General features: G+C 47.4%; 2 protein-coding genes across 2 annotated transcripts; both read right to left on the reverse strand.

The window, feature by feature from the left end:
- Positions 1-12,655: 12,655 nt before the first annotated feature.
- On the reverse strand, positions 12,656-29,018 carry LOC118455654 (uncharacterized). The gene is made up of 12 exons (XM_087838316.1): positions 28,904-29,018; positions 26,648-27,949; positions 21,768-22,825; positions 20,775-21,155; positions 19,074-20,294; positions 15,345-15,648; positions 14,952-15,163; positions 14,557-14,621; positions 14,118-14,469; positions 13,875-13,936; positions 13,578-13,765; positions 12,656-13,463 (listed from the first exon to the last, which is right to left on the reverse strand). The coding sequence occupies exons 1-12, from the start codon at positions 29,016-29,018 to the stop codon at positions 13,228-13,230; spliced, it is 5,496 nt and encodes a 1,831-aa protein (XP_087694442.1). The 3' UTR covers positions 12,656-13,227.
- Positions 29,019-29,124: 106 nt separating this feature from the next.
- Positions 29,125-52,736, reverse strand: LOC148104274 (uncharacterized). The gene is made up of 10 exons (XM_087838317.1): positions 49,584-52,736; positions 48,887-49,062; positions 44,265-44,405; positions 42,768-43,498; positions 41,490-42,662; positions 40,798-41,399; positions 36,181-36,245; positions 35,839-36,093; positions 33,348-34,326; positions 29,125-29,193 (listed from the first exon to the last, which is right to left on the reverse strand). The coding sequence occupies exons 1-10, from the start codon at positions 52,734-52,736 to the stop codon at positions 29,125-29,127; spliced, it is 7,344 nt and encodes a 2,447-aa protein (XP_087694443.1).
- Between the last annotated feature and the right edge of the window lie 16,336 nt (positions 52,737-69,072).

Below are 69,072 nucleotides of genomic sequence, written 5' to 3' on the forward strand. Positions count from 1 at the left end.
TTCTCTCCCCAACCTAGTCAATTGTTTGTCCCCCTTTATTCATGTTAACCTTGGTCCAGTTATCAGTCCAGTCACAGTCCAGTCATTCACACATATTCACTGAAAAGAAAAACAATTGTCTATCATTTTTGGTCTGGATTGACACGCGGCAATCCTTTTAGACAGGAACTCCAGGTTCCCACAGGTGGCCTTCTCCTCAGCCAGTTGTAATCTGGAAAAGCTCACCTTATATTTGCTCTCCCGAAATTGTTTTTCAGCGCTGTTAATTCAATCTTGCAGGCCTGCTTACAAAAAATGAGAAAAAAGAGAGCTGATTATTAGCTCATCAAAACACAAAACATAATCACCTGACAGGTTTTCTCTAAGTGCACTGTTAGAATTTTAAAGGGCCCAATTCTAGACATGTCCATGTTTAATAAAACTCCCTCTATTAAAATAAGAAAACAACCCAAACCTCACTGACAGAATCCACCCATCACTCAAACAACAACCCCAAAGATCTTAAACACAAAAATTTGCTTATTAATCTATCGATATGTTATGGAGATTAGAAACCACAAAGGTTTTGCCCTACTCTCGGTTTAACTAATACTTACATAGTCTGAAATCAGGCTTAAAATCACTCCCTCTGTTCATTTTCCCCACATCATATCTCAGTGGTTGGCCTCAGATTCCACAGTATCCTGAGAGTCCGAGGTCAACTGATATAATTTCACCTGCTACATACACAGAAAATCTTGTTAACAGCCACACAGTTTGCACACAGTAATGTTCCCCTTTAAGCGCTTTAACATACTTAGATTTAGCATAAGATATAAACCCGTTATAACAATGTGTCCTCACTGAACTATACATTTCTTGTCCAAATCTGCACTTCTAAACAGACCTGACCACCTTATTTAATTATCCTGTTATTTTACCATTATATATTTCACCAACTAATTCTTCTCAGTCTCTGCTATGTTTCCTCCATTGAAAGCCTCAGACACACAGCCACACAGGAAGCTTCTTTCTCACCACTAATTTCAGCTAATTTGCATACTGAGTCATATCTCAAGAAGTTACCGTGAATATAGAAAGGCATATTTAAATCTTACCACATTATTAAATTATTTTATTTTCTTCCTAGAGTAATCACTTTTTCATTTTCACCAACATCACTCTCTTGTCACGAAACTTTCCTGAGTTATTCCTCAACTTCAGGGTTTAAGTGTGTTCACACTATTTTAACACTAATACACAGACTCACATGCTCAACATGCTGTCTAATCTTCATGAGCTCTCTCGTAGTTGTGGCGACCCGATTGCTAAGTCCTATCTTAATTTAAAAGCGCTTCCCGCAGTTCGACAGGAACCCCACCCCAGCGTCCTGTTGGCGTCTGGAGCTTTACGTAAGGTTACCTGCAGTCCACTTTTGAAATTGTCACGCCCAAGGGCCCCCCTCTGTCGGTCAAATGGTGCAAGAAAAGTGGTACTTGGCCACTGATTATTAACGACTGTCCCTACCTGTCACGGGTATCACCCGAATTAACCCTGTCACCTGCAGGAAATTGCAGCGCGTCCGCCGCAAGATGGAGTCATAACACTCATAACATTTTGCACCCCTAGGAAGTCCAACTTCCCGTCCTAAGTACTTTAAATAATTCTAGAAGCATCACTGTGGACTCTAACCGCCAGTTTATTATCTGATGCTTGGGTCCCACCCTATAATCAATGTGGGAATAAAATTCCCTGACCAAATGTCCTAAACTAATCTCTTTTCTTGGCTGACGTAACACACACATAACACACCAACTTCAAACATACTCATCTGCCTCGCCTGCAGCAGCCTCATCTGCCTCACCTGGTCCAGCCTCTGTGTCTTCACCTTCAGCGTCGCCTGGTCCAGCCTGCGTGTCTTCGCCTTCAGCGTCGCGTGGTCCAGCCTCCATGTCTTCGCCTTTATGTCTTCGCCTTCATCGTTGCCTGGTCCTGCCTCGCCTTCGCCTGGACCTGCCTCGCCTGGTCCTGCGGTTGACTCACCACTTTCTCGTCCACACCCTGCATGGCCGGCCTTATCTTGACATCACCGGCCGCTTTCCAGGCCACTGGCTGGGCGCCGTCGCCGCCGCTGCCTTCTGCGAGGTTGGCCTCCAGATCTCCTTTGCCTTTGTCGCTGCCGCTGCCTTCCGCACGGCCAGCCTCCGGACCAGCTCAGTCGTCTCCTTCCGACCCCCTGAACTGTTCACACTCCTGTGCTGTCGGCCTCTGGGCCGGCCCCCTGAGCTGTCCTGTTTTGGACCTCGGTGCTGCTGACCTCCTGGTCTGCTCTTTGAACTGGTTTTTCTTGGGCTCCAGTGTTTTTTGATTTTGGACTCGTGTTTTGTTTTGGGACCTTCAGATGCTCCTGTTTTGTGTTTTTTTTTCTTGTGTTTCTCTGTCTGATTTCAGTGTGTTCTGTTTACGTTTCCCCTGCCTTGTCAGCTGTTATGTCTCCCAGGTGTGTTTCCCTCCTGTGTCCCATCCCCTGATCACTGGTGTGTGTATTTATAGTGTGTGTTCCCTTGTCCTCGCTGCTGGTTCGTCTGTGTTATTCCCCTCGGTCATTCTGTGTATTTTGCCCCGTCTTCCTGTGCATTCTCCCCGCGTTGTTCTCCCTGCAAGGTACTCTCGTTCATGTTCAGGTTTTGTTGTTTAACTTTTAGTTTTCCCAGTTTAGAGTGTTTTCAGTTCTGTTTCTCGCCACCCTTTCTTTTGTGTTGTACATCACTGTCGCAATAAAGCTCGCTCACCTCAGAAGCCACCTGCATTTTGGGTCCTTAATAATTCACACAGTTCTGTACATTACCGCAATGAATATTAAATGAAACAACTCTAATAGCCATATACATTGTAGGTCAACATATGAAACAGAATTTCAATTTCTCAGAACTGCAGAAAAATGTAAGTAATAACTTGCAGTTGCATTTCTCTAACTTTTTATTATTATTATTTCCCCCCACCAAACCCCCTTTCCCTTCCCCCTTTTTATAGTGTGTTTATTTGGAATATATATCTGGACAATATTTTGATCGTAGGGAAAGAAACAAAGAACAATCAAAACCAATAAACAATAATGCACACCCCCCCCCCCCAAAACAAACAAACAAACAAACAAACAAACAAACAAGCAAACAAAAAAAACAAAAAACACCCAGTTGGACAAGTGGAGGCAGTTGATCCAATCTTGGTGGGATGTCCACCTCTTAGATGTTTACCTAGGCAAGGAGAGTTATTTAGATAAAATCGCTTCTCAGCTCTTTAATGTACTGGCTCAATCTGGACCAGAGTTTGTTGAATCTGTCTCTTTGAAGCCGCAAAGTATTGTAAAATTCTTGTATTCCTGGTACGTCTGTTTGCAGCCAATTCCTAGTCAATGTTTTCTTAGCTGACATTAAAATAATTCTCAGTAGGTATTTATCTGCTGGAGTGGTTATATTTAGCGGTTCCTTGCCTAAGTACATTTGTAAGGAACCAAAGGGGATGTGGGCACAGAAAATCTTTTCCAAGCATTTGTGAATATCTTGCCAGAATGAATTAACTTTAGGGCAGGACCAGAATAAATGGTAGTGGGCCTATAATATTAAGAATTGTACATATTAAGAATTGTCACCAGAAAACCATCAATTCTCCCTTTTACCAGTACATATCAGCCCTCCCTATCTCTTTTGACGGACAAAAATTCAAAACAAATCTATCGCAATACCAATATTGCAACTCCTCTGCAGTGTCTGGACTTATATGATGACGAATAAACATGTTTATAAAAACCTCATACTAGTTTTTTTTTGTGTTCTTGGTCTGACAAGTGCATCTCCTGCGGTAGGGCTATGTGAACCTTTTCTTTCTTAAGTTTAGACAGTATCTTGGATCTTTTCTGTGGGTTAACTATTCCATTTACATTAAAGGAGATGATATTAACAGTGTTTATCATTTTTAAGGTGGAACATAGCAATACCACAATGCTGCACAGAACCACAGCTAACAAGATAACAGTAGAACCAATAATAAAAAAAAATAAACCAGGTATTCCACTTGTGGATATTTGACAAGAAAAAAAGAAATAAGAAAACCCTGTAAAACCTGGTGTAATAAGTCTTTTAGGGGGACAGCCACCCACTCCAGAGTGGGCCCCCTGATTAGAAAACTTCCTAGTGCAATTCTTCCACACTGTGCAAGAGCCAATACTCCCGGCATCTTAATTACGACAAGGTGATAGCTCTAAATATTGTTCCTTTCTCTTTCCTTGTTATTATATTGTCTTTTTTTCCCAGAAATCAGGAGAGTTTAAAAAGCACTTTTCTTTTTGTTCTCAACTACTCCATATATCCTGACATTATTTCGGCAGGAGCTTCCTTCTGAGACGTGAGCTTGGATTGTAGTTTTAATAGCTCCATCACCACTTCCTCCACTGCCTGAACCTGTTCCTCCGTGTCCAGGTTATGTCCCTCCGCTTCCTCAAGTCTTGTGTTGGTTTTGCATATTTCGGCTTTGACTTCTTCAAACTGTTGCATGTTTTCTTTTCTGAAGTCCTTAATTTCCATAAGTATCACTCTCAGGTAAACTTTGTCGACCACATCCGTTTTGCCATTTTTGCTAGCAGTGGCCTCAGCGCTAACTAAAATGTCACCCTCCTTGTATACTTCGCTTTCTTCAGTATCCATCTCAGTCAAAGTTTCGACTTTTTTTTTGGTTTTCGTCTTGCCGTATTTATCCTTCACTCCTTTCGAGTTAGTAACTTTTAGCTGCATATCTTGTTAATATTTAGAATTTCAGAGGTTTTGACATAAAACACCTCTCATAAAAAAGCTACCTCCATCACGGCACTGGAAGTCTCCGGGTTTCTGCCTTTGTAATGCTCTGTTGGGCCTTTACTGCAGCGGCTTTCAGTCGCTGTTTGTTTGTGGGCCTTTCTGACCATGCTCAGTTGGGTTAAGATCAGGTGGCTGACTGCATTTGACTGCATTGAGTTTGAAAGAAACTGACTTGAAAGATAGGATTATGAAGTTGGAAGCCTGGACCCTCCATGTCTGATTACCAAGATTACATGAAATTAAAGGCATTAAAGGCAATCCCTACTGCGATCATCAACAAAACTAATCAGCTTATCTACACCATGGTAGCAGTGATCACTGAAATGCTTGGCTACAAACTGCAGAGCCACAAGGAGAAGTGGAGAAGGAGACTGGAGGCCAAGATCAAGGTGTTGCAGAGGGAGGTTAGCCAACTGTCGGAGCTGCAGAAAGACTGGAGTAATACTGGATAATATGGGAGAACAACACAGTGGCTAGTAGATCTAAGAGTAGACCACAGAAACCTCCCTGAACAGGATCCAGTAACCATCACAGTGGCAGAGAAGAGCTTCCAGTATGAAGAATTACTTACTCTCACTGGTAAGGGACACCTCGTCCAGCATCTCCTCTCCAATCATAAGTTGGACTTTCTTTGCCTGACTGAAACGTGGCAACAGCCCAATGATTTGGTTTCACTTAATGACTCCACTCTGTCTGAGTTTGTTTACACCTGTCAACCTCGCAACTCGGGGAGTGACGGGGTGTCGTGAGAATTCACCGGAAGCACTGGAAAGTTCTCCCTGTCCCTGCCCCTCCCATTCATTTGAATACATTGCATTACAGCTCCCTGGATCTACCCAACCATTATTATTATATCTTATTATACGTACTGTTTATCGGCCACCTAAGCCAAATAAGGAGTGAAGGGACGCTAACTGAAGCTGCACAGGGCACACAGGTGGCTCAGGATGCAACGGCTGGGGCTGTGCAGTGCAAAAAGTCCAGGATTTATTAGAGAGATGTGGTCCCCTGCTGGCTGTATGAACTCACTGATGCTTCCAGCAGAGGATGGAAGTGACTGAGCAACTGACTGAATTGGTGAAAGAGCTAATGACTGAACTGGAAACAGAGCTGATGCCTGAGCTGAAGACTGAGCAGGTAGCAGAGCTGATAACAGAGCTAGAGACTGAGCTAATGACTGAAGTAGAGCTTGTAGTGGTGGTTGTAGTAATGGTGGACAAGGTAACTGATCTAATTCTCCTGAGCCTCCTGAACACAAGGAAAAAGGCTGGACGGGCTCACCTGAGCTATCAGCAGAGACAGGAATGGGTGCAGGCACCTGCTGGGCACTAGCCGCTCTCACCCGAGGAGTAGGTACGGGTGCAGAGGTAGGCTGCGTCCTGGCTGACCTTACCCTGGGGACCGGCATGGGTGCAGGAGCAAACCAGTCACTCCCACCCGAGGAGTAGGTACGGGTGCAGAAGTAGACGGGTTCACGGCCGCCCTCACCCTGGGGGCCGGGACCGGCATTGGCAATAGCTGGGCAGCTGCTGTCCCCACCCAAGGAGCTGGTATGGGTGCAGAAATTAGCAGAGCCTCAGCCAGCCTGGGAACCAGATCACGGACTAGCTGGACCTCAGCCTCCCTCACCCGAGGAACTGATACGGGTGCAGGGGTACGCTGGGTCTGAGCTGTCCTGGGAGCAGGAGCACAAGGAGGCAGAGGAGATGGCTCAGAAAACACTGACTCATCAAAAATAGGTTTTAAACCCTTTTCACCATGATTAACTGTTTTTAAAGTCCATGGTTTAACAGTCTTAGAGTGGGGATGACTGAACCAGACTTGACAAAACCTGAACTGACAGAACCTGAACTGAATGTCTTAGTACTAGTAACATTGAACCCTGTTAAAATTGTGAGCATAGTCTTAACATGAGGATTATTGTCCTTGATTCCTCCCTGCTCATAGGGAGCAAAATTAAAAAACTTCCCAGTGTACATCATCATCCAAAAGGGAAGTTCCCCACAGATCAGAGGTGAGTTTATTACTTTTAACATCAGATGGGATGTGAGAACAAAAGTCATTGTCACTCACCACCGTGAGTTGCTCAGCAATGTCCAGTTTATGGCGGCGTGTGCGCTGCTTTCTTTGAGCAGAGGAAGCTGGTGGAGCGAGCAACTGAGCCTCTGGTGCACAGAATGGTGACGCTGAGGCTGGAGTGTGAGCACCTGAAGTCACACGGAGGACTCCGACTTGAAGCGGGCGAAGTTTGGATGCAGGCGGAGCAACAGGTGGGGACTTTCGGCAGCTGGTGGGTCGGGTGCCACGGAAAATGCGCTCGTAGTCGGGAGCACGCCACGGCTTCCAGCGGAGCTGGAAGGCTGCCTTCCGACGCTTGTTGAGCTCGCGGTCTGCTGAGTCCATTATATGGTCAGGTTGTTCTGTCACAGTCTGGCAGAGGCAGACTGTATGTGTTTGCAAAAGAAAACTCAAATGCAGACCAAAAACAGAACGTGAATTGGATTAACAGAAAACGGGCAGTTTATTAAGGCTGGCAAAATAAATACAAACAAAGGGCATGGGTGAAACTAAACAATAACCTAAACTGGGTGAACTAAAACTAAAACATGAAATAACCTTAAACATGGTGAACTGACATGGATACCTGAAAACACAATGTGAAATAACAGACGACCTAACAAGGAATGACTGAAAACACACGGACTAAATACACACAGGAGGTTAATGAGGGAAGTGGGAACACATGGAGAAACAGCTGACACACATGAACATAACGACATCACAAGGGGAGAGTAAAACTAAAAACATTGAACATAGGAACACAGGACCCCTTCAAAATAAAACAGGAAACATAATGAGATGCAGACATGACAACACGAACTTGACAACATAAGACACACAGACATGAAACACACGAAGGGCAAGGGAGACTTCACAGGGGTTGAAAAAACAAGGGGAAACTAATAAACAAATTAACTTAGATAACTTAAACAAAACATAAACATCAGAATAAACCAAAACTCAAAAAAGCTGGGTCAAAAGACCCAGGATCGTGACAGCCTCAGTACCACATAAACTGCAAGATTAAACTGACTAAACTCATCTGTGCGTTGCCTGGATTGACTACAAGAAAGCCTATGACTCGATGCCCCACTCATGGATCCTGGAATTATACAAGATCAACAGAGCCTTAAGTTCATCAAGAATTCAAAGGGAATGTGTTGAACAACACTTGAAACCAACTTCAGGCCAATAGCACAAGTCACCATCAAGTGCACGATATACCAAGGAGATGCCCTTTCTCCAATGCTATAAACTGACAATACTGGCTATCAATACTGAATATGGAATGGAGCAATCATCAGCAGTTCAGAAATAAGATCCATTGAGATAGGAGCCTACCACACCAGACATACCCCAGGCGCAGGATGTTTAAAAATGCCCCTGAGACAATCCAGCACATAACAGCAGGGTGGAAGATGCTAGCAGGAAGGGCATACAACACCATAGCCAAGTGACTGGCATAGCATATAAGAAATCTGGAGGTGGCGGTTGAGAATGACCAAACTAAGCTCCTATGAGACTTCCAGATACAGACAGACAAATTGGTGATAGCTAGTTTGTCTTCTGGTGATAAAACTGGTGATAGCTAGTTTGTCTTTTCCACCACTACTATGTGGTGGAAAAGACAAACTAGCTATCACCAGTTTGTCATTATGCAATGTACTGTTTATAAGATTGGGGAAACCTGCAGTCAGCTGAGACTGAAAAAGTCACTTGGATGAGTAACAAAATGTTTCTCCCACTGAAAACGCTAAGTCCAGATGAACAGAATCAACTTTTGGAGATTTACTTACCTGGATGATTGAGCATGCATAAGATATGGGAGATTGTAAACTGCTAGCAGTTAAGCCAGCCTTTAAAGAGTGTTGTCTTTGGTTAGAGAAACCTGAACAACATTTAATTATCTGAACTGATTGCAAAAATGTAATTTACCTGAGAGCTGCCAATAGGCTCAATGTTTGCCAAGGCTATTGGTCTCTGTTTTTTGGCCACTTTAATTTCTCCATTTCTGTTTATCCATGTTCCAGAAAGCTCAAACCTGTTCCCAATTCTCCACCAACCTTGACCAACCAGACCCATAAAACATCCTGCCATCCAGCTGCAAAGTGGGTTCCCTCATGTGGGACATTGAAGAAATCATCCACCAGAAACTTCTGAATGAGCCAGGCCCCAGTACCATTCCACCAAATCTACGCTAAGTTTCCACTTCTGCTCGTTCAGCGGTTATTCACTGGGCTCACACTGCCAGGTTCACCTGTAATCCCAGAGTGATTAGAACCCTTTTTTGATTAAACAGTACTTTTGGTGGAATACTTTTGAAAGAGATATTAAAGAGATACATAGTCACCTGTTCCATCTGCACACGCAGCAAAAATAGCACCTAGTGTCCTTCAGGATTCCTCCGGCCACCAGCCACTCCTCACTAACCATGGTCTCACATTGCCATGGACTTGACAGTTTGCCCACTTCCTCTGGAAATATGGTTATCCTCTCCATAACAGACATATTTTCAGCACATTTTGTTGCCCTCATAAACTACCAACTGCGTCTGAAACTGCCAAATTACTTACTGTTGTTGTTTTACTGTTGTCTCTTGGCAATCCTCTAGAAATAGTTTTAGACAGAAGTTCACTTCTCAGGTCTGCACCAGTCTGGGAGCAAAGGCCAGTCCTGGATTCCACCCACAGACTAATAGCCAAACCAAAAGACTAGTTCAGGAATTGGAACGAGATTTCCATTGTGTCACAACTCAAAACCCCGCTACCTGGTCTTCACAACTCCCATGGGTAGAATATGCACACAGTTCTCTTATCTCATCTGCTACAAGCCTCTCACCTTTTGAAGTATCCCTAGGGTACCAACCATCCATGTTCCTCGAGATTGAGCCAGATCGAGTAGTTCTATCCATCCAAAATCCAACGGGCACAGACACAAGAAGCAAACCAGCAAAGCTATTATGCAGATCTCCCCCAAAAGCCCCCCCCCCCCAAGATATGAACCTGGAAACTGGCTATTAATTTAGCATAATATTTATTTAGTCCAAGTTGAATGTAGCTCAGGCAGTGGCTGAAGAAAAAATTGGGTGTGGGAGGAGTTCGGAGAGGCCATATGTGTGTGTAAATAGTAGGTTCGCGTGTGCTTAGAGGGTCATGTGAATGCCATTATTCTTTGTTTGGGTTTTACGTCACATTGCAGGTTGTCTGAAACTAGTCATAAATGTATTTGTGACTGTTATAGAAAACACAGTAGGAAATGAGCAGAGAAAAATATTGTTTTATGAAGAAAATTGCCTTGACGGATAAATATTATGACTAGTGGGAGGGGCAATGGAGTATATGGATAGGCTATCAGAGCTACCTGGGAGTCTGTCAGATGGATACTGTGAGGGTAACAAGTCGGCTGCTTCAGCCACTTGAGCTTTGCTAATAGATTTTTTGTTTTGTTTTATTTTGGATTGAGTTATTTGTTCATTCTTTTTGTAAATAATCCTTTGTGCACTTGGGAGGCTGGCATAATAAAGTACACACTCCAAACACTTCCTGACTATGCCTACATTTGAGAAGGCCCCACAACACCATGGAAAAGGCTTTTGGACTGCCTCAAAGAGGTTCCAGCAAACCGTCAGGTGACTCGGGAGGGGAAAGCGGTGCTCTACCTGCACTCTGCATAGTGCGGGTGGAGCGCTACTGACTTTGACTGAGAAAATTGTCAGGCAGTGGAAGGAATACTTCGAGGACCTCCTTAATCCCACTGGTACGTCTACCATGGAGCAAACAGAGTGTGGGGATGAAGGGGATGACCCGGGGGCAAGGTCACTGAGGCAGTTAAACAACTCTTTGTTGGCAGAGCCCCTGGGGTGGATGAGGTCCGCCCTGAGTCCTGGTAGGTACAATGTTACATGGAGATCAGGGGCAATACCTCTGGATTGGCAGACGGGGTGATGGTTCCCATCTTTAAGGAAGGGGACCAGACCGTGTGTTCCAACCATAGGGGCATCACACTCCTCAGCCTCCCTGGGAAGGTAGGGTGCTGGATGTCAGGGTGCTGGAAAGGAAAGTTTGTTTGTTAGTCGATCCTCGGATACAGGAGGAATAATGCGGTTTTCATCCATTGCTATGGGCCATTCGATCCTTATACAACCACTGCAAGAGCTCGGTCTGCATGCAATAAGTTGGACTCATTCCCGGTGGGTAATGGGCTCTGGCACGGCTGCCCTTTGTCACAGATTCTGTTCATAATTTTTATGGACAGAATTTCTAGGCATAGCCTAGCCCTCATCTCAGAATGTCATCTCTGCTTTTTGTGGATGATGTGGTTCTGTTGGCTTCATTGGGTGATGGCCTGGTTACGAAATATATATATATTCTTAGTGCTTATTTTCTGATTAGATTGTTTTATGTATTTTAATAATAGAGGCCTTTATAAACCAAGGCCAGATGTGAGAAAGAACTAGGTCAGAGGGTAACAGGTCGCCTAGCAACAGAGGCTTTAGTAAGGGGGAGTTAAGAAACAGGAAGTTTAGTGCAGAGCTGCAGAGGCATATTAATAAAATACAGGAAATCAGACAGAAAAAGCAGAACTAAGTAACACACACACACACACACACACACTAGTCCGACCAGAAGGAGTTGTTTTGAATGAAACTGTGTGTGTCTGTGTGTGACGTATAGCAGAATTATATATACGTATTTTGGCTGACAATGCCTTTAGAACTGGGGGTGCGTGCTCGTGTCTGCAGTTCTCCATTTCCGGAAATGTACAATAAAGATAATTTTTTGAGCTTTGACCACTCTGAGTCGGAAGTCTTTCTCTTTAGCCAAAAGAATTCCAAAGAACCGAATTTAATAGTCTCCAGCTCACACTTGAACAGTTCGCAGCTGAGCGTGAAGCTGTGGGAATGACAATCAGCACCTCCAAATCTTAGGCAATGGTTCTCAGGTGGAAAAGGGTGGAGTGCCCACTCCAGGTCAGGCACGAGTTCCTGCCCCAAGTGGAGGAGATGAAGTATCTCGGGGTCTTGTTCACGAGTAATGGGAGAAGGGAGCAGGAGATTGTCAGGTGGACTGGTGCTGCGGCTGCAGTGATATGGATGCTGTACCAGTCCATCGTGGTTAAGAGGGAAGTGTAAAAACAAAGCTCTCAATTTACCAGTTGATTTGTATCCCTACCCTCAGCTATGGTCACGAGCTGTGGGTAGTGACCGAAAGAACAAGATCATGGATACAAGTGGCAAAAATGGGCTTCCTCCGAAGGGTGGCTGTCCTCTCCTTAGAGATCCTGGTCCTCCACATCAAAAGGAGCCAGTTGAGGTGGTTCGGGCATCTGACAAGGATGCCTCCTGGGCGCCTCCTGGGTGAGGGAGGTGTATGATCCAGGCATGTCCCACCGGGAGAAGGCCTGGGGCAGACCCAGGACACGCTGGAGAGATTATATCTCTCGGCTGGCCTGGGAACGCCTTGGTATTCCCCCAGACAAGCTGGAGGAGGTGGCTGGGAAGAGGGAGGTCTGGGCTTCTCTGCTAAGGCTGCTATCCCCGCGACCCGGCCCCGGATGAGTGGAAGAAAATGGATGGATGGATGAATGGATCGATGGACATATTTGGAAGGTATGGCTCTCTCTTGCAAGCTCACCCCCCGACATATCTGAGTCTGACACTATCAGGTTGTGAGAAATTATTGCAAATATTAATTTAAGGAAACGACATAACAGAAACCAATCTGTAAATATTCTGTTTTTATTAAAGCTTTTTACATGCAGTTGTTGCACATCTTGAAAGTTTCCTGATTCGCTTTTTATTTACCCAAACCTAAATAGTGATAATTAACAGTGTTAATTTCTCATAAAGATGTATTCTGGTCATTTTGACTTTTCTTACAGAAAATGTGCAAATTAAAAGAAATTTCACAGAATACATGTAAAGATACTTTTTTAAATACATTTGTATAAATAAGAAAAGTGACAGTGCATGTTTTGGGACACCTGAAGATCTATTCTTAACACTATTACATGTAATTTGTGATATATACTGTGTATGATATATATAAAATAGAACTCAAAATATATAATTTTACAAGCATTTAGAAACAATGAATTGATGTAAAGAATGAAAAAATGCTGTTCAGGGCAGGGTCATTCCCACCCGAAAATATTTTAATGTAGATAAACATACTAGAGCTACTCTTTCTGATGTGTCCAACTAAAGTGCACCTGAACAAACCCAACAACCCTTATAAATAATAACATATCAGATTTCTGCTGACATTACATTTTTTTCATGTTATTAAAAGAGATCGTGTTCTGTTGGCCTTTCACATGGAAACCAGCACAGATGCTATTGCTGGCTTGATAGAAGGCATAACAACAGCACCAGGAGGAAACCAATTCTGGGATTAATCTTGTGGGATACTCCACTTGAAACTGTAGTTGTAGGTACAACAGTTGTAGCTGAAGCAGTAGTGGAACTAGTAGTCAGTGCAGCAGTAGTGGAACTAGTAGTCGGTGCAGCAGTAGTGGAAGTGACAGTGGTTGGTAGAGGTGTGGTGGAATTGTCCGTGACAATGACAGGAACTATAAAATATTTTTCAAAAATAGATTAATATATATTTCTGTACAGACTAAAATAATTTATTTATCACTGATTAATTACCAAACTAACTTTTGTTTGCATTTTCTAATACTCACCAGAAGTTACTGATACCGTCTCAGGAACTATTTGGATGGTGAAATTAATGCTGGACCTGTTAATAGCATCTCTTAAAGCTTCAACAATAGTAATATTATCTGGGACTTGTGCATTGGGAATTGTTTGATTGAACACAAGCTCCACCAATGCCTCAGTTCTATCCACTCGTTTTTGGACTATAACAGATCTGTGTCATGAAAGAGAGTGAGGCAGATGTTACATGTCACTTTTAACATTCAAAATGAAATTTAATTAATAAGTGTGTGAAAAATAACCAATGTTAAAAAAACATCTACCTGAACCCAATCACAATGGCACCGATGAAGTTAAAATATTCTGCTCTGTATATTCTATAACACTGCAAAAAATAAACACAAAAAATTTTTTAAACCAGGTGAAACAACTTCAAAATTACATTATCTAAAAACCCTTATTTAAAACACATCATTTGAAATACATCTATCTTTTGCTTCTAGATTTGTTCTCTAGATACTGTTTCAGTCAATATGTAATTTGTATTAAGTTCAAATATTACTCACCGTCTCTTCAACTCGTTTTTTGCGATCTTGATATGCACTGCTGTTAGGGTCTGCGAGATCAGGTACATATGGTTCAAGGAACTGTAGAAACAGAACAATTTGGACAGGTCCAGTTGGTGCTTTTGTAGTTGGGATAGTAGTTGGAGTTGCTGCAACTGTTGTTGTAGTTGCAGTTGTTTCTGGTGGAGTGGCTGTTGTTGGAGCAGTGTCACTGATGTTGATGGAGGCCCTTTCGATGTCAAAGCCGTTCACATTTGAGGCTTGCCCGATCAAAACATTCCTAATCTCAGTGTAATTTGGGACAGAAAAGTTTACAAACTGAAGTTCCATGGTGTTTATGACTGATCCCTTCCTGCAAATGCAGAAACACAAGTTATTGTTTTGAATATTAGCTTTTTAGGTCAGTGCCCTACATGATATGTCAAAATATGGAAATTACCTGAAGCTCACCACATCCAAGGAGAAAAAGGAAGAGGGGAAGGCCTTACTGTAAACAGGTTCAATCTACACACACAAAAGAGATTTTCTTAAAACTATTTTTTCTGTTGTTTTTTTTTTTTTTTAAATATTTGACATATTTGACAATGTATGAACATTATAGACATCTCCTTGTGTGTGGAAAGTTCATCCCTTTGAATGAAGGATAACAAAAAAGAAATTATATTGAACTAAAGCGCTCTGTAGGTATTAAAACAGACTGATGTGTTAGGATTACGGTCATGGTAGAGGTGCTTATGTAGTAAACTTAACATGAAAATATTGTTGGAAAAGGGTATTAACCTAATACTGAGAGGAAATTAATTTCACAAAAGATTTTGGGAAAAAGTTACTGACCTGTTTCTTTATCATTAAAGATCGACTTGTAAAGGCTGCAGATGATGGATTCAACAAGTCTGTTTCAAAATTGCTCTGAAGTGATCTGAATGTGACATATCTCACTACTGTATCCCTGCCAGTTGTTGGAGGGGTTTTTGTGTTTTGAACTGCTGTTGTGGTTGTTGAAGGAGCGGTCATGGTAAATGGAAGGGCTGTGGTGGAGGGCGGGGCTGTGGTGGTTGATGGGGAAGGGGCCGTCAATGTTGGAGGTGCAGTCGTAGTTGTTGTTGCGGCTGTTATGGTTGTGAGAGATGCTGTTGTGGTTGTTGGAGCTGTGGTTGTGGTTGTTGGTGTTGCTGTTCTGGTTGTTGGAGCTGCAGTCATGGTTGTTGGTGCGGCTGTTGTGCTTGCTGGAGCTGCACTCGTGGTAGTTGGAGCGGGTGTTATGGTTGTTGGAACTGCAGTTGTGGTTGTTGGAGCTGCAGTCGTGGTTGTTGGTGCGGTGGTTATTGATGTTGGAGCTGTAGTTGTGGTTGTTGGAGCAGGTGCTGTGGTTGGTGGAGCTGCAGTCGTGGTTGTTGTTGTGGCTGTTATGGTTGTCAGAGCTGCTGTTGTGGTTGTTGGAGCTGTGGTTGTGGTTGTTGGTGTTGATGTTGTGATGGTTGGAGCTGCAGTCATGGTTGTTGGTGCGGCTGTTGTACTTGCTGGAGCTGCACTCGTGGTTGTTGGAGCCGGTGTTGTGGTTGTTGGTGCGGCTGTGGTGGTTGTTGGAGCGGGTGTTGCGGTTGTTGGAGCTGTAGTTGTACTTGATGGAGCTGCAGTTGTGGTTGTTGGAGCGGTTGTAGTGGTTGTTGGAGCTGCAGTCGTGGTTGTTGGTGCGGCTGTTGTGGTTGTTGGAGCTGCAGTCGTGGTTGTTGGACCTGCAGTTGTGGTTGTTGGTGCGGCTGTTGTGGTTGTTGGAGCTGCAGTTGTGGTTGTTGGAGCGCTTGTCGTGGTTGTTGGAGCTGCAGTCGTGGTTGTTGGAGCTGCCGTTGTGGTTGTTGGTGCAGCTGTTGTGGTTGTTGGAGCTGCAGTCGTGGTTGTTGGTGCGGCTGTTGTGGTTGTTGGAGCTGCAGTCATGGTTGTTGGAGCTGCAGTCGTGGTTGTTGGTGCGGCTGTTGTGGTTTTTGGAGCTGCAGTTGTGGTTGTTGGTACGGCTGTTGTCGTTGTTGGAGCTGCAGTCGTGGTTGTTGGAGCTGCCGTCGTGGTTGTTGGAGCTGCAGTCGTGGTTGTTGGTGCGGCTGTAGCGGTTGTTGGTGCGGCAGTCGTGGTGGTTGGAGCTGCAGTTGTGGTTGTTGGAGCGCTTGTCGTGGTTGTTGGAGCTGCAGTCGTGGTTTTTGGAGCTGCAGTCGTGGTTGTTGGTGCGGTGGTTATTGATGTTGGAGCTGTAGTTGTGGTTGTTGGAGCAGGTGCTGTGGTTGGTGGAGCTGCAGTCGTGGTTGTTGTTGTGGCTGTTATGGTTGTCAGAGCTGCTGTTGTGGTTGTTGGAGCTGTGGTTGTGGTTGTTGGTGTTGATGTTGTGATGGTTGGAGCTGCAGTCATGGTTGTTGGTGCGGCTGTTGTACTTGCTGGAGCTGCACTCGTGGTTGTTGGAGCCGGTGTTGTGGTTGTTGGTGCGGCTGTGGTGGTTGTTGGAGCGGGTGTTGCGGTTGTTGGAGCTGTAGTTGTACTTGATGGAGCTGCAGTTGTGGTTGTTGGAGCGGTTGTAGTGGTTGTTGGAGCTGCAGTCGTGGTTGTTGGTGCGGCTGTTGTGGTTGTTGGAGCTGCAGTCGTGGTTGTTGGACCTGCAGTTGTGGTTGTTGGTGCGGCTGTTGTGGTTGTTGGAGCTGCAGTTGTGGTTGTTGGAGCGCTTGTCGTGGTTGTTGGAGCTGCAGTCGTGGTTGTTGGAGCTGCCGTTGTGGTTGTTGGTGCAGCTGTTGTGGTTGTTGGAGCTGCAGTCGTGGTTGTTGGTGCGGCTGTTGTGGTTGTTGGAGCTGCAGTCATGGTTGTTGGAGCTGCAGTCGTGGTTGTTGGTGCGGCTGTTGTGGTTTTTGGAGCTGCAGTTGTGGTTGTTGGTACGGCTGTTGTCGTTGTTGGAGCTGCAGTCGTGGTTGTTGGAGCTGCCGTCGTGGTTGTTGGAGCTGCAGTCGTGGTTGTTGGTGCGGCTGTAGCGGTTGTTGGTGCGGCAGTCGTGGTGGTTGGAGCTGCAGTTGTGGTTGTTGGAGCGCTTGTCGTGGTTGTTGGAGCTGCAGTCGTGGTTTTTGGAGCTGCCGTTGTGGTTGTTGGTGCAGCTGTTGTGGTTGTTGGAGCTGCAGTCGTGGTTGTTGGTGCGGCTGTTGTGGTTGTTGGAGCTGCAGTCATGGTTGTTGGAGCTGCAGTCGTGGTTGTTGGTGCGGCTGTTGTGGTTGTTGGAGCTGTGGTTGTGGATGTTGGTGTTGATGTTGTGATGGTTGGAGCTGCAGTCATGGTTGTTGGTGCGGCTGTTGTACTTGCTGGAGCTGCACTCGTGGTTGTTGGAGCCGGTGTTGTGGTTGTTGGTGCGGCTGTGGTGGTTGTTGGAGCGGGTGTTGCGGTTGTTGGAGCTGTAGTTGTACTTGATGGAGCTGCAGTTGTGGTTGTTGGAGCGGTTGTAGTGGTTGTTGGAGCTGCAGTCGTGGTTGTTGGTGCGGCTGTTGTGGTTGTTGGAGCTGCAGTCGTGGTTGTTGGACCTGCAGTTGTTGTTGTTGGTGCGGCTGTTGTGGTTGTTGGAGCTGCAGTTGTGGTTGTTGGAGCGCTTGTCGTGGTTGTTGGAGCTGCAGTCGTGGTTGTTGGAGCTGCCGTTGTGGTTGTTGGTGCAGCTGTTGTGGTTGTTGGAGCTGCAGTCGTGGTTGTTGGTGCGGCTGTTGTGGTTGTTGGAGCTGCAGTCATGGTTGTTGGAGCTGCAGTCGTGGTTGTTGGTGCGGCTGTTGTGGTTTTTGGAGCTGCAGTTGTGGTTGTTGGTGCGCTTGTCGTGGTTGTTGGAGCTGCAGTCGTGGTTGTCGGTGCGGCTGTTGTCGTTGTTGGAGCTGCAGTCGTGGTTGTTGGAGCTGCCGTCGTGGTTGTTGGTGCGGCTGTTGTGGTTGTTGGAGCTGCAGTCATGGTTGTTGGAGCTGCAGTCGTGGTTGTCAGAGCTGCTGTTGTGGTTGTTGGAGCTGTGGTTGTGGTTGTTGGTGTTGATGTTGTGATGGTTGGAGCTGCACTCGTGGTTGTTGGAGCCGGTGTTGTGGTTGTTGGTGCGGCTGTGGTGGTTGTTGGAGCGGGTGTTGCGGTTGTTGGAGCTGTAGTTGTACTTGATGGAGCTGGAGTTGTGGTTGTTGGAGCGGTTGTAGTGGTTGTTGGAGCTGCAGTCGTGGTTGTTGGTGCGGCTGTTGTGGTTGTTGGAGCTGCAGTCGTGGTTGTTGGACCTGCAGTTGTGGTTGTTGGTGCGGCTGTTGTGGTTGTTGGAGCTGCAGTTGTGGTTGTTGGTGCGGGTGTTGTGGTTGTTGGAGCTGCAGTCGTGGTTGTTGGTGCGGCTGTTGTGGTTGTTGGAGCTGCAGTCATGGTTGTTGGAGCTGCAGTCGTGGTTGTTGGTGCGGCTGTTGTGGTTTTTGGAGCTGCAGTTGTGGTTGTTGGTGCGCTTGTCGTGGTTGTTGGAGCTGCAGTCGTGGTTGTTGGTGCGGCTGTTGTCGTTGTTGGAGCTGCAGTCGTGGTTGTTGGAGCTGCCGTCGTGGTTGTTGGTGCGGCTGTCGTGGTTGTTGGAGCTGCAGTCGTGGTTGTTGGTGCGGCTGTTGTGGTGGTTGGAGCTGCAGTCGTGGTTGTCGGTGCGCTTGTCGTGGTTGTTGGAGCTGAGGTCGTGGTTGTTGGTGCGGCTGTTGTGGTTGTTGGAGCTGCAGTCGTGGTTGTTGGAGTTGCCGTTGTGGTTGTTGGTGCGGCTGTTGTGGTTGTTGGAGCTGCAGTCGTGGTTGTTGGTGCGCTTGTCGTGGTTGTTGGTGCGGCGGTTGTGGTTGTTGGAGCTGCAGTCGTGGTTGTTGGTGCGGCTGTTGTGGTTGTTGGAGCTGCAGTCGTGGTTATTGGTGCGGCTGTTGTGGTTGTTGGAGCTGCAGTCGTGGTTGGCGGAGCTGCAGTCGTGGTTGTTGGTGCGGCTGTTGTGGTGGTTGGAGCTGCAGTCGTGGTTGTCGGTGCGCTTGTCGTGGTTGTTGGAGCTGCAGTCGTGGTTGTTGGTGCGGCTGTTGTGGTTGTTGGAGCTGCAGTCGTGGTTGTTGGAGCTGCCGTTGTGGTTGTTGGTGCGGTTTTTGTGGTTGTTGGTGCGGATGTTGTGGTTGTTGGTGCAATGGTCGTTGATGTTGGAGCAGGTGTAGTGGTTGTTGGAGCAGGTGTAGTGGTTGTTGGAGCTGCAGTCGTGGTTGTTGGAGCGGGTGTTGTTGTTGTTGGAGCTGCAGTCGTGGTTGTTGGTGCGGCTCTAGTGGTTGTGGGAGCTGCAGTTGTGGTTGTTGGAGCTGCAGTCGTGGTTGTTGGAGCGGCTGTTGTGGTTGTTGGAGCTGCAGTCGTGGTTGTTGGAGCTGCCGTTATGGTTGTTGGTGCGGCTTTTGTGGTTGTTGGAGCTGCAGTCGTGGTTGTTGGAGCTGCCGTTGTGGTTGTTGGTGCAGTTGTTGTGGTTGTTGGTGCAGTTGTTGTGGTTGTTGGTGCGGATGTTGTGGTTGTTGGTGCAATGGTCGTTGATGTTGGAGCAGGTGTAGTGGTTGTTGGAGCAGGTGTAGTGGTTGTTGGAGCTGCAGTCGTGGTTGTTGGAGCGGGTGTTGTTGTTGTTGGAGCTGCAGTCGTGGTTGTTGGTGCAATGGTCGTTGATGTTGGAGCAGGTGTAGTGGTTGTTGGACCGGGTGTAGTGGTTGTTGGAGCTGCAGTCGTGGTTGTTGGAGCGGGTGTCGTTGTTGTTGGAGGTGCAGTCGTGGTTGTTGGTGCGGCTGTTGTGGTTGTTGGTGCGGCTTTCGTGGTTGTTAGTGCGGCTGTCGTGGTTGTTGGAGCTGCAGTCGTGGTTGTTGGTGCGGCTGTCGTGGTTGTTGGTGCGGCTGTCGTTGTTGTTGGAGTTGCAGTCGTGGTTGTTGGTTCGGCTCTAGTGGTTGTTGGAGCTGCAGTTGTGGTTGTTGGAGCTGCCGTCGTGGTTGTTGGTGCCTCTGTTGTGGTTGTTGGAGCTGCAGTCGTGGTTGTTGGAGCTGCCGTCGTGGTTGTTGGTGCGGCTGTCGTGGTTGTTGGAGCTGCAGTCGTGGTTGTTGGTGCGGCCGTCGTGGTTGTTGGAGCTGCAGTCGTGGTTGTTGGTGCGGCTGTTGTGGTTGTTGGAGCTGCAGTCGTGGTTGTTGGTGAGGCTGTCGTGGTTGTTGGTGAGGCTGTCGTGGTTGTTGGTGCGGCTGTCGTGGTTGTTGGAGCTGCAGTCGTGGTTGTTGGTGCGGCTGTCGTGGTTGTTGGACCTGCAGTCGTGGTTGGTGGAGCTGCAGTCGTGGTTGTTGGTGCGGCTGTCGTGGTGGTTGTAGCTGCAGTCGTGGTTGTTGGTGCGCTTGTCGTGGTTGTTGGAGCTGCAGTCGTGGTTGTTGGTGTGGCTGTCGTGGTGGTTGGAGCTGCAGTCGTGGTTGTTGGAGCTGCCGTTGTGGTTGTTGGTGCGGCTGTCGTGGTTGTTGGAGCTGCAGTCGTGGTTGTTGGTGCGGCCGTTGTGGTTGTTGGTGCGGCTGTTGTGGTTGTTGGAGCTGCAGTTGTGGTTGTTTGTGCGGATGTTGTGGTTGTTGGTGCAATGGTCGTTGATGTTGGAGCAGGTGTAGTGGTTGTTGGACCGGGTGTAGTGGTTGTTGGAGCTGCAGTCGTGGTTGTTGGAGCGGGTGTCGTTGTTGTTGGAGGTGCAGTCGTGGTTGTTGGTGCGGCTGTTGTGGTTGTTGGTGCGGCTTTCGTGGTTGTTGGAGCTGTAGTCGTGGTTGTTGGTGCGGCTGTTGTGGTTGTTGGAGCTGCAGTCGTGGTTGTTGGAGCTGCCGTCGTGGTTGTTGGTGCGGCTGTCGTGGTTGTTGGAGCTGCAGTCGTGGTTGTTGGTGCGGCCGTCGTGGTTGTTGGAGCTGCAGTCGTGGTTGTTGGTGCGGCTGTTGTGGTTGTTGGAGCTGCAGTCGTGGTTGTTGGTGAGGCTGTCGTGGTTGTTGGTGAGGCTGTCGTGGTTGTTGGTGCGGCTGTCGTGGTTGTTGGAGCTGCAGTCGTGGTTGTTGGTGCGGCTGTCGTGGTTGTTGGACCTGCAGTCGTGGTTGGTGGAGCTGCAGTCGTGGTTGTTGGTGCGGCTGTCGTGGTGGTTGGAGCTGCAGTCGTGGTTGTTGGTGAGGCTGTCGTGGTTGTTGGTGAGGCTGTCGTGGTTGTTGGTGCGGCTGTCGTGGTTGTTGGAGCTGCAGTCGTGGTTGTTGGTGCGGCTGTCGTGGTTGTTGGACCTGCAGTCGTGGTTGGTGGAGCTGCAGTCGTGGTTGTTGGTGCGGCTGTCGTGGTGGTTGTAGCTGCAGTCGTGGTTGTTGGTGCGCTTGTCGTGGTTGTTGGAGCTGCAGTCGTGGTTGTTGGTGCGGCTGTCGTGGTGGTTGGAGCTGCAGTCGTGGTTGTTGGAGCTGCCGTTGTGGTTGTTGGTGCGGCTGTCGTGGTTGTTGGAGCTGCAGTCGTGGTTGTTGGTGCGGCCGTTGTGGTTGTTGGTGCGGCTGTTGTGGTTGTTGGAGCTGCAGTTGTGGTTGTTTGTGCGGATGTTGTGGTTGTTGGTGCAATGGTCGTTGATGTTGGAGCAGGTGTAGTGGTTGTTGGACCGGGTGTAGTGGTTGTTGGAGCTGCAGTCGTGGTTGTTGGAGCGGGTGTCGTTGTTGTTGGAGGTGCAGTCGTGGTTGTTGGTGCGGCTGACGTGGTTGTTTGAGCTGCAGTCGTGGTTGTTGGAGCTGCCGTCGTGGTTGTTGGTGCGGCTGTCGTGGTTGTTGGAGCTGCAGTCGCGGTTGTTGGTGCGGCTGTCGTGGTTGTTGGTGCGGCTGTCGTGGTTGTTGGAGCTGCAGTCGCGGTTGTTGGTGCGGCTGTTGTGGTTGTTGGAGGTGCAGTCGTGGTTGTTGGTGCGGCTGTCGTTGTTGTTGGAGCTGCAGTCGTGGTTGTTGGTGCGGCTGTCGTGGTTGTTGGTGCGGCTGTCGTGGTTGTTGGAGCTGCAGTCGTGGTTGTTGGAGCTGCAGTCGTGGTTGTTGGTGCGGCTGTCGTGGTTGTTGGTGCGGCTGTCGTGGTTGTTGGAGCTGCAGTCGTGGTTGTTGGAGCTGCAGTCGTGGTTGTTGGTGCGGCTGTCGTGGTTGTTGGTGCGGCTGTCGTGGTTGTTGGAGCTGCAGTCGTGGTTGTTGGTGCGGCTGTCGTGGTGGTTGGAGCTGCAGTCGTGGTTGTTGGAGCTGCAGTCGTGGTTGTTGGTGCGGCTGTCGTGGTTGTTGGTGCGGCTGTCGTGGTTGTTGGAGCTGCAGTCGTGGTTGTTGGTGCGGCTGTCGTGGTTGTTGGTGCGGCTGTCGTGGTTGTTGGAGCTGCAGTCGTGGTTGTTGGAGCTGCAGTCGTGGTTGTTGGTGCGGCTGTCGTGGTTGTTGGTGCGGCTGTCGTGGTTGTTGGAGCTGCCGTAGTGGTTGTTGGTGCGGCTGTCGTGGTTGTTGGAGCTGCAGTCGTGGTTGTTGGTGCGGCTGTCGTGGTTGTTGGTGCGGCTGTCGTGGTTGTTGGAGCTGCCGTCGTGGTTGTTGGTGCCTCTGTCGTGGTTGTTGGAGCTGCAGTCGTGGTTGTTGGAGCTGCCGTCGTGGTTGTTGTTGCGGCAGTCGTGGTTGTTGGAGCTGCAGTCGTGGTTGTTGGTGCGGCCGTCGTGGTTGTTGGAGCTGCAGTCGTGGTTGTTGGTGCGGCTGTTGTGGTTGTTGGAGCTGCAGTCGTGGTTGTTGGTGAGGCTGTCGTGGTTGTTGGTGAGGCTGTCGTGGTTGTTGGTGCGGCTGTCGTGGTTGTTGGAGCTGCAGTCGTGGTTGTTGGTGCGGCTGTCGTGGTTGTTGGACCTGCAGTCGTGGTTGGTGGAGCTGCAGTCGTGGTTGTTGGTGCGGCTGTCGTGGTGGTTGTAGCTGCAGTCGTGGTTGTTGGTGCGCTTGTCGTGGTTGTTGGAGCTGCAGTCGTGGTTGTTGGTGCGGCTGTCGTGGTGGTTGGAGCTGCAGTCGTGGTTGTTGGAGCTGCCGTTGTGGTTGTTGGTGCGGCTGTCGTGGTTGTTGGAGCTGCAGTCGTGGTTGTTGGTGCGGCCGTTGTGGTTGTTGGTGCGGCTGTTGTGGTTGTTGGAGCTGCAGTTGTGGTTGTTTGTGCGGATGTTGTGGTTGTTGGTGCAATGGTCGTTGATGTTGGAGCAGGTGTAGTGGTTGTTGGACCGGGTGTAGTGGTTGTTGGAGCTGCAGTCGTGGTTGTTGGAGCGGGTGTCGTTGTTGTTGGAGGTGCAGTCGTGGTTGTTGGTGCGGCTGACGTGGTTGTTTGAGCTGCAGTCGTGGTTGTTGGAGCTGCCGTCGTGGTTGTTGGTGCGGCTGTCGTGGTTGTTGGAGCTGCAGTCGCGGTTGTTGGTGCGGCTGTCGTGGTTGTTGGTGCGGCTGTCGTGGTTGTTGGAGCTGCAGTCGCGGTTGTTGGTGCGGCTGTTGTGGTTGTTGGAGGTGCAGTCGTGGTTGTTGGTGCGGCTGTCGTTGTTGTTGGAGCTGCAGTCGTGGTTGTTGGTGCGGCTGTCGTGGTTGTTGGTGCGGCTGTCGTGGTTGTTGGAGCTGCAGTCGTGGTTGTTGGAGCTGCAGTCGTGGTTGTTGGTGCGGCTGTCGTGGTTGTTGGTGCGGCTGTCGTGGTTGTTGGAGCTGCAGTCGTGGTTGTTGGAGCTGCAGTCGTGGTTGTTGGTGCGGCTGTCGTGGTTGTTGGTGCGGCTGTCGTGGTTGTTGGAGCTGCAGTCGTGGTTGTTGGTGCGGCTGTCGTGGTGGTTGGAGCTGCAGTCGTGGTTGTTGGAGCTGCAGTCGTGGTTGTTGGTGCGGCTGTCGTGGTTGTTGGTGCGGCTGTCGTGGTTGTTGGAGCTGCAGTCGTGGTTGTTGGTGCGGCTGTCGTGGTTGTTGGTGCGGCTGTCGTGGTTGTTGGAGCTGCAGTCGTGGTTGTTGGAGCTGCAGTCGTGGTTGTTGGTGCGGCTGTCGTGGTTGTTGGTGCGGCTGTCGTGGTTGTTGGAGCTGCCGTAGTGGTTGTTGGTGCGGCTGTCGTGGTTGTTGGAGCTGCAGTCGTGGTTGTTGGTGCGGCTGTCGTGGTTGTTGGTGCGGCTGTCGTGGTTGTTGGAGCTGTAGTCGTGGTTGTTGGTGCGGCTGTTGTGGTTGTTAGTGCGGCTGTCGTGGTTGTTGGAGCTGCAGTCGTGGTTGTTGGTGCGGCTGTCGTGGTTGTTGGTGCGGCTGTCGTTGTTGTTGGAGTTGCAGTCGTGGTTGTTGGTTCGGCTCTAGTGGTTGTTGGAGCTGCAGTCGTGGTTGTTGGAGCTGCCGTCGTGGTTGTTGGTGCCTCTGTCGTGGTTGTTGGAGCTGCAGTCGTGGTTGTTGGAGCTGCCGTCGTGGTTGTTGGTGCGGCAGTCGTGGTTGTTGGAGCTGCAGTCGTGGTTGTTGGTGCGGCCGTCGTGGTTGTTGGAGCTGCAGTCGTGGTTGTTGGTGCGGCTGTTGTGGTTGTTGGAGCTGCAGTCGTGGTTGTTGGTGAGGCTGTCGTGGTTGTTGGTGAGGCTGTCGTGGTTGTTGGTGCGGCTGTCGTGGTTGTTGGAGCTGCAGTCGTGGTTGTTGGTGCGGCTGTCGTGGTTGTTGGACCTGCAGTCGTGGTTGGTGGAGCTGCAGTCGTGGTTGTTGGTGCGGCTGTCGTGGTGGTTGTAGCTGCAGTCGTGGTTGTTGGTGCGCTTGTCGTGGTTGTTGGAGCTGCAGTCGTGGTTGTTGGTGCGGCTGTCGTGGTGGTTGGAGCTGCAGTCGTGGTTGTTGGAGCTGCCGTTGTGGTTGTTGGTGCGGCTGTCGTGGTTGTTGGAGCTGCAGTCGTGGTTGTTGGTGCGGCCGTTGTGGTTGTTGGTGCGGCTGTTGTGGTTGTTGGAGCTGCAGTTGTGGTTGTTTGTGCGGATGTTGTGGTTGTTGGTGCAATGGTCGTTGATGTTGGAGCAGGTGTAGTGGTTGTTGGACCGGGTGTAGTGGTTGTTGGAGCTGCAGTCGTGGTTGTTGGAGCGGGTGTCGTTGTTGTTGGAGGTGCAGTCGTGGTTGTTGGTGCGGCTGACGTGGTTGTTTGAGCTGCAGTCGTGGTTGTTGGAGCTGCCGTCGTGGTTGTTGGTGCGGCTGTCGTGGTTGTTGGAGCTGCAGTCGCGGTTGTTGGTGCGGCTGTCGTGGTTGTTGGTGCGGCTGTCGTGGTTGTTGGAGCTGCAGTCGCGGTTGTTGGTGCGGCTGTTGTGGTTGTTGGAGGTGCAGTCGTGGTTGTTGGTGCGGCTGTCGTTGTTGTTGGAGCTGCAGTCGTGGTTGTTGGTGCGGCTGTCGTGGTTGTTGGTGCGGCTGTCGTGGTTGTTGGAGCTGCAGTCGTGGTTGTTGGAGCTGCAGTCGTGGTTGTTGGTGCGGCTGTCGTGGTTGTTGGTGCGGCTGTCGTGGTTGTTGGAGCTGCAGTCGTGGTTGTTGGAGCTGCAGTCGTGGTTGTTGGTGCGGCTGTCGTGGTTGTTGGTGCGGCTGTCGTGGTTGTTGGAGCTGCAGTCGTGGTTGTTGGTGCGGCTGTCGTGGTGGTTGGAGCTGCAGTCGTGGTTGTTGGAGCTGCAGTCGTGGTTGTTGGTGCGGCTGTCGTGGTTGTTGGTGCGGCTGTCGTGGTTGTTGGAGCTGCAGTCGTGGTTGTTGGTGCGGCTGTCGTGGTTGTTGGTGCGGCTGTCGTGGTTGTTGGAGCTGCAGTCGTGGTTGTTGGAGCTGCAGTCGTGGTTGTTGGTGCGGCTGTCGTGGTTGTTGGTGCGGCTGTCGTGGTTGTTGGAGCTGCCGTAGTGGTTGTTGGTGCGGCTGTCGTGGTTGTTGGAGCTGCAGTCGTGGTTGTTGGTGCGGCTGTCGTGGTTGTTGGTGCGGCTGTCGTGGTTGTTGGAGCTGCAGTCGCGGTTGTTGGTGCGGCTGTTGTGGTTGTTGGAGGTGCAGTCGTGGTTGTTGGTGCGGCTGTCGTTGTTGTTGGAGCTGCAGTCGTGGTTGTTGGTGCGGCTGTCGTGGTTGTTGGTGCGGCTGTCGTGGTTGTTGGAGCTGCAGTCGTGGTTGTTGGAGCTGCAGTCGTGGTTGTTGGTGCGGCTGTCGTGGTTGTTGGTGCGGCTGTCGTGGTTGTTGGAGCTGCAGTCGTGGTTGTTGGAGCTGCAGTCGTGGTTGTTGGTGCGGCTGTCGTGGTTGTTGGTGCGGCTGTCGTGGTTGTTGGAGCTGCAGTCGTGGTTGTTGGTGCGGCTGTCGTGGTGGTTGGAGCTGCAGTCGTGGTTGTTGGTGCTGCCGTTGTGGTTGTTGGTGCGGCTGTCGTGGTGGTTGGAGCTGCAGTCGTGGTTGTTGGTGCTGCCGTTGTGGTTGTTGGTGCGGCCGTTGTGGTTGTTGGTGCGGCTGTTGTGGTTGTTGGAGCTGCAGTCGTGGTTGTTGGAGCTGCCGTTGTGGTTGTTGGTGCAATGGTCGTTGATGTTGGAGCAGGTGTAGTGGTTGTTGGACCGGGTGTAGTGGTTGTTGGAGCTGCAGTCGTGGTTGTTGGAGCGGGTGTCGTTGTTGTTGGAGGTGCAGTCGTGGTTGTTGGTGCGGCTGTCGTGGTTGTTGGAGCGGGTGTCGTTGTTGTTGGAGGTGCAGTCGTGGTTGTTGGTGCGGCTGTTGTGGTTGTTGGTGCGGCTTTCGTGGTTGTTGGAGCTGTAGTCGTGGTTGTTGGTGCGGCTGTTGTGGTTGTTGGAGCTGCAGTCGTGGTTGTTGGAGCTGCAGTCGTGGTTGTTGGTGCGGCTGTCGTGGTTGTTGGTGCGGCTGTCGTGGTTGTTGGAGCTGCAGTCGTGGTTGTTGGTGCGGCTGTCGTGGTTGTTGGTGCGGCTGTCGTGGTTGTTGGAGCTGCAGTCGTGGTTGTTGGTGCGGCTGTCGTGGTTGTTGGACCTGCAGTCGTGGTTGTTGGACCTGCAGTCGTGGTTGGTGGAGCTGCAGTCGTGGTTGTTGGTGCGGCTGTCGTGGTGGTTGGAGCTGCAGTCGTGGTTGTTGGAGCTGCCGTTGTGGTTGTTGGTGCGGCTGTCGTGGTTGTTGGAGCTGCAGTCGTGGTTGTTGGTGCGGCCGTTGTGGTTGTTGGTGCGGCTGTTGTGGTTGTTGGAGCTGCAGTCGTGGTTGTTGGAGCTGCCGTTGTGGTTGTTGGTCCGGCCGTCGTTGTTGTTGGAGCAGCAGTCGTGGTTGTTGGTGCGGCTGTTGTGGTTGTTGGAGCTGCCGTCGTGGTTGTTGGTGCGGCCGTCGTGGTTGTTGGAGCTGTAGTCGTGGTTGTTGGTGGGGCAGTCGTGGTTGTTGGTGCGGCCGTCGTTGTTGTTGGAGCTGCAGTCGTGGTTGTTGGTGCGGCCGTTGTGGTTGTTGGAGCTGCAGTCGTGGTTGTTGGAGCTGCAGTCGTGGTTGTTGGTGCGGCTGTCGTGGTTGTTGGTGCGGCTGTCGTGGTTGTTGGTGCGGCTGTCGTGGTTGTTGGACCTGCAGTCGTGGTTGGTGGAGCTGCAGTCGTGGTTGTTGGTGCGGCTGTCGTGGTGGTTGGAGCTGCAGTCGTGGTTGTTGGTGCGCTTGTCGTGGTTGTTGGAGCTGCAGTCGTGGTTGTTGGTGCGGCCGTTGTGGTTGTTGGTGCGGCTGTTGTGGTTGTTGGACCAGGTGTAGTGGTTGTTGGAGCTGCAGTCGTGGTTGTTGGAGCGGGTGTCGTTGTTGTTGGAGGTGCAGTCGCGGTTGTTGGTGCGGCTGACGTGGTTGTTGGAGCTGCAGTCGTGGTTGTTGGTGCGGCCGTCGTGGTTGTTGGAGCTGCAGTCGTGGTTGTTGGAGCTGCCGTCGTGGTTGTTGGTGCGGCTGTCGTGGTTGTTGGAGCTGCAGTCGTGGTTGTTGGAGCTGCAGTCGTGGTTGTTGGTGCGGCCGTCGTGGTTGTTGGTGCGGCTGTTGTGGTTGTTGGTGAGGCTGTCGTGGTTGTTGGAGGTGCAGTCGTGGTTGTTGGTGCGGCCGTCGTGGTTGTTGGAGCTGCAGTCGTGGTTGTTGGTGGGGCCGTCGTGGTTGTTGGAGCTGCAGTCGTGGTTGTTGGTGGGGCTGTCGTGGTTGTTGGTGGGGCTGTCGTGGTTGTTGTCGGGGCTGTCGTGGTTGTTGATGCGGATGTTGTTGTTGTTGGTGCAATGGTTGTTGATGTTGGAGCAGGTGTAGTGGTTGTTGGAGCAGGTGTAGTGGTTGTTGGAGCTGCAGTCGTGGTTGTTGGAGCTGGTGTTGTTGTTGTTGGAGCTGCAGTCGTGGTTGTTGGTGCGGCTTTAGTGGTTGTTGGAGCTGCAGTCGTGGTTGTTGGAGCTGCCGTTGTGGTTGTTGGTGCGGCTTTAGTGGTTGTTGGAGCTGCAGTCGTGGTTGTTGGAGCTGCCGTTGTGGTTGTTGGTGCGGCTGTTGTGGTTGTTGGAGCTGCAGTCGTGGTAGTTGGTGGGGCTGTCGTGGTTGTTTGAGCTGCAGTCGTGGTTTTTGGAGCTGCAGTCGTGGTTGTTGGTGCGGCTGTCGTGGTTGTTGGAGCTGCAGTCGTGGTTGTTGGAGCTGCAGTCGTGGTTGCTGGTGCGGGTGTTGTTGTTGTTGGAGCTGCAGTTGTGGTTGTTGTTGCGGCTGTTGTGGTTGTTGGAGCTGCAGTCGTGGTTGTTGGTGCGGTTGTTGTGGTTGTTGGAGCTGCAGTCGTAGTTGTTGCATCTGTTGTTGTAAGAGTTGGGGCTGTCGTTGTAGTAGTTGGATAAGTTTCACTGACAATGATGGAGGCTATATCAATGTCAAAACCTGTCACAATTGAGGCTTGATTGATCAAAACATTGCTAATATCAGTGTCATCTGGAACCGGTGACTCAAATTGAAGCTCCATTGTGTTGATGACTGAACCTGGTCTTTAAATGAAACAAAAATTATAGTTTTTGAATATTTAGGGCTTTAGGTCAGTGCTCTTAACATCAAATGTCAAAATAATGAAATTACCTGAAGTTGACAACATCCAAGGAGCGAAACGAAGAAGTAAATTCCCTTTTGTAAGCAGGTTCAATCTGCAGTCACAAAGCGATTTTCTTAAAACAATGTTTATCTGTTTGTATAAGTGACAAATTGTGCAGCAAAATATCTAAAAAGGAGACAGATTAAAAGAGCAAATCTAAGAACTTTCCCTCTATAGTGAGTAGTTTTGATGGTGTAGTCCAAAAACAGGACTTGCGATATGAATTTTTTTTCCTCATGATGCCTCATGACTTAACCTATCTTTTAAGATCAGCATCATTTCTTTTTTTCCTTTTTTTAAATGAGCCAGTTGAGAAACTAATTTTTTCGAGCCCTATGCCAAGACGCTCAATTCAGTTGTGTTTAATGTAAATATTAAGTCTCTTGCTGATGGTGAGAGTCATTGTTACAGTGAGGCAAAGGAAAATCAAATAGGCATATGTAAAACAACAATATTCTATCAATTTTTTAATCAAAGATTGTGCGGCTACGTGCAGACGCCTTCCTGACTGCTCCGCTAAGACTATGCACCTTTTTAGTTGTTTGCTTATTTTTTGCTCTGGTTTACATCCCAAAATCCTCTAGTTTTATAGTCTACGAGAGCAGATCACTTGTAAACATTGGTGACAAGGTTGCACATTTAATCTTGGACACTTTTAAACCCGACCCATCCTGGCCGCCTGAGATATTACGCGGCTTTTCTTTGCAAGCTCCTTTGACTAGGATGACCTGGATGACTGAGAACCTTCACAGACATACCACCAGTAAAAACAGACTCCAGACAAAAAAGCTCAAAAACATTCGATGTATAAATCTTAGAAAAAGAAAATTGGAAGCAAAGGTTATGTAGTTGACTTGTTTTTGGTTATTTTAAAAAGTATTTTGTGTTTTAATGGGTGTTCCTAAGAATTAACCTTGATATTGCTTTCCACAGAGTAGGCAAGCAGCGTTGCATTAGACAACAGTGAAAAATTACCTGTTTCTTGATTGATGCAGATCGGCTTGTAAAAGCTTCAGACGACAAATCTGACAGGTCACTTGTAAAAATGCTTTCTATGGATCGGAAAACAACATATCTAATCGTTGTGGTTGGTGCAGGTGTTGTGGTTGTTGGTGCGGCTGTTGTGGTTGTTGGAGCGGGTGTTGTGGTTGTTGGAGCTGCAGTCGTGGTTGTTGGTGAGGCTGTTGTGGTTGTTGGAGCTGCAGTCGTGGTTGTTGGTGAGGCTTTTGTGGTTGTTGGATAGGGTGTTGTTGTTGTTGGAGCTGCAGTCGTGGTTGTTGGTGCGGCTGTTGTGGTTGTTGGAGCTGCAGTCGTGGTTGTTGGAGCTGCCGTTTTGGTTGCTGGTGCGGCTGTTGTGGTTGTTGGACCTGCAGTCGTGGTTATTGGTGCGGCTGTTGTGGTTGTTGGAGCTGCAGTCGTGGTTGTTGGTGCGGCTGTTGTGGTTGTTGGTGAGGCTGTCGTGGTTGTTGGAGGTGCAGTCGTGGTTGTTGGTGCGGCCGTCGTGGTTGTTGGAGCTGCAGTCGTGGTTGTTGGTGCGGCTGTTGTGGTTGTTAGTGCGGCTGTTGTGGTGGTTGGAGCTGCAGTCGTGGTTGTTGGTGCGGCTGTAGTGGTTGTTGGAGCTGCAGTCGTGGTTGTTGGTGCGGCTGTCGTGGTTGTTGGAGCGGGTGTTGTTGTCATTGGAGCTGCAGTCGTGGTTGTTGGTGCGGGTGTTGTGGTTGTTGGAGCTGCCGTCGTGGTTGTTGGTGCGGCTCTTGTGGTTGTTGGAGCTGAGGTCGTGGTTTTTTGTGCGGCTGTTGTGGTTGTTGGAGCTGCAGTCGTGGTTTTTGGTGCGGCTGTTGTGGTTGTTGGAGCTGCCGTCGTGGTTGTTGGTGCGGCTGTTGTGGTTGTTGGAGCTGCAGTCGTGGTTGTTGGAGCTGCCATTGTGGTTGCTGGTGCGGCTGTTGTGGTTGTTGGACCTGCAGTCGTGGTTGTTGGAGCTGCCGTTGTGGTTGTTGGTGCGGCTGTTGTGGTTGTTGGAGCTGCAGTCGTGGTTGTTGGAGCTGCCGTTGTGGTTGTTGGTGCGGCTGTTGTGGTTGTTGGAGCTGCAGTCGTGGTTGTTGGTGCGGCCGTCGTGGTTGTTGGAGCTGCAGTCGTGGTTGTTGGTGCGGCTGTTGTGGTTGTTGGAGCTGCCGTCGTGGTTGTTGGTGCGGCTGTTGTGGTTGTTGGAGCTGCAGTCGTGGTTGTTGGTGCGGCTGTTGTGGTTGTTGGAGCTGCAGTCGTGGTTGTTGGTGCGGCTGTTGTGGTTGTTGGAGCTGCAGTCGTGGTTGTTGGTGCTGCAGTCGTGGTTGTTGGTGCGGCTGTTGTGGTTGTTGGTGCTGCAGTCGTGGTTGTTGGAGCTGCCGTCGTGGTTGTTGGTGCGGCCGTCGTGGTTGTTGGAGCTGCAGTCGTGGTTGTTGGTGCGGCTGTCGTGGTTGTTGGTGCGGCTGTCGTGGTTGTTGGTGCGGCTGTCGTGGTTGGTGATGCAATGGTTGTTGATGTTGGAGCAGGTGTAGTGGGTGTTGGAGCTGCAGTCGTGGTTGTTGGTGCGGCCGTTGTGGTTGTTGGAGCTGCAGTCGTGGTTGTTGGTGCGGCTGTTGTGGTTGTTGGAGCTGCCGTCGTGGTTGTTGGTGCGGCTGTTGTGGTTGTTGGAGCTGCAGTCGTGGTTGTTGGTGCGGCTGTTGTGGTTGTTGGAGCTGCAGTCGTGGTTGTTGGTGCTGCAGTCGTGGTTGTTGGTGCGGCTGTTGTGGTTGTTGGTGCTGCAGTCGTGGTTGTTGGAGCTGCCGTCGTGGTTGTTGGTGCGGCCGTCGTGGTTGTTGGAGCTGCAGTCGTGGTTGTTGGTGCGGCTGTCGTGGTTGTTGGTGCGGCTGTCGTGGTTGTTGGTGCGGCTGTCGTGGTTGGTGGTGCAATGGTTGTTGATGTTGGAGCAGGTGTAGTGGGTGTTGGAGCTGCAGTCGTGGTTGTTGGAGCGGGTGTTGTTGTTGTTGGAGCTGCAGTCGTGGTTGTTGGTGCGGCTGTTGTGGTTGTTGGAGCTGCAGTCGTGGTTGTTGGTGCGGCTGTTGTGGTTGTTGGAGCTGCAGTCGTGGTTGTTGGTGCTGCAGTCGTGGTTGTTGGTGCGGCTGTTGTGGTTGTTGGTGCTGCAGTCGTGGTTGTTGGAGCTGCCGTCGTGGTTGTTGGTGCGGCCGTCGTGGTTGTTGGAGCTGCAGTCGTGGTTGTTGGTGCGGCTGTCGTGGTTGTTGGTGCGGCTGTCGTGGTTGTTGGTGCGGCTGTCGTGGTTGGTGGTGCAATGGTTGTTGATGTTGGAGCAGGTGTAGTGGGTGTTGGAGCTGCAGTCGTGGTTGTTGGAGCGGGTGTTGTTGTTGTTGGAGCTGCAGTCGTGGTTGTTGGTGCGGCTGTTGTGGTTGTTGGAGCTGCAGTCGTGGTTGTTGGTGCGGCTGTTGTGGTTGTTGGAGCTGCAGTCGTGGTTGTTGGAGCTGCCGTTGTGGTTGTTGGTGCGGCTGTTGTGGTTGTTGGAGCTGCAGTCGTGGTTGTTGGTGCGGCCGTTGTGGTTGTTGGAGCTGCAGTCGTGGTTGTTGGTGCGGCCGTCGTGGTTGTTGGAGCTGCAGTCGTGGTTGTTGGAGCTGCAGTCGTGGTTGTTGGAGCGGGTGTTGTTGTCATTGGAGCTGCAGTCGTGGTTGTTGGAGCTGCAGTCGTGGTTGTTGGTGCGGCTGTCGTGGTTGTTGGTGCGGCTGTCGTGGTTGTTGGAGCTGCAGTCGTGGTTGTTGGTGCGGCCGTTGTGGTTGTTGGAGCTGCAGTCGTGGTTCTTGGTGCTGCAGTCGTGGTTGTTGGAGCTGCAGTCGTGGTTGTTGGAGCAGCTGTCGTGGTTGGTGGTGCAATGGTTGTTGATGTTGGAGCAGGTGTAGTGGTTGTTCGAGCTGCAGTCGTGGTTGTTGGAGCGGGTGTTGTTGTATTTGGAGCTGCAGTCGTGGTTGTTGGTGCGGCTGTTGTGGTTGTTTGAGCTGCAGTCGTGGTTGTTGGTGCGGCTGTTGTGGTTGTTGGAGCTGTAGTCGTGGTTGTTGGTGCGGCTGTTGTGGTTGTTGGAGCAGCAATCGTCGTTGTTGGAGCTGCAGTTGTGGTTGTTGGTGCGGCTGTCGTGGTTGTTGGAGTTGCAGTCGTGGTTGTTGATTCGGCTGTTGTGGTTTTTGGAGCTGCAGTCGTGGTTGTTGGAGCTGCAGTGGTGGTTGTTGGTGCGGCTGTTGTGGTTGTTGGAGCTTCAGTCGTGGTTGTTGGAGCTGCAGTCGTGGTTGTTGGTGTGGCTGTCGTGGTTGTTGGAGCTGCAGTCGTGGTTGTTGGAGCTGCAGTCGTGGTTGTTGGTGCGGCTGTCGTGGTTGTTGGAGCTGCAGTCGTGGTTGTTGGTGCGGCCGTGGTGGTTGTTGGAGCTGCAGTCGTGGTTGTTGGTGCGGCTGTCGTGGTTGTTGGAGCTGCAGTCGTTGTTGTTGGAGCTGCAGTCGTGGTTGTTGGTGCGGCTGTTGTGGTTGTTGGTGCGGCTGTCGTGGTTGTTGGAGCTGCAGTCGTGGTTGTTGGTGTGGCTGTCGTGGTTGTTGGAGCTGCAGTCGTGGTTGTTGGAGCTGCAGTCGTGGTTGTTGGTGCGGCTGTCGTGGTTGTTGGAGCTGCAGTCGTGGTTGTTGGTGCGGCCGTGGTGGTTGTTGGAGCTGCAGTCGTGGTTGTTGGTGCGGCTGTCGTGGTTGTTGGAGCTGCAGTCGTTGTTGTTGGAGCTGCAGTCGTGGTTGTTGGTGCGGCTGTCGTGGTTGTTGGAGCTGCAGTCGTGGTTGTTGGAGCTGCCGTCGTGGTTGTTGGTGCGGCTGTCGTGGTTGTTGGAGCTGCAGTCGTGGTTGTTGGAGCTGCAGTCGTGTTTGTTGGTGCGGCTGTTGTGGTTGTTGGAGCTGCAGTCGTCGTTGTTGGTGCGGCTGTTGTGGTGGTTGGAGCTGTAGTCGTGGTTGTTGGTGCGGCTGTTGTGGTTGTTGGAGCTGCAGTCGTGGTTGTTGGTGCGGCTGTCGTGGTTGTTGGAGCTGCAGTCGTGGTTGTTGGTGCGGCTGTCGTGGTTGTTGGAGCTGCAGTCGTGGTTGTTGGAGCTGCAGTCGTGGTTGTTGGAGCTGCAGTCCTGGTTGTTGGTGCGGCTGTTGTGGTTGTTTGAGCTGCAGTCGTGGTTGTTGGTGCGGCTGTTGTGGTTGTTGGAGCTGTAGTCGTGGTTGTTGGTGCGGCTGTTGTGGTTGTTGGAGCAGCAATCGTCGTTGTTGGAGCTGCAGTTGTGGTTGTTGGTGCGGCTGTCGTGGTTGTTGGAGTTGCAGTCGTGGTTGTTGGTGCGGCTGTTGTGGTTGTTGGAGCTGTAGTCGTGGTTGTTGGTGCGGCTGTCGTGGTTGTTGGAGCTGCAGTCGTGGTTGTTGGAGCTGCCGTCGTGGTTGATGGTGCGGCTGTCGTGGTTGTTGGAGCTGCAGTCGTGGTTGTTGGTGCGGCCGTCGTGGTTGTTGGAGCTGCAGTCGTGGTTGTTGGTGCGGCTGTCGTGGTTGTTGGAGCTGCAGTCGTTGTTGTTGGAGCTGCAGTCGTGGTTGTTGGTGCGGCTGTCGTGGTTGTTGGAGCTGCAGTCGTGGTTGTTGGAGCTGCTGTCGTGGTTGTTGGTGCGGCTGTCGTGGTTGTTGGAGCTGCAGTCGTGGTTGTTGGAGCTGCAGTCGTGGTTGTTGGTGCGGCTGTTGTGGTTGTTGGAGCTGCAGTCGTCGTTGTTGGTGCGGCTGTTGTGGTGGTTGGAGCTGTAGTCGTGGTTGTTGGTGCGGCTGTTGTGGTTGTTGGAGCTGCAGTCGTGGTTGTTGGTGCGGCTGTAGTGGTTGTTGGAGCTGCAATCGTGGTTGTTGGAGCTGCAGTTGTGGTTGTTGGTGCGGCTGTCGTGGTTGTTGGTGCGGCTGTCGTGGTTGTTGGAGCTGCAGTCGTGGTTGTTGGAGCTGCCGTCGTGGTTGATGGTGCGGCTGTCGTGGTTGTTGGAGCTGCAGTCGTGGTTGTTGGTGCGGCCGTGGTGGTTGTTGGAGCTGCAGTCGTGGTTGTTGGTGCGGCTGTCGTGGTTTTTGGAGCTGCAGTCGTTGTTGTTGGAGCTGCAGTCGTGGTTGTTGGTGCGGCTGTCGTGGTTGTTGGAGCTGCAGTCGTGGTTGTTGGAGCTGCTGTCGTGGTTGTTGGTGCGGCTGTCGTGGTTGTTGGAGCTGCAGTCGTGGTTGTTGGAGCTGCAGTCGTGGTTGTTGGTGCGGCTGTTGTGGTTGTTGGAGCTGCAGTCGTCGTTGTTGGTGCGGCTGTTGTGGTGGTTGGAGCTGTAGTCGTGGTTGTTGGTGCGGCTGTTGTGGTTGTTGGAGCTGCAGTCGTGGTTGTTGGTGCGGCTGTAGTGGTTGTTGGAGCTGCAATCGTGGTTGTTGGAGCTGCAGTTGTGGTTGTTGGTGCGGCTGTCGTGGTTGTTGGAGTTGCAGTCATGGTTGTTGATTCGGCTATTGTGGTTGTTGGAGCTGCAGTCGTGGTTGTTGGAGCTGCAGTCGTGGTTGTTGGTGCGGCTGTTGTGGTTGTTGGAGCTGCAGTCGTGGTTGTTGGTGCGGCTGTTGTGGTTGTTGGAGCTGCAGTCGTGGTTGTTGGTGCTGCGGTTATTGATGTTGGAGCTGTAGTCATGGTTGTTGGAGCTGCAGTTGTGGTTGTTGTTGCGGCTGTTGTGGTTGTTGCAGCTGCAGTCGTAGTTGTTGCATCTGTTGTTGTAAGAGTTGGGGCTGTCGTTGTAGTAGTTGGATAAGTTTCACTGACAGTGATGGAGGTTGTGTCAATGTCAAAACCTGTCACATTTGAGGCTTGAGTGATCAAAACATTGCTAATGTCATTGTCATTTGGAACCAATGACTCAAATTGAAGCTCCATGGTGTTGATGACTGATCCCTCACTTTAAATGAAACAAAAATTATATTTTTGAATATTTAGGGCTTTAAGTCAGTGCTCTTAACATCAAATGTCAAAATAATGAAATTACCTGAAGTTGACAACATCCAAGGAGCGAAACGAAGAAGTAAATTCCCTTTTGTAAGCAGGTTCAATCTGCAGTCACAAAGTGATTTTCTTAAAACAATGTTTATCTGTTTGTATAAGTGACAAATTGTGCAGCAAAATATCTAAAAAGGAGACGGATTAAAAGAGCAAATCTAAGAACTTTCCCTCTATAGTGAGTAGTTTTGATGGTTCAGTCCAAAGACAGGACTTGCGATATGAATTTTTATCCTCGTGATGCCTCATGGCTTAACCTGTCCTTTAAGATCAGCAATATAATTTCTTTTTTTCCTTTGTTAAATGAGCCAGTTGAGAAACTAAGTGTTTTTTGGAGCCCTGTGTCAAGGAGTTCAATTCAGTTGTGTTTAATGTAAATATTAAGTCTCTTGCTGATGGTGAGAGTCCTTGTTACAGTGAGGCAAAGGAAAATCAAATAGTGCTCCGATAGCTGTTTCAGCTATGTCACATACACAGCCACCGAAACTCCCGGCTTGCTTGAATGAGTGTGGAATTTGAACCGCTGAACAATCACGGAGGGTTTCAGGCAGTGATGATTTTGCACCAACGTCACCAGTTCTTTGAAACTGAAGTCCCCGGGTTTCCGAGGCGTCATCAGGTTACGTATCAACTTGTAGGTCCTCGCTCCACAGGCACTGAGAAGAACTGACCTTTTTTTTCCTTCGTCCGAAATGTCGTTTGCCAAGAAGTGTTCCAGCCTCTCGACATATTCAATCCAGTCGCCGTCTCCCTCGGCAAACTCCATGAGCGATCTGATCGTAGCCATAGATGCGAAGCGATAGTCCAACTGCAAAATCTGTAGCAAAAACTCAAAACTGTCTGCGTTCGGCTTTTATCCTCGTCGCCAAAAAGGTGTTATAACCTCAGGATTAAAATGCTTGGAAACTCAAGTGCCAGTTTTAGGACGTTTACTGACCACTTTTTGAAACAATCACAGCTAGTCGCTCACATACAGGAAAACTGTCCCACACATAACATTCTGGCAGGGAGAACCCTAAAAAACCTCTGAAGGTTCTGGGTGCAACGCCCCCAAACATACATTAACAACAACACTGTCTATAACACATATGAAAAAGAACAATATTTTGTCAATCATTTTGATCAAAGATGGCACGGCCACGTCCAGATGCCTTTCTGACCGCTCCGCTCAGACTATGCACCTTTTTAGTTGTTTACTTATTTTTTGCTCTGGTTTACATCCCCAAATCCTCTAGTTTTATAGTCAACGACAGAAGATCACTTGTAAACATCGGTGACAAAGTTGCACATTTAATCTTGGACACTTTTAAACTTGACCCATCCTGGCCGCCTGAGATACTACGCGGCGCAGTCAACAACAAAGGACGAGCCGCTCACCCGAGGTGTAGAACAAAGAAGCGCCGGGGGAAAACACGCTAGCGTTCGGAACAGACTAAGACAGCAGGTGCATCCCGCACCACTGCCCAGTATCCTACTGGCCAACGTACAATCGCTGGAGAACAAGCTCGATGACCTCAGAGCAAGAGTCACCTTCCAACATGACATAAGGGACTGCAACATTCTGTGCTCACAGAGACATGGCTGACCCCCACCGTGCCGGACCAGGCCATAACTCCGTCGGATTCATTCTTTGTGCTCCGCGTGGACAGAACGGCAGAGTCAAACAAAATCAAAGGTGAAGGAGTGTGTTTCATGGTAAACAAAAAGTGTTGTGATGCCAGGAGCATTTCTACTCTCTCCAGCGGCTGCTCGCCACATCTGGAATTCTTGAACATTAAGTGCCGCCCTTTCTATCTGCCCTGTCAGTTCACCTCGGTCACCGCCACGTTGGTCTACATCCCACCCCAAGCGGGCATCGGCATGGCTTTGTCCAAACTACATGATGTGCTGAGTTCTGATGTGCTGAGTTCATTTCAAAACAAGGACCCGGGCACAGCCCTCATTGTAGCAGGAGACTTTAATAAAGTGAATCTCGGACAAGTCATGCTGAACTTCTACCAGCATGTCTCGTGTACGACGAGGGGGGGATCACCACTGGCGATATGAGTGCCTACAAAGCGGCCTCATACGTTGAGAGATGCCAAACGCCAGTACCGGGTGCGTGTGGAGTCTCGCTTCCACCAGGGCGACACACGGAGTATGTGGCACGGACTACGCACCATTACGAACTACAAAGCCAGGGACACTGCGCCGATCAATGCCGACTCTGCATTCACCAACGAGCTGAACCAGTTCAATGCCCTTAATGAGGTCAGCCAAGTGGCTAATGCTAACTACCCCCTGACAACCGAGGACAGTGACGTCATCACCAAGAGATCGGTGATCAACATCGCGGAACATGACGTCCAAGCGGCACTGAAGAAACTGAACACAAGGAAAGCGGCGGGGCTAGACAGCATCACTGGCCGTCTGCTGTGCTGACCAGCTAGCACGTGTGTTCACTTCTATCTTCAACGAGTCCCTGGCAAAGTCTGTGTTCCCCCCATGCTTCAAGAGATCCACCATCATCCCTGTGCCAAAGAACTGCAAACCCTCATCCCTGAAGGATTACTGGCCAGTAATGAAGTAATAAAGGTGTTCGAGAGGCTGCTGAAGAACATAATCTCCTCCTCCATCCCAGACATCACAGATCCGCACCAGTTTGCCTACTGTCCCAACAGATCCACAGAGGATGCCATCGCCAACATCCTTCACACTACCCTCAGCCACGTGGACAAGAAACAGGGTAACTATGTGAGAATGCTGTTTGTTGATTACAGTTCAGTGTTTAACAAAATAGTGCCCGGCAGACTGTTCACAAAGCTGAGGGATCTAGGACTCAAAAGCTGTCTGTGTGCATAGGTGTTGGACATCCTCACTGGCAAAACTCAGGTGGTGAGGGTGGGCAGATGCATCTCTAACAGCATCACCATCAACACAGGAGCACCACAGCAACGTGTCTGTGTGGCCACCCATGGCTCCAACACCATTGTGAAGTTTGCTGACGACACAGTGGAGTTGGGCGCCATCTCCAGCAACGATGAGGCGGCCTACATGTATGAAGTGAAGAATCTGGCATCATGGTGCCAGGATAACCATCTCCAGCTGAACATTGGCAAGACCAAGGATCTGGTGGTGGATTTCGGAAGGAGTCAGCACAGACTACAAGCCATTACCATCAGTGGAGCTCCAGTGGAAAGGGTGCAGTCTCTGTGTCCACATCTGCTTAGACCTGACATGGTCTACCCACATTCAGGTCCAGACCAAAAAGGCTAGGCAGCGCCTGTATTACCTCCGACAACTGAGGAAGTTCAGGGTCTCGCCAGAGATCATCGGGACTTTCTATGCAGGTGCTGTGGAGAACATCCTCACACAGAACATCATGTCCTGGTTTGGGAACAGCTGTGTTAAGGACCAAAATGCTCTTCAGAGAGTGATCTGTACAGCAAAACGCTGCTGCAGGATTGCTCTCCCTCCGCTTCAGGACACCTACACCAGGAGATGCCGGACTAAACAGTGCAGATACTGAAGGACCCGTCCCATCATGGCAACAAACTGTTCCAACTTGTGAAATCCGGCAGAAGGTTCTACATCATCCAGGCAAGGATAGAGAGACTCAAGAGAAGCTTCTACACCGGCCCAATGTACATTTCAAATTCTTTTTTAATTTTAAATATGTTCATATTGTCTATTTTGTAAAATGTTCAGATTGTCTATTCTTATTTAATTGACTTAATTTACAGAATTCACCTGCTTGCTGCATACAATGCTACTACTGCACATTCACCTAATGTATGTATATAATATATAATGTTCTTCCTCGCTCCCCCTCTCCCCCAATTTTGCATAAGTCGAGGAGCGTGTCAGGTTACATTTGACTGCATGTTATACTTGTATAACTATGCATATGACGAATAAAGAATCTTGAACCTTGAACTGAATCTTGAATACTTGATCAGAATTTCCAGAAACCATCCATACACTTTTTCCAGCTACAATAGCATGAGAGGCAAGGTATACCCAACAACAACCACATCTGTGTTAGCCACGTGCCAGCTATAACAAAGAGGAAGACTACCATTTACACTGAAATAGACACATGCGAAAGACTGTGAATACATGTATAAACCATGCATGTGGATTTTTTTGTGTCGGGGATTCAAAGCCTTTTAAATTATAGTACTTAAAATACTAAAAGCAGTTTTGAAGTGTTTCTTCCTCACTCAGGGAGAGAAATGTAGTGTGTTTAATGTTGAATAAATGCAATAAAGTCAGGTTCAATGCATGCCTTTGAGATGCAAAAGACAGTAGACAGTTGAGTGAAAGAGAATCTGTATCTGCGTTTGTTAAACTTCATCACTGAAAATCCATATTCAAATATAAAGTGCTTTGCCACCAGTAAAAAAAGACTCCAGAAATATAAGCTTAAAAAAACTTTTTGTATAAAGCTTAGTAAAAAGTGTTTTAAAGTTTTAAAGGGTTGGAAGCAAAGGTTATCTAGTTGACTTGTTTTTGGTTGTTTTAAAAAGTATTTTGTGTTTTAATGGGTATTCCTAAGAAACAACCTTGATTTTGCCTTCCACAAAGTAGGCACGCAGCGTTGCATTAGACAACAGTGAAAAATTACCTGATTCTTGATTGATGTAACTCGATTTTTAAAAGCTTCAGACTTCGAATTCAACAGGTCCACTGTAAATTGGCTTCCTGTGGATCGGAAAACAACATATCTAGCTGTGGTGGTTGGTGCGGGCGTTGTGGTTGTTGGTGCAGCTGTTGTGGTTGTTGGAGCTGCAATCGTGGTTGTTGGTGCGCTTGTTGTTGTTGTTGGAGCTGCAGTTGTGGTTGTTGGAGCGGCTGTTGTGGTTGTTGGAGCTGTAGTTGTGGTTGTTGGTGTGGCTGTTGTGGTTGTTGGAGATTCAGTTGTGGTTGTTGGTGTGCCTGTTGTCGTTGTTGGAGCTGCACTTGTTGTTGTTGGTGCGGCTGTTGTGGTTGTAGGAGCTGCAGTTGTGGTTTTTGGTGCGGGTGTTGTGGTTGTGGGAGCTGCAGTCATGGTTGTTGGTGCGCTTGTTGTGGTTGTTGGAGCTGCAGTCGTGGTTGCTGGTGCGGCTGTTGTGGTTGTTGGAGCTGCAGTCGTAGTGTTTGGAGCTGCAGTCGTGGTTGTTGGTGCGACTGTTGTGGTTGTTGGAGCTGCAGTCGTGGTTGTTGGTGCGACTGTTGTGGTTGTTGGAGCTGCAGTCGTGGTTGTTGGTGCGACTGTTGTGGTTGTTGGAGGTGCAGTCGTGGTTGTTGGTGTGCCTGTTGTCGTTGTTGGAGCTGCACTTGTTGTTGTTGGTGCGGCTGTTGTGGTTGTAGGAGCTGCAGTCGTGGTTGTTGGTGCGCTTGTTGTTGTTGTTGTAGGTGCAGTTGGGGTTGTTGGTGTCGCTGTTGTGGTTGTTGGAGCTGCAGTCGTGGTTGTTGGAGCGGCTGTCCTGGTTGTTGGAGCTGAAGTCGTGGTTGTTGGTGCAGCTGTTGTGGTTGTTGGAGCGGCTGTTGTGGTTGTTGGAGCTTCAGTCGTGGTTGTTGGTGCGGCTGTTGTGGTTGTTGGAGCTGCAGTCGTGGTTGTTGGTGCGACTGTTGTGGTTGTTGGAGCTGCAGTCGTGGTTGTTGGTGCGACTGTTGTGGTTGTTGGAGCTGCAGTCGTGGTTGTTGGTGTGCCTGTTGTCGTTGTTGGAGCTGCACTTGTTGTTGTTGGTGCGGCTGTTGTGGTTGTAGGAGCTGCAGTCGTGGTTGTTGGTGCGCTTGTTGTTGTTGTTGTAGGTGCAGTTGGGGTTGTTGGTGTCGCTGTTGTGGTTGTTGGAGCTGCAGTCGTGGTTGTTGGAGCGGCTGTCGTGGTTGTTGGAGCTGAAGTCGTGGTTGTTGGTGCAGCTGTTGTGGTTGTTGGAGCGGCTGTTGTGGTTGTTGGAGCTTCAGTCGTGGTTGTTGGTGCGGCTGTTGTGGTTGTTACAGCTGAAGTCGTGGTTGTTGGTGTGCCTGTTGTCGTTGTTGGAGCTGCACTTGTGGTTGTTGGTTCGGCTGTTGTGGTTGTTGGAGCTGCAGTCGTGGTTGTTGGTGCGCTTGTTGTTGTTGTTGGAGCTGCAGTTGGGGTTGTTGGTGTCGCTGTTGTGGTTGTTGGAGCTGAAGTTGTGGTTGTTGGAGCGGCTGTTGTGGTTGTTGGAGCTGCAGTCGTGGTTGTTGGTGCGCTTGTTGTTGTTTTTGGAGCTGCAGTTGGGGTTGTTGGTGTCGCTGTTGTGGTTGTTGGAGCTGAAGTTGTGGTTGTTGGAGCGGCTGTTGTGGTTGTTGGAAGTGCAGTTGTGGTTGTTGGTGCGGCTGTTGTGGTTGTTGAAGCTGCAGTCGTGGTTGTTCGAGCTTCAGTTGTGGTTGTTGGAGCGGCTGTTGTGGTTGTCGGAGCTGAAGTTGTGGTTGTTGGAGCGGCTGTTGTGGTTGTTGGAGCTGCAGTCGTGGTTGTTGGTGCAGCTTTTGTGGTTGTTGGAGCGGGTGTTGTGGTTGTTGGAGCTTCAGTCGTGGTTTTTGGTGCGGCTGTTGTGGTTGTTGGAGCTGCAGTCGTGGTTGTTGGTGTGCCTGTTGTTGTTGTTGGAGCTGCAGTTGGGGTTGTTGGTGTTGCTGTTGTGGTTGTTGGAGCTGAAGTCGTGGTTGTTGGAGCTGCAGTCGTAGTTGTTGGAGCTGCAGTTGTGGTTGTTGGTGCGGGTGTTGTGGTTGTTGGAGCTGCAGTCGTGGTTGTTCGTGCGGCTGTTGTGGTTGTTGGAGCTGCAGTCGTAGTTGTTGGAGCTTCAATCGTGATTGTTGGTGCGACTGTTGTGGTTGTTGGAGCTGCAGTCGTGGTTGTTTGTGCGCTTGTTGTGGTTGTTGGCGCTGCAGTCGTGGTTGTTTGTGCGGCTGTTGTGGTTGTTGGAGCTTCAGTTGTGGTTGTTGGAGCGGCTGTTGTGGTTGTTGGAGCTGCAGTTGTGGTTGTTGGTGCGGCTGTTGTGGTTGTTGGAGCTGCAGTCGTGGTTGTTGGTGCGCTTGTTGTGGTTGTCGGCGCTGCAGTCGTGGTTGTTGGTGCAGCTGTTGTGGTTGTTGGAGCTGCAGTCATGGTTGTTGTTGGTGCTTTTGTGGTTGTTGTTGCTGTAGTTGTAGTAGTTGGAGCTGTAGTTGTAGTAGTTGGATCAGTTTCACTGACAGTGATGGAGGTTGTGTCAATGTCAAAACCTGTCACATTTGAGGCTTGAGTGATCAAAACATTTCTAATGTCATTGTCATTTGGAACCGATGACTGAAATTGAAGCTCCATGGTGTTGATGACTGATCCCTCACTTTAAATGAAACAAAAATTATATTTTTGAATATTTAGGGCTTTAAGTCAGTGCTCTTAACATCAAATGTCAAAATAATGAAATTACCTGAAGTTGACAACATCCAAGGAGAGAAACGAAGGAAATGCCTTTTTGTAAGTAGGTTCAATCTGCAGTCACAAAGTGATTTTCTTAAAACAATGTTTATCTGTTTGTATAAGTGACAAATTGTGCAGCAAAATATCTAAAAAGGAGACAGATTAAAAGAGCAAATCTAAGAACTTTCCCTCTATAGTGAGTAGTTTTGATGGTTTAGTCCAAAGGCAGGACTTGCGATATGAATTTTTATACTCGTGATGCCTCATGGCTTAACCTGTCCCTTAAGATCAGCAACATAATTTCTTTTTTTCCTTTGTTAAATGAGCCACTTGAGAAACTAAGTGTTTTTTGGAGCCCTGTGTCAAGGAGCTCAATTCAGTTGTGTTTAATGTATATATTAAGTCTCTTGCTGATGGTGAGAGTCATTGTTACAGTGAGGCAAAGGAAAATCAAATAGTGCTCCGATAGCTGTTTCAGCTATGTCACATACACAGCCACCGAAACTCCCGGCTTGCGTGAATGAGTGTGGAATTTGAACCGCTGAACAATCACGGAGGGTTTCAGGCAGTGATGATTTTGCACCAACGTCACCAGTTCTTTGAAACTGAAGTCCCCGGGTTTCCGAGGCGTCATCAGGTTACGTATCAACTTGTAGGTCCTCGCTCCACACGCACTGAGAAGAACTGACCTTTTTTTTCCTTTGTCCGAAATGTCGTTTGCCAAGAAGAAGTGTTCCAGCCTCTCGACATATTCAATCCAGTCGCCGTCTCCCTCAGCAAACTCCGTGAGCGATCTGATCGTAGCCATTAGATGCAAAGCGGTAGTCCAACTGCAAAATCTGTAGCAAAAACTCAAAACTGTCTGCGTTCGGCTTTTATCCTCGTCGCCAAAAAGGTGTTATAACCTCAGGATTAAAATGCTTGGAAACTCAAGTGCCAGTTTTAGGACGTTTACTGACCACTTTTTGAAACAACCACAGTTAGTCGCTCACATACAGGAAAACTGTCCCACACATAACATTCTGGCAGGGAGAACCCTAAAAAATCTCTGAAGGTTCTGGGGTGCAACGCCCCCAAACATACATTAACAACAACACTGTCTATAACACATATGAAAAAGAACAATATTTTGTCAATCATTTTGATCAAAGATGGCACGGCCACGTCCAGATGCCTTCCTGACCGCTCCGCTCAGACTATGCACCTTTTTAGTTGTTTACTTATTTTTTGCTCTGGTTTACATCCCCAAATCCTCTAGTTTTATAGTCAACGACAGAAGATCACTTGTAAACATCGGTGACAAAGTTGCACATTTAATCTTGGACACTTTTAAACTCGACTCATCCTGGCCGCCTGAGATATTACGCGGCGCAGTCAACAACAAAGGACGAGCCGCTCACCCGAGGTGTAGAACAAATAAGCGCCGGGGAAAACACGCTAGCGTTCGGAACAGACTAAGACAGCAGGTGCATCCCGCACCACTGCCCAGTATCCTACTGGCCAACGTACAGTCGCTGGAGAACAAGCTCGATGACCTCAGAGCAAGAGTCACCTTCCAACATGACATAAGGGACTGCAACATTCTGCGCTCACAGAGACATGGCTGACCCCCACCGTGCCGGACCAGGCCATAACTCCGTCGGATTCATTCTTTGTGCTCCGCGTGGACAGAACGGCAGAGTCAAACAAAACCAAAGGTGAAGGAGTGTGTTTCATGGTAAACAAAAAGTGTTGTGATGCCAGGAGCATTTCTACTCTCTCCAGCGGCTGCTGGCTGCTCGCCAGCGGCTGCTGGAAATCCTGAGCATTAAGTGCCGCCCTTTCTTTCTGCCCCATGAGTTCACCTCGGTCACCGCTATGGTGGTCTACATCCCACCCCAAGCGGGCATCGGTATGGCTTTGTCCGAACTACATGATGTGCTGAGTTCGTTTCAAAACAAGGACCCGGGCGCAGCCCTCATTGTAGCAGGAGACTTAAAAAAAGCGAATCTCGGACAAGTCATGCTGAACTTCTACCAGCATGTCTCATGTCCGACGAGGGCGGATCGAATTTTGCACCACTGCTACACGCCATACAAGTAGGGCTACAAAGCTGTCTCACATTTGGCTTTTGGGAAGTCTGACCACAACACCATCTTCCTCATTCTCCAGTATAAACAAAACATACGGATGGATGAAGTAACCATGAGGGAGGTGAAATGTTGGTCTGCCCAATCAGAAGCTACGCTACAGGATGCACTCAGCGACGTAGACTGGGACATGTTTAGAGTATGCGCAGTCGACATGAACGAGTTTATGGAAGTAGCAGTATGCTTCGTCAACATTCTAGTGGACGAGATTATCCCCACTGCGAGAGTCACCACATTCCCGAACCAGAAACCGTGGGTGGACAGATCGATCCGCACTGCAGTGAACGCCAGGACCGCCACCTACAACGCGGGTCTCACCACTGGCGATATGAGCGCCTACAAAGCAGCCTCATACGGTGAGAGATGCCAAACGCCAGTACTGGGAGGGCATGGAGTCTCGCTTCCACCAGGGCAACACACGGAGTATGTGGCACGGACTACGCACCATTATGAACTACAAAGCCAGGGACACTGCGCCGATCAACGCCTACTCTGCACTCATGAGCTGAACCAGTTCTACGCCCTTAACGAGGTCAGCCAAGTGGCTAATGCTAACTACCCCCAGACAAACGAGGACAGTGACGTCATCAGCGAGAGATCGGTGATTTGCATCACAGAGCACGACGTCGGAGCGGCATTGAGGAGACTGAACACAAGGAAAGCGGCGGGGCCAGACATCATCACTGGCCGTCTGCTGCGCTGCTGTGCTGACCAGCTAGCACGTGTGTTCACTTCCATCTTCAACGAGTCCCTGGCAAAGTCTGTGGTCCCCACATACTTCAAAAGATCCACCATCATCCCTGTGCCCAAGAACTGCAAACGCTTATCCCTGAACGATTACCGACCAGTTGCACTGACCTCATTAGTAATAAAGGTGTTCGAGAGGCTGCTGAAGAACATAATCTCCTCCTCCATCCCAGACATCACAGATCCACTTCAGTTCGCCTACCGACCCAACAAATCCACAGAGGATGCCATTGCCCAAATCCTGCACACCACCCTCAGCCACGTGGACAAGAAAAAGGGTAACTATGTGAGAATGCTGTTTGTTTATTACAGTTCAGTGTTTAACAAAATAGTGCCCAGCAGACTGTTCACAAAGCTGAGGGATCTAGGACTCAACAGCTGTCTGTGTGGATGGGTGTTGGACATCCTCACTGGCAGAACTCAGGTGGTGAGCGTGGGCAGATGTGTCTCTAACAACATCACCATAAACACAGGAGTACCACAGCAACGTGTCCTCTCGCCACTGCTCTACTCCCTCTATACTTCAGACTGTGTGGCCATCCATGGCTCCAACACCATTGTGAAGTTTGCTGACGACACAGTGGAGTTGGGCGCCATCTCCAACAGTGATGTGGCGGCCTACATGGATGAAGTGAAGAATCTGGCATCATGGTGCCAGGATAACCATCTCCAGCTGAACGTTGGCAAGACCAAGGAGCTGGTGATGGACTTCGGAAGGAGTCAGCACAGACTACAAGCCATTATCATCAGTGGAGCTCCAGTGGAAAGGGTGCAGACCAAAAAGCTCTTCAGAGAGTGATCCGTACAGCAGAACGCTGCTGTAGGATCTCTCCCTCCACTTTAGGACACCTACACCAGGAGACGCCGGACAAAAGCAGTGCAGATACTGAAGGACCCATCCCATCCTGGCAACAAACTGTTCCAACTTCCAAAATCTGTCAGAAGGTTCCGCATCATCCGGGGAAGGACAGAGAGACTCAAGAGAAGCTTCTACACCGGCCCAATGTACATTTCAAATTCTTTTTTAATTTTAAATATGTTCACATTGTCTATTCTTATTTAATTGACTTAATTTACAGAATTCACCTGCTTGCTGCATACAATGCTACTACTGCACATTCACCTAATGTATGTATATAATATATAATGTTCTTCCTCACTCCCCCTCTCCCCCAATTTTGCATAAGTCGAGGAGCGTGTCAGGTTACATTTGACTGCATGTTATACTTGTATAACTATGGATATGACGAATAAAGAGTCTTGAATTTTGAATTCAATCTTGAATACTTGATCAGAATTTCCAGAAACCATCCATACACTTTTTCCAGCTACAATAGCTTGAGCGGCAAGGTATACCCAACAACAACCACATCTGTGTTAGCCACGTGCCAGCTTGTCACATGGCTATCACAGAAAGGAAGACTACCATTTACACCCAAATAGACACCTGCGAAAGACTGTGAATACTTTTGTCATAATGAGGTATTGTTCGTAGAACTTTGAGGTGAAAATGATATATAATCCATTTTGAAATGAGGCTGTAAAATGACAAAATATGAAAGCTTTGAAACCTTTCAAGATACAATGGTATGGGCAATTTAGAATTACCAAGTAATCTCCCTAACATGTCTTTAGACTGTAGTATGCCAGAGTCCTTTTAGAGAACCCATGTTTAAATAAAGAGAACATGCAATTTCCACACAGAAAGATCCCAGAGTCCAACTTTTTTTGCCAAGAAGAAACAGCGCTTACCACCAATCCACTGTGCTACCCTTTTGTATAAACCATGCATGTGGATTTTTTTGTGTCGGAGATTCAAAGCCTTTTAAATTATAGTACTTAAAATACTAAACGCAGTTTTGAAGTGTTTCTTCCTCACTCAGGGAGAGAAATGTAGTGTGTTTAATGTTGAATAAATGCAATAAAGTAAGGTTCAATGCATGAGTTTGAGATGAAAAAGACAGTAGACGAGTGAAAGAGAATCTGTATTTGCGTTTGTTAAACTTCATGACTGAAAATCCTTATAAAAATATAAAGAGTCTTTAAAAAAAGACTCCAGAAATATAAGCTTAAAAAAACTTGATGTATAAAGCTTAGTAAAAAGTGTTTTAAAGTTTTAAAGGGTTGGAAGCAAAGGTTATCTAGTTGACTTGTTTTTGGTTGTTTTAAAAAGTATTTTGTGTTTTAATGGGTATTCCTAAGAAACAACCTTGATTTTGCCTTCCACAAAGAAGGCACGCAGCATTGCATTAGACAACAGTGAAAAATTACCTCTTTCTTGATTGATGTAACTCGATTTTTAAAAGCTTCAGACTTCGAATTCAACAGGTCCACTGTAAATTGGCTTCCTGTGGATCGGAAAACAACATATCTAGCTGTGGTGGTTGGTGCGGCTGTTGTGGTTGTTGGAGCTGCAGTCGTGGTTGTGGGTGCGCCTGTTGTGGTTGTTGGAGCTGCCGTTGTGGTAGTTGGAGTGAGTGTTGTGGTTGTTGGAGCTGCAGTCGTGGTTTTTGTTGCGGCGGTTGTTGACGCGGCGGTTGTTGTGGTTGTTGGAGCTGCAGTCGTGGTTGTTGATGCCGCTGTTGTGGTTGTAGGAGATGCGGTCGTGGTTCTTGCAGCAGGTGTTGTGGTTGTTGGAGCTGCAGTTGTGGTTGTTGTTGCGGCTGTTGTGGTTGTTGGAGCTGCAGTTGTGGTTGTTGGAGCTGCAATCGTGGTAGTTGGTTCAGCTGTCGTGGTTGTTGGAGCTGCAGTCGTGGTTGTTGGTACGGCTGTTGTAGTTGTTGGAGCTACAGTTGTGGTTGTTCGTGCGGCTGTCATGGTTGTTGGAGCTACCGTCATGGTTGTTGGAGCTGTCGTTGTGGTTGTTGGTGTGGCTGTTGTGGTTGTTGGAGCTGTAGTTGTGGTTGTTGGAGCAGGTGTTGTGGTTGTTGGAGCGACTGTTGTGATTGTTGGAGCTGCAGTCGTGGTTGTTGGTGCGGCTGTTGTGGTTGTTGGAGCTGCAGTCGTGGTAGGTGGTGCGGCCGTCGTGGTTGTTGGAGCTGCAGTCGTGGTTGTTGGAGCGGGTGTTGTGGTTGTTGGTGCGGCCGTTGTGGTTGTTGGAGCTGCAGTTGTGGTTGTTGGTACGGCTGTTGTAGTTGTTGGAGCTGCATTCGTGGTTGTTGGAGCGGCGGTTGTGGTTGTTGGTGCAGCATTTGTGGTTTTTGGAGCTGGCGTCGTGGTTGTTGGTGCGGCATTTGTGGTTGTTGAAGCTGGTGTCGTGGTTGTTGGAGCGGGAGTTGTGGTTGTTGGTGCGCTTGTTGTTGTTCTTGGAGCTGCAGTTGTGGTTGTTGGAGCGGCTGTTGTGGTTGTTGGAGGTGTAGTTGTGGTTGTTGGTACGGCTGTTGTAGTTGTTGGAGCAGCACTCGTGGTTGTTGGAGCGGCTGTTGTGGTTGTTGGTGCAGCATTTGTGGTTTTTGGAGCTGGCGTCGTGGTTGTTGGTGCGGCATTTGTGGTTGTTGAAGCTGCAGTCGTGGTTGTTGGTGCGGCGGTTGTGGTTGTTGGTGCGCTTGTTGTTGTTCTTGGAGCTGCAGTTGTGGTTGTTGGAGCGGCTGTTGTGGTTGTTGGAGCTGCAGTTGTGGTTGTTGTTGCGGCTGTTGTGGTTGTTGGAGCTGCAGTTGTGGTTGTTGGAGCTGCAATCGTGGTAGTTGGTTCAGCTGTCGTGGCTGTTGGAGCTGCAGTCGTGGTTGTTGGTACGGCTGCTGTAGTTGTTGGAGCTACAGTTGTGGTTGTTCGTGCGGCTGTCATGGTTGTTGGAGCTACCGTCATGGTTGTTGGAGCTGTCGTTGTGGTTGTTGGTGTGGCTGTTGTGGTTGTTGGAGCTGTAGTTGTGGTTGTTGGAGCAGGTGTTGTGGTTGTTGGAGCGACTGTTGTGATTGTTGGAGCTGCAGTCGTGGTTGTTGGAGCTGCAGTCGTGGTTGTTGGAGCGGGTGTTGTGGTTGTTGGTGCGGCCGTTGTGGTTGTTGGAGCTGCAGTTGTGGTTGTTGGTACGGCTGTTGTAGTTGTTGGAGCTGCACTCGTGGTTGTTGGAGCTGCAGTTGTGGTTGTTGGTGCAGCATTTGTGGTTGTTGAAGCTGGTGTCGTGGTTGTTGGAGAGGGAGTTGTGGTTGTTGGTGCGCTTGTTGTTGTTCTTGGAGCTGCAGTTGTGGTTGTTGGAGCGGCTGTTGTGGTTGTTGGAGGTGTAGTTGTGGTTGTTGGTACGGCTGTTGTAGTTGTTGGAGCTGCACTCGTGGTTGTTGGAGCGGCGGTTGTGGTTGTTGGTGCATCATTTGTGGTTTTTGGAGCTGGCGTCGTGGTTGTTGGTGCGGCATTTGTGGTTGTTGAAGCTGCAGTCGTGGTTGTTGGTGCGGCGGTTGTGGTTGTTGGTGCGCTTGTTGTTGTTCTTGGGGCTGCAGTTGTGGTTGTTGGAGAGGCTGTTGTGGTTGTTTGAGCTGTAGTTGTGGTTGTTGAAGCCGCTGTTGTGGTTGTAGGAGATGCGGTCGTGGTTCTTGCAGCGGGTGTTGTGGTTGTTGGAGCTGCAGTTGTGGTTGTTGGAGCTGCAGTCGTGGTTGTTGGTGCGGCGGTTGTGGTTGTTGGTGCGCTTGTTGTTGTTGTTGGAGCTGCAGTTGTGGTTGTTGGAGCTGCAGTTGTGGTTGTTGGAGCTGCAGTCGTGGTTGTTGGTGCGGCGGTTGTGGTTGTTGGTGCGCTTGTTGTTGTTGTTGTTGGAGCTGCAGTTGTGGTTGTTGGAGCGGCTGTCGTGGTTGTTGGAGCTGCAGTCGTGGTTGTTGGTGCGGCTGTTGTGGTTGTTGGAGCTGCAGTCGTGGTTTTTGGAGCTGCCGTTGTGGTTGTTGGTGCGGCTTTTGTGGTTGTTTGAGTTGCAGTCGTGGTTGTTGGTGCGGCTGTTGTGGTTGTCAGAGCTGCAGTCGTGGTTGTTGGAGCTGCAGTCGTGGTTGTTGGTGCGGCTGTTGTGGTTGTTGGAGATGCAGTCGTGGTTGTTGGTGCGGCTGTTGTGGTTGTTGGAACGGCTGTTGTAGTTGTTGGAGCTGCACTCGTGGTTGTTGGAGCGGCGGTTGTGGTTGTTGGTGCAGCATTTGTGGTTTTTGCAGCTGGCGTCGTGGTTGTTGGTGCGGCATTTGTGGTTGTTGAAGCTGGTGTCGTGGTTGTTGGAGCGGGAGTTGTGGTTGTTGGTGCGCTTGTTGTTGTTCTTGGAGCTGCAGTTGTGGTTGTTGGAGCGGCTGTTGTGGTTGTTGGAGCTGTAGTTGTGGTTGTTGGTACGGCTGTTGTAGTTGTTGGAGCTGCACTCGTGGTTGTTGGAGTGGCGGTTGTGGTTGTTGGTGCAGCATTTGTGGTTTTTGGAGCTGGCGTCGTGGATGTTGGTGCGGCATTTGTGGTTGTTGAAGCTGCAGTCGTGGTTGTTGGTGCGGCGGTTGTGGTTGTTGGTGCGCTTGTTGTTGTTCTTGGAGCTGCAGTTGTGGTTGTTGGAGCGGCTGTTGTGGTTGTTGGAGCTGTAGTTGTGGTTGTTGATGCCGCTGTTGTGGTTGTAGGAGATGCGGTCGTGGTTCTTGCAGCGGGTGTTGTGGTTTTTGGAGCTGCAGTTGTGGTTGTTGGAGCTGCAGTCATGGTTGTTGGTGCGGCGGTTGTGGTTGTTGGTGCGCTTGTTGGTGATGTTGGAACTGCAGTTGTGGTTGTTGGAGCGGCTGTTGTGGTTGTTGGAGCTGTAGTTGTAGTTGTTGATGCCGCTGTTGTAGTTGTAGGAGATGCGGTCGTGGTTCTTGCAGCGGGTGTTGTGGTTGTTGGAGCTGCAATCGTGGTAGTTGGTGCAGCTGTCGTGGTTGTTGTAGCTGCAGTCGTGGTAGTTGGTGCAGCTGTCGTGATTGTTGGAGCTGCAGTCGTGGTTGTTGGTATGGCTGTTGTGGTTGTTGGAGCTGCAGTTGTGGTTGTTCGTGCGGCTGTCATGGTTGTTGGAGCTACCGTCGTGGTTGTTGGAGCTGTCGTTTTGGTTTTTGGTGCGGCTGTTGTGGTTGTTGGAGCTGCAGTTGTGGTTGTTGGAGCGGGTGTTGTGGTTGTTGGAGCGGCTGTTGTGATTGTTGGAGCTGCAGTCGTGGTTGTTGGAGCTGCAATCGTGGTAGTTGGTGCAGCTGTCGTGGTTGTTGTAGCTGCAGTCGTGGTAGTTGGTGCAGCTGTCGTGATTGTTGGAGCTGCAGTCGTGGTTGTTGGTATGGCTGTTGTGGTTGTTGGAGCTGCAGTTGTGGTTGTTCGTGCGGCTGTCATGGTTGTTGGAGCTACCGTCGTGGTTGTTGGAGCTGTCGTTTTGGTTTTTGGTGCGGCTGTTGTGGTTGTTGGAGCTGCAGTTGTGGTTGTTGGAGCGGGTGTTGTGGTTGTTGGAGCGGCTGTTGTGATTGTTGGAGCTGCAGTCGTGGTTGTTGGAGCTGCAATCGTGGTAGTTGGTGCAGCTGTCGTGGTTGTTGGAGCTGCTGTCGTGGTTGTTGGTATGGCTGTTGTGGTTGTTGGAGCTGCAGTTGTGGTTGTTCGTGCGGCTGTCATTGTTGTTGGAGCTACCGTCGTGGTTGTTGGAGCTGTCGTTTTGGTTGTTGGTGCGGCTGTTGTGGTTGTTGGAGCTGCAGTTGTGGTTGTTGGAGCGGGTGTTGTGGTTGTTGGTGCGGCTGTTGTGGTTGTTGGACCTGCCGTTGTGGTTGTTGGTGCGGCTGTTGTGGTTGTTGGAGCTGCAGTCGTGGTTGTTGGAGCTGCAGTCGTGGTTGTTGGAGCTGCAGTCGTGGTTGTTGGAGCGGGTGTTGTGGTTGTTGGTGCGGCTGTTGTGGTTGTTGGAGCTGCACTCGTGGTTGTTGGAGCGGCGGTTGTGGTTGTTGGTGCGGCGGTTCTTGATATTGGAGCTGCAGTTGTGGTTGTTGGAGCTGCAGTTGTGGTTGTTGTACCTGCAGTGGTGGTTGTATCAGCTGTTGTGGTTGTTGTACCTGCAGTGGTGGTTGTATCAGCTGTTGTGGCTGTTGGAGCTGCAGACGTGGATGTTGGTGTGGCTGTTGTGGTTGTTGGATCTGTCGTCATCGTTGTTGGTGCAGCTGTCGTGGTTTTGCAACATGTGATAGTTATTTTAGTAGTTTTGATACACATTTTTGCATCCCTGAATCTCCAGTTGCTTTAGTTTGATATATTCATTTAGCATTTTTCCAAGTAGATTCTTCCTGCGTGTTGTACACACATATATTTCCCTTTCTATGTTCAGTAAATTCCATTTTCTTGACTACTTTCTTTTAATCAGGTTATCAGTATTAGGAGGCATTTGATTTCTTTTGTGATCATATGAACCAAAGTCGTATGTTGGAATGCAACGGGACTTCCAAGTTGCACTGATTGGGACATATGGATTGTTTCTGTATAATGCTGTAGTTGACTGGAGTTATTCTTATAAAACATGTTATTTTTTTCCTTTTTTTTTTGTTCCCCTAGGTCAGGGATCGGCAACCTGCGGCTCTTTAGTCCTTATAGTGCAGCTCCGCGTGGTTTGGGAAAATAAATTAGAAGTATTTAGCTGAAGTTTATTTTATTTACGTTACTTTTTTTTAACTTCTAGTTCTAAATTGGAAGATTATTGTGACATTGAGATATAAAAATAAAAGTCTATTTTATTATTTTTTCATCGCTCAAAATAAGCGTCACACTCGCGGAAGCCGGTATGCCTGCCGAAATGCCGTGCATTTATCGAGACTTTCAACCCCAGGTAGGCCAGTTATGAATCTTCGGATCCACATTGTCAGCAGCTATTCTCCACCGTGAACTATGTTAAAAACAAACACCGCTCATGCCTCACAGATGGCGGCTTACAGTCCTGCGTAAAGATGAAAGTACAGCCCCGATTTGCAGACGCTGTGCGCATACAGCCGGCTGTAGCTTTTCAGCTCACAGCCCGACACATACCAACACAACAGCATAGATGGCACAGACGTTAAGGCGGCGAGGCGTGATTGTGGGTGCCGCTCAGGTGCGTCCGCCTCCCCTGCAGCAGTGCTGCAGACCACGCCCCGCCACACACATTAACCTGGTAAAATACATATTTAGGCAGAATTTTGCAAATATCTATTTTTCATATTTTAGCAGCATAGTGCTTTTTTTTCCGATTATTTTTTAAAGTCAGGTCAAGTCTCCAAAAGCCCAAAGGAGATATAAGGGTGGCGGCTCACAACAGTTTTTGTTTGCTACATGGATCATTTTAGTTCAGCTTTCCTTTTGTTATATTTCTTTAAGAGTTCAAAATGTGTTCATTACATAAATAAAATTTAATTTTCTCTGTAGCACTTCATGGATTTCATAAGCAACACACCTTAGTTGTTCACACAAAGCATAAAGGTAAAAAACAATATATACAGTGTTATCTTCATTTAGATGTCAGAAAGTATTTTCGGCTCGCGGTGTTTTCTTTTGCGTGGAAACCGGGGCCAAATGGCTCTTTGGGTCTTAAAGGTTGCTGACCCCTGCCCTAGGTAGTTAATTGCTTTGGATTTATTACTTTTTAAGTTAAAATAAGTAGATAATGGATTGGATTTGTTTGTTATTTGTTTTTGTTATTTAATTGTTTGCGTTCTTTGTGTTTCTGAAATCATCTTATCCACCAGTATTTATACTCCTCTTTTTGTCTTGCTTTTTGGTCAGTTTTGGTGCTATTTTTTGTTTATTTTCCTGTTAAGTTTGTTTTTTGTTGAATTGTTTTTTTGTGATACTTCGGTCTTATGTTGCGATTAAATGCACAAGCGTTTCAGTGGTTGAAAAATGGATTATGTGTATATTTGACGCTGAATCCTTTATGTGCCTAGATTGTGTCTGTCTTTCATTCTTGACAAGCTGATAGAATAGCAATGTCAAAGAATAAGAATTTAGTTCTGTATATTAAATGAACTGTACAACAATATACTTTCATTCTATAACTATTACCTTAATATACACAGGACACAGCAGTTTGTCTCAGTTTCATAGATGGAAGAAGAAAGTTTAGAATAGTGGAACATGAAAGGCATTTAGAATTTTTACATTTATTACTCACGACAAGTGTCAATGTCTGAAGTTAATTTGAGTTTAAATGATCTGAATTTTAGGAGCAGGACCACGCCTCCAGACACATCCCTTCTCGTTCTTATCTGTAGATATGATTCCCCTGTCCTACAAGCTGTTCGGTCTTGTTTTTGCGCCCCACCCTCTTTGCCCTTTTTCAGTTCTTTCACTTTTTCACTTCTTCACTTCCCATTAGTACATGTGGATTTCCCAGGCCCGGGAGCTGCCACCAGTCTTCTCCAAGCCCTTCCCCAAACCACACCTCAATTCAAGTTTAAGCCATTCACCTTTATCTACTAAAAACGCTCTCAAGCCTAAAATGAGAACGTGGGTCAAGCTAGTGAAATATAATTTTTGTTTAGCACATTTTTTCTACAACAAGCAATGTCATGAGATATGACATAGTTCAAGTAGTGAAACTTTAATGGTGCAGCCTAGGTAAACTTATTACCATGCTGTATAAATGTTTTGCCAAAATTAATTATGGCAAATAAAGGTATCACCGTTAGCCATATTTTGATATATGGCAACCTTTACCTGTTATTCCTTCTGTGTGAATATTTTTTTAATACAGTCATTTTTTAATGATATTGCTAAAAGTGTCACAAATCTAGCCTCAATCATGTGCCTTAATGTTTTGAGGACCTTTTTCAGAACTGAATGATTTTAAATGGAATGATGCAAGTGTGCTATTCCATATGCTGTGAGGAAAACCAAATGCTGAGTCAAGAGGGGAAGAATCAGAGAGAAATTGTGGGGTTCTTTTAAGAAAATCATTTGCCAGACATGCACTCAGAGTGTTCACTGAACCCACAACTTGTAGGTATTAAAAAAACTCAACTAGATTTAGTTACTGCACTCAAAATAAAGAAATGCTTAACCATTAAACTACTATGACACACAACTTTAATACAGTCTGCATATTCTCTATAGCAATTATTCTTGAGGTTATACTTTCCAGTGCTACAACAATTTATTGATTTTGCATCAACAGTAAGTTTAGCATCGCTTAGCTTACCTGCTAGAAGCAAGGAAACTGATATCATCAGTGCAACACCCATTGTTCAACCAGTTAAATCTGTAAAAGAAACATATGTCAAGGTTTGTTTTATGGTCTGGTTCTTTTTACTCTGCACTTGAGTTTCTGGACTTGTGTTGTTTATTTAATTCTTATATGAGGGCCCAGGGTTTTGTAACTTTATATTATTTCATGTATTCATTCTCTTAGAATATGTAACCTTGTTCTCTCTTTAGAGTCGAATTCTTCCCTGAGTGTTCCCCTGCTTCCTGTGCCATGTCTGTTGTATTAACTCAGTGGTTCCCAAACTTTTTTTGCTGGGCCCCCCTTTGTTTTACACGAAAAACATTCGTGCCCCCCCTCCTTCCCCCGCGCGCACGCACACGCATACACACTAACACATCCTCCAACCACACTCATGGGGTGGCTGTAGCTCAGGTGGTAGAGCAGGTCATCTACTGATTGGAAGGTTGGTGGTTTGATTCCTGGCTTCCCCTAGTCTGCATGCCAAATATCCTTGGGCAAGGTACTAACCCCAAATTGCTCTCCGATGCATCCATCGGAGTATGAATGTGTGTGAATGTTAGCTATAAAAGCACTTAGAAAGATGTGCTTGTGCGAATGGGTCTGAATGGGTGAATGCACAAGTTGTGTAAAGCGCTTTGAGTGCTCAGATGAGTAGAAAAGCGCTATATAAGAACCAGTCCATTTACACACTCATATTTTGCTCCATTGCGGTTTATTTCACACCTCAAACATTTAGTAAACAATTAAGCAAATACAAGTAACCTGCAATAAATAACAGGTAGTAATAAAATAAACTACTAACTCTTTTACGCTATGTCCGCACCTACACAGGTATTTTTCAAAACGCAGCTGTTTCATCCACACGTAAACGGCGTTTCGAATCACCGAAAACTGAGATTTTTTTAAAACTCCTTTATTGCAGACGAGGAATACAGAGTTCATCTGGCAACATCAAAGGTATGTGCCTCTTTTCACGTCAGGCTGTGCGCCATGTTATTGTTTACATGAGATGAATTGCAGAATGGCAGATCGAGACGAAATACTGTTACTGTTAATCTGACTGTCTTCAGGTTTTACAATCAGTTACTGTCCCTCCATTTACAAAGGCAGAGGCGTCACCATGTGATTATTTTACGTGTAGTTGTTTTTTTTCCCTTCTGTGTAATAATATTCAACATGGCTATCAATAAATTTTTCAAAAAATGCCTCTCTGTGCAAAATGGGTTTAAAAACATAAACAACTGTGGGATACTGTTTGTCTGTGATTTAGACAGGGGGAACAAATCGTGGCAGGATCAGCCTGATATTATTTGTAACTCTACTGTATACAGAGCTAACATCTCCAAAATGTCAGGAGTAGTTAGTCATTACAGCAAGTGTTTGTGAACTAAAAATCAAGAATGTGGGATACTGTTTGTCCGTGATTTGAACAGCCCAGTGCTGCTCCCAACAAAGGGAAAACTAATTCTGCAGGGGAGACCTACCTCGGCACTTGTGCAGGTGAAACCAAAGGGAAGATATGCTTCACCATATTTTCTAGTCTTTGGCTTAGAATGAAGTTGGTTTGGAAACATATTCAGTGATGCTTCATCTCCTGCTTTGCGTTTCTGTGGGCACCCCGTGCTAGCAGTGTCCAAGCGTTTTGTTTTTTTCCTTTTCTTACTGCGCCCCCCTCCCCCTGCCATGGCTCTGCACCCCCCCTAGGGGGCGGGCCCCACACTTTGGGAAGGTCTGTATTAACTGAATTTGTGTGTCTGTCTTCCCCCTTTAGTTGTCACTTCATCTGGATTATAGCATTTTTGCCATTTTGGCTGTATCACAATAAACCTAATCAACAGCTCATTTGTTGCTCAATGCTGCCTGGCTGTGAGTGTGCACTTGGTTCCTCATCTCCACAACTAGGGATGAAGGACTGGTTCTTGCAGCAAACTGGTTTCCAGTAATTCAGTTCCTTGGAATTGCTTGCCTATTTATTCTGCTTATAGGTTCCTTTTAGACTTACATTACAATAAGCTCAAGAAGTGATATCAATATTGGAATTCCTGAATTCTTATCAATTCCCATCCCTATCTACAACACATACACAAACACGCACACACAAAATCTGCCATTATGTTAAAGTTTTAAAGTTAAAAAAAATTAGTAAGTGGAATTTTAAGTGGAATTAATATTATTATGCTTTAAAATGAAATGATAAATCATTACTATTTAAAAAATCATATTGGTACAAACATCATTAGTTTTATAAGTCATAATACAAAAAAAATCAGATTTACAGTACAGAAAATATGTTCCATTGTACTTACCAAAACTGGAATCAAATGGAAATGTTTTAATTCCTGTTTTTTTTTTAATCTGTAGATGTCTTCAATTTTTTTATTTTAAAATGGTGCAGTTCACCTCTTTGCTTTGGTAAATCTTTCACCTTATGTTCCTGTCAAAACACCTTTCGTCCTTATATATTTCAGCAGAATTAGTGCTAATGACGTAAGTGAGAAATGATTGATGAGGTTGTGGCACCTGTAGAATGTCACATCACAGGATTCACAAGTTTGTCAAGCCACGTTTCTTGGCTTAATATAACATTGCCTCTCCCTTCTTTTTGTTTCTCAAGAGTGACTCAAAGATATAATGACAGACCACATACAGAATTCTAGTATGGTGAGAAGAAGTTGTAAGAAATGAAAGAGATGTATGATCAAAGTAAAGGGACATCTTTACAGAGTGTGAGCCTCTCGAGTTATTTACCACACGACACGACAACTTTATAGTGATATACTGTAGCTCAGAATCACAGCTAAATTTCCTGATACTTTTCCAAGTGATTGCAAACTCATTAAATCAAAATGATTGAATATGAAATTAGAATATCTCATAATTGAAACATGACATGTATCAGTAGGAAGTACTTTATATTAACATTCTAAAAGTGCTTTTACTACTTTGTTAGAACAATTTGTTTTAAAAGTGGTGATGTATTCATATGTAAATGCTTTCTCATACTTTCAAATTACATTTCTGCCGAAGAGTTCAAAATAAGAATAAACAAACAAAGAAACAAGAACAAGAGTTCAAGAATATTGGTCCAGCTTAACATGCTATTTATGTATTTTCTCCATCATAACAACAACTTACCTCGCAGCTTACTTATTGAGTCATTAAGCTGGCTGCAGCTTTAGCATTACCTTCATAAAATATAGCAACAATTCCTCATCTAAAAAAACTGTGAATCTTTTGTTGAACTTTCATCATCTCCAGTTCCTCTTTTAAATTCTGCTTTTGAGAGAAAACATTTTAGAAGAGAAGTGTAATTCGATTTGATATTTGCAGGTGAGTTTGTCAAACCAGAGTTTTCAGCAAATGCCTCTCCATCACGCCTTCAGGTTAAGAGAAAATTTGGTTTGAAACATGTTGAACAAGCCTTGTAGTGCAAATGTGATCGAGGGAGAGGGGCATCATACAAATAGCATAGTTCTTTCACCATAGTTCTTTAAGAACAAATGCAGTCTACAAAACAGTGATGAACTGTTGCAACACCAAAGAGTAACACCTTAGGAATGTATAGGTCACACCTCTTCTTTGGAAATTGTGTCAGTCAGACAATAAATTATAGATAGTGGCTTATTTAATATTTTTTTAAAGGAAGAAATTAATTTGTTTTACCTGTGTCTTTTCTTGAGGACCTTGCCTGAATATGGCTAAGCATTAGTTAAATTGACCCACAATATATTCAGAATATAGAGGCCCTAAACACTAATCACTGTCCATACCTCAATGTTACAAAAGCACAACCACTGTCCATACCCCAACCACACCTCACCTCACAGTAAATGATCATTTCCATTTTAAGCATTTCCAAATAATCATTTTCCATACTGCCAGTATAAATATACACAGTATACTGCCATCACTACAATATAGATGTTTTACACACTCCTTTTGTTGTTGACATTTACAGGCTGTGTGCAAAATGCCACACTCTTCGTCCAGTAGATGTCCTACTAGAGCTTCAAGACGCTTTGCGCTGGGATGAACCAATTGGATGAAAGGCTTCAGTGCTTCATGAAGCTTCATCTGCCCATCACTAATGTACACGTATGTACATGTACACTATTTTTATTAATAGAGATTTCTTTTACATTAAAAGGCACAGACAATTTCAAAATCCCTGCCAAATATATTAGAGGTCATTCACAAGTATGCTGAACCCTGGACCAGTCTAAAGACCCACAGTGGTCACAAACTTCATGGCTTTTGGGAAAATGTCTCAAGAGATTTGGGAGTGCCTAATACATGTCTTAATAGGAAAAAAATTCTCAAGGCAGTCCTGCAGTATGAAAAGGTAAGCAATGTTTTTTTTTTGTATTTATATTTAGTCCATTTAAAAAAAATACTTAAAAAAAAAAGAACAGATCTTTCTTTGGTAGAACTTCCTGTAATAAAAATTATTATGCAAAAATCAAATATTTTTACAGACCACATCAGGGGTAGAGGGTCCCTTGCTACAGACAGATTTTCCTACTGTAGAGACAACACTTGGAGATGATGTTCCTTCCATTGTAAGAAATGTGTCATACACTTACTGTCAGATTTAAAATTTTGAAGCCATCATGACAACCTTATCCAGCCATTGTAGTTATCCTGCTTTTTAGATACAAATAAAACAAATTCACTCCAAAATGTCATCTTGAAAATAATTTAAATCTTGAAACAGAGTAATAATGAGTCATATGGAGAGCAAGAAAGTAGATTACAATAGACTTCACAGCAGGTAAACACATATGAAAGCAAGCCACCAAACCATGAGGTGTAGAGCCTTAAGTACCCACAGGAGAGCCACACAAAGACCTGAGTGCGCAGTGTCACATCTGACCCCCATTTTAAATGAGTAACCAACTCATCATCTTGCTGCTGACTAACTTTTCACTCCATGTCTTCCACTCTTCTAATTTCTCCATTTGATCTTGTTATTGCCCAATTAAGTTCCAAAATCTGAATCAGAATATTACTTTTTCATTTACAATAATTATAGTACTATATTCCTTTGCTGAATATTTTTTCCCTTATAAAACCGTCATTACATAGTGATTCTTTTCAGAATATTTTGTAATAATGTGTGTTAACAAAGACATACAGAAATTTCAGTGTAATTGTTATGTTTTAATTAATTTGTGATTCGTTAGAATGAGGAAGACATTGTTGTTGCGCCAAAGTCTCCACAATCTGTAGGAAATGTACTTTTACCTTCAAGAAAAGAGGTAATTATTTGTATTTTATTCACTATTACATTGTGATGCTTTGGAAAAACATTAATTTGTAAAGAAACAAAAACGCTTTCTCTTCCCAGGATGCACTTCAAAAAACTGCAGAGAGCGGCATCCATACCCCAGACACACAATCCCTCGAGAGTGACTCTAAATCTTCGTCTTCAAATGCAAATGCTAAGGTAATTTCATAACTTTCGCTGTTTTTAATACACAACAGAGAAAGAAAACACAGAGTTTATATGTTTGTTAAACACTATCAGCATGTAATTATTATATTAAACATTTCAAGTGTTTTGAACTGTAATCCAAAGTTTAAATTTAAAGTTAAAATCTTTATGTGATGATCTTTCGAAGTAAAATAAATATTTCTTAGTCATATTCACTTACTAAGACAAATTTCCTAAGACAATTTGAAACTTCTCCTATGGGTTCGTTAGTGAAATTGTAACATAATGATGCTGTTGGATTTTCATAGAGACACTGTAGTGAAAAACATTGAAAGTGTTTATATATTTTTTTAAATGTATATCTGAATGTTGCAGAGGAATGAATCAGATGAAACAGCTAAGGTCAACACAGACAGTAGCACTTCAGAAGAAAAAATTTTCACATCTGGTTTGCCACAGCAGAAAAGTTTCTTCTTCATAAATGAGAATAAATGGAAGGAGTTACGGCAACATCAGTCAGGAAGACTATTTAAAGGACTGCAGTGGACAAATATAATTGCCAGTGGAATCAGAACCCTTAATCCATATTGCAGTTTTGGATTTCGGATACACAGTGTGAAAAAACTCTCTTAAAGATCAAAGGCACCGGTTTTCAGGTGTATGGGGTACTGCAGATTTTAGGACTGCCCTGTCACTGTGGCTGTGGTGATTGAAAACGGCTTCTGCGTTCAGTGTCTCTTCGTCATAAAAGGAGGTGAGGTCTGCCATAATAACAAAGAGCTGAAAAAGCGGCCTGTGCGTGCACAATCACATCAAAGTGCTGGAGAACTCCTCAAAAACAAATTACCAAGGAGCTTGCACTTGGAGTCTTTACAGAAAGTGCCACAAAAGGTGTATCGTGTCTTGATACAGCCCTGATTTTGTTCTGCCTTGATGCTTAATTAAAAAACTAGTTTAAGGTGTCCTGCATATGTGATATATATATATTTTTTCCTATATGTCTAAATAAACAAATGTATAAAATGTCTGGCTCCGCCTAGAGTCAACAGTATCCATGACACACAACGTAACGTTTGATAATGTGTCATGCGCAAAAGCATCAGCTCTCAGAGCCGTGCTTGGAGAGCAGTGTTGGTCAAGTTACTTGAAAAAAGTAATCAGTAACTAATTACTGATTACTTCCCCAAAAAAGTAATCCCATTACTTTACTGATTACTTATTTTCAAAAGTAATTAATTACTTAGTTACTTAGTTACTTTTTAAAAACATGATTTACAACCTGAATAGGTGATAAAGCGATAGATCTTTCAGCCCAATTCTACTTTTTCTGCATAATCCATCATACAAAATGTAATCAAATGGAAAGGTCCCTTTTTAAAACTTGTTTTATTAGTTTTAATCTTTTAACTTTATGCATCAAGCAAAAATTTAATTATCTGCAACATTCTCTGACTGGAAGAAATTTAACATTTAAACCTATTTTCTGCACATTCCAGCACATAAAATATTTTTTGTGTGTGTTTACACTCACTCTTTCAAATAGATGCAAGTAAAACACAGCAGAAAATAAATAACATCAAAGACTAGCGGTCCTGTTGCTCTATTTTCACCTGTAAAGCAGGAGTGGGGTAGGCGGAGGTTTACCCTGGTGCAGGTGAGCCGCAGCGGTCAGTGGAAAGATACGGCAGTTTCTCTGTGAATTTCCCATTGCGTCATAGCGCACTCGGTGCTTGCTTGGAAGTTTACAGGGTTTTTTTCGCTGTAAAAAGAAGTTTTCTTCCCACGCACAACGGACACTAATGTTTTTGTCACTTTTTATGGAATCAAACTCAAAATAAGGTCAGTACTTCCACGCTTTAAACGCTGCACGCTCATACTGTCTCCCGCACTCGATATATGATCCACTGTTGATCTGCACACAGCTGTTGCCACGAACGTCGCACTTGCTTATGTCACTGTCATGAGACATTCTCGCAAAAAAATCACGGTTTTAGTAACGCAGTAACGCAGCGTTCCTACGGGAAAGTAACGTTAATCTAATTACCGTTTTTGCAATAGTAATCCCTTACTTTACTCGTTACTTGAAAAAAGTAATCGATTACAGTAATGCATTACAAGTAACACATTACTGCCTATCTCTGTTAGAGAGTGCTTTCAGAAGAGTCGACTCCCATTGAGTGAGAGCCGGCTCCTGACTTAATTTCCTTTTGCTGCTCAGCTCTCACACAGTGGCTCAGCTATGCTCCAATCCCTCCATACCGCGGCCAATCACATGCAAAGATATAGGATAATATCATTATGTGAAAAACAAAGAGGGTGAGAGACTCGAGAGTCAGCTTGCGGAAAAAAATAAAAAAGCGTGCGGAAAAAGAAAGTGTGCGGAAAAACCAGCTTCCATGGTCATCTACAAATGGGACAGTGAGACTGAGGAGGTCCTACAGGACTGCTTTGACACAACTGACTGGCAGATATTTGTGGATGCAGCTGATGGCAACATCAATGAACTCACAGACTCTGTCATTGGATATATTGGAAAGTGCATGGATGATACCATCACAAAAACCACTGTCCGCATATATCCAAATCAGAAACCCTGGGTAAATAAAGACGTTCGCGCCAAGCTAAAAGTGCGGACCTCTGCCTTTAACTCCGGGGACGCTGATGCATATAAAGCAGCCAGGTATGTCCAAAGTCCATAAAAAAGGCCAGAAAGGACTACAGGGACAAAATGGAGTCCAGCTACCACAGCTTTGACACCAGGCGACTGTGGAATGGACTGCGCTGCATCACTGACTACAAGAAGGACAATACAGGCAATGTTCAGCCCACTGCATCTCTCGCAGACGAGCTCAACAACTTCTATGCTCGTTTTAACGCAGACAACAGAGAGCAGATCCTCTACCCTCAGGAGGACAGTGAGGCTGTAACTTTAACTCTGGACTAGGTCAATCCTCACAAAGCTCCAGGACCGGATGGCATCCCCGGCCGGCTTCTCAGAGTGTGTGCCGACCAGCTGGCAGAGGTGTTCACCAACATCTTCAACCTCTCCCTGAGGCAGTCAGTGGTCCCCACGTCCCTCAAAGCATCCACCATCATTCCTGTTCCCAAAAAATCAGTGGTCTCCTGTCTGAATGACTACCGTCCTGTTGCACTGACATCCATCATTATGAAGTGCCTCGAGCAGCTGATCAAAGGTCACATCTGCTCCTCCCTCCCTGACACACTGGACCCTCTATCAGACAAACAGAGCCACAGAGGATGCCATCGCCCTGGCAACACACACCACCCTCACTCACCTGGAAAAAGGGAATACATATGCAAGGATGCTCTTCATTGACTACAGCTCGGCATTTAACACCATCATCCCCTCAAAACTTGCCACGAAGCTCGTCGACCTTGGGCTGGGAACACCAATCTGCAGATGGATTCTAAACTTCCTCACAAACTGGCCCCAGGTGGTGAGAGTTGGTAAGCACACCTCCTCACCACTCATCCTAAACACAGGTACGCCACAGGGTTGTGTGCTTAGCCACCTCCTATATTCCCTGTTCACACACGACTGTGTTGCTAAACACATGTCCAACATCATCATCAAGTTTGGGGATGACACAACTGTAATGATAGCTGCTATTGTTGAAGCTACCCAAAGGGGGGCGCTCTGGAATCAATAAGATATTCAGAATAGAAGAAGAAAGTGATCGCTGTAGAAAAACAATAAACAGCTAGCTGAAGCTAGCACAAGGAGCAATTCTTGATGTTTTATTCATAGAGGAATAAGAACATTACATGGTACCAGGAGTCGGGTCAAGAATAAGAAGCAACGCAACAAGATGGATGCAATAAAACCGCCAAGTCCGTTGAAACTGACTGAAAACGTGGATGCAAGTTGGAGGACTTTCAAACAGCAGTTCAAACTGTATATTGCAGCTGTCGGAGTGGATCGACAGGCAGATGAAAGGAAAATAGCCATGCTGCTCACTATCGCCGGCACAGAAGCTATAGAGGTCTTCAACACTTTTGTGTTTGCTCAGCCCAAGGACAAAGATAACTTTGATGAAGTCATGAAGAAATTTGACGAGCACTGTCTGTCAAAGAAAAATGAAACATACGAGAGATACCTCTTTCGCTCACGCTTACAGCAACAGGGTGAGTCATTTGATACTTTTCTCACAGACCTCAAGATCAAAGCTCAGTCCTGTAATTTTGGTGATCTCAGAGACTCTATGATACGAGATCAAATAGTGTTTGGAACTAATGAGAAGAAGCTCCAGTAGAAACTGTTGAGAGAAACAGAACTAACGCTGGAAAGTGCTATAAAGATAAGTCAAGCCAGTGAGCTAGCACGACAACATGTACTGACTTTTAGAGAGCCTGTTCAAGGAGCAGTGCAACAAGAAAATGAGGCAGTGAATGCAGTGTCGATTAAAAGAAAGCCATGGAGTAAATTCAAAAACAACGACAACAAAAACAAAACCTGTGACAATGAAATGTTCCCTTGCAAGAGATGTGGAGAGAAACACAGACCAAAACAATGTCCCGCATATGGGAAAAAATGTGCAAAATGTAAAGGACAAAACCATTATGCAAAAATGTGTCTCTCCAAAAAGAAGGGACAAAAAGTACACACTGTGCAGGAAGACACAGATGACAGTGAGGATCTAAGTGAAACATTAGATTAAGATTTATTAAGATGGTGTCACATGAAGAAGATGTCAATGCACAGTCTTCAAGACTTAACACTGGCCAAAGTGTTAGTTCAGTCACAGATGATAAATGGACTGCTCCACTGTTAGTCAATGGGACATTGGTAACATTTAAAATTGACACAGGGGCCAAAGCTAACTTGATCAATGGGAAGGATTTCAAGGCACTGACTGAGAAGCCTAGAAGATTTACAGAGAAAGTCACACCACTGGGGGCCTACAATAACCAGCCAATACAAACAAAAGGTGGATGCAGACTTAAAGTGACAGCAAAAGGCAAACAGCATAACATTTTGTTCACCATCGTGCCTGATGGACACGAGTCACTTTTAGGAGATAAAACATCTGAGGACTTGGGACTAGTAAAGAGGATCTATCAGATTAATACTGACGCCATGAAAGAAGCCAAACAAGGCAAAAGACTGGAACACCAAGGGCATGAAGGAAGTTCAGACATTATCAGTAAATTTCCTTCAGTCTTCAAAGGACATGGAACATTGCCTTACACCTACAAAATCCAGCTCAAGGATGATGCCGTGCCTGTGGTGCATGCCCCAAGAAGAGTGCCTGCTCCATTACGGACAAGTTTGAAAAAAGAGCTTGAAAGAATGACTCAAATGGGTGTCATTGAACGAGTGGAAGAGCCTACAGACTGGGTGAACTCTATCACTTGTGTCAAGAAAAAGAATACAGCTGCCTTAAGAGTCTGCCTTGATCCCAAAGATCTAAATGAAAACATTAAAAGAGAGCATTATCAGATCCCTAAGAGAGAGGAAATAATGAGTGAAATGGCAGGAGCTAAGTTTTTTAGCAAACTGGATGTATCACATGGATTTTGGCAGCTGAGGCTAGACCCAGAAAGCAGCAGGTACACTACCTTTAACACACCATTTGGGCGTTACTGTTTCTTGAGGCTCCCATTTGGAATTAAATCAGCACCAGAGATCTTCCACAGGGCAATGGAGTCCCTGATCGAAGGGCTGGAAGGCACCAGAGTCTACATAGATGACCTCGTAGTCTGGGGAAATACAAGGCAACAACATGATGAAAGGCTGGAGAAACATTTGTGGAGAGTTAACAAGAATGGACTTAAACTGAATAGAGACAAGTGCCTCTTTGGTGTTTCAGAGATGACCTTCTTGGGAGATAAGGTTACAAGTGAAGGGGTGGAACCTGATCAGTCAAAGGTACAAGCCATATTGGATATGCCAGCACCCACTGACAAAAAAGGTGTCTTGCGAGCAATGGGGATGATCAACTTTCTGGGTAAGTTCATTCCTAATCTTACCTCCAAGACAGCATGCCTAAGGGAGCTGCTACAGCACAACACAGTGTTCGAGTGGACGGCCCGGCATGAGAAAGAGTGGAAAAAATTGAAGGAAACTGTAACTACAGAGCTGGTCCTGACATTCTTTGATCCATCAAAGCCAACAAAATTTCAACAGATGCCTCAAAAGATGGCTTGGGAGCAGTTCTGCTCCAAAGGAACACAGACAAGTGGCAACCTGTAGCATATGCGTCCAGATCAATGACAGAAACTGAACAACGCTATGCTCAAATTGAAAAAGAGACTTTGGGCTTAGTGTTTGGGTGTGGAAAATTTCACAGCTATGTATATGGATTACCAACCTTTACAGCAGAGGCTGATCACAAACCTCTCATATCGATCAGAAAAAAGAACCTCAACGACATGTCACCCAGAATTCAGCGCATGATGATGGTGTTGCAGCGCTATGATTTTGAGCTGATCTACACGCCTGGGAAATATATCGTACTCGCGGATGCATTATCCTGAGCACCAACACCAAGTGGTGACAGGTTAGTCATCACTACAGCCGAGGAGGCTGAAACACATGTAAACATGGTAACTGCTTCACTCCCAGCATCAGATGTCATGTTGCAGCAAATTGTACAGGAGACGGCAAAAGATCCAATGCTGCAGAAAGTATCCCACCATATACAGAATGGGTGGTCAAAAGGAGTCTGTCCAGGGTTCTACTCTGTGCGAGCTGATTTACGCATGGCTAATGGGATGGTGCTGAGACAAAACCGGATTGTCATCCCTCAATCCATGCGGAAGGACATGCTTCAGCGTATCCATGAAGGACATCTCGGAGTGGAGAAATGTAAAAGGAGAGCGAGAGAAGCAGTTTACTGGCCAGGCATCAACAGGGATATTGAAGACATGATACAGAAATGTGAAACATGTCTCAAACATCACTACAAACAAACAAAAGAGCCAATGCTGGCAGCACATCTACCCACTGCACCATGGCAAAAGGTAGGCACGGATTTATTTCATCTGGATGGCAAGGACTATGTTTTGGTGATTGACTACTATTCTAATTATCCAGAAGTGGCACA

The sequence above is a fragment of the Neolamprologus brichardi genome, chromosome 3 (genome assembly GCF_056152115.1).
Source record: "Neolamprologus brichardi isolate AB-2024 chromosome 3, ASM5615211v1, whole genome shotgun sequence".
Lineage (NCBI taxonomy): Eukaryota > Metazoa > Chordata > Actinopteri > Cichliformes > Cichlidae > Neolamprologus > Neolamprologus brichardi.

What these genes read in the sequence shown, in the direction of transcription:
- LOC118455654 (XM_087838316.1), bottom strand. Translation starts at nt 29,018, where the DNA reads ATGGAGCTTCAATTTGAGTCACCGGTTCCAGATGACACTGATATTAGC. An exon ending in CAGCCGCACCAACAACCACG is followed by an intron (nt 15,649 to 19,073) that starts ACTGCAGCTCCG and finishes AACAACCACGAG; the next exon opens with TGCAGCTCCAGCAAGTACAA. An exon ending in AAAAACGAGTTGAAGAGACG is followed by an intron (nt 13,937 to 14,117) that starts GTGAGTAATATT and finishes TATTTTTTGCAG; the next exon opens with TGTTATAGAATATACAGAGC.
- LOC148104274 (XM_087838317.1), bottom strand. Translation starts at nt 52,736, where the DNA reads ATGACAGCCGCACGAACAACCACAACTGCAGCTCCAACAACCACAACA. An exon ending in CGAATGCAGCTCCAACAACT is followed by an intron (nt 49,063 to 49,583) that starts ACAACAGCCGTA and finishes ACCTGCTGCAAG; the next exon opens with AACCACGACCGCATCTCCTA. An exon ending in CAGCTCCAACAACCACGACT is followed by an intron (nt 29,194 to 33,347) that starts GCAGCTCCAAAA and finishes TTGTGACTGCAG; the next exon opens with ATTGAACCTGCTTACAAAAG.